Genomic DNA, 59250 nt, shown 5'->3' with positions numbered 1-59250 from the left:
TTATTCAAACATATTCATTGACTTGTGAGAATAAAATCAGGCTTATGCGGTGTTATTTGGTTAAACCATTTTCCCCAGTATGAATCAAAATGTTCCAGCTTATGATTAACAGATTCTGTTATCTTCTCCATTTTGTAAATGCCCATTGTAATTTCCATCCATGCATTTAAAGTTGGGCTTCCTGTGATAACCATTTCCTGGTAATGGTCTTCTGTCCCAGCCACCAGCAGTCTATTCATTAAATATTTATCTCTTTTCCCCTTCTTGAGGTACACACCCAAAATATATGCTCTTACTTTCTATTTATTTATTTATTTTAAGTCTTTTTATTAATTATTATTGAAAATCAATAATTTGAGGTGACCAGAACTGGACATAGTACTCCAAGTGTGGATAAACTAGAGTTTTATAGAGCTGCATCATTACACCGCGACTCTTAAACTCTATCCCTCGACTTATGAAAGCTAACACTCCATAAGATTTCTTAACTACCCTATCCACCTGTGAGGCAACTTTCAGGGATCTGTGGACATGTACCCCGAGATCCCTCTGCTCCTCCACACTATGAAGTATCCTGCCTAAAAGCAAACATCTGTGATATGTTAATTCACGTGAACCTTTTTTTTACTGACAAAAGTACAAAGAAAATATTTTCAATAGTTTTACTGACGAAGTTAATTGTATTTTGTAAATATACACAGATTTAGAATTTGATGGTTGCAACACACTCAAAAGAAGTTGGGACAGAGTTAAAAAAAGATTGAAAAGTGCACAGACTATTCAAGTAACACCGGATTGGAGGACTCCGCATTAAGCAGGCTAATTGGTAGCAGGTGAGGTATCATGACTTGGTATAAAGGTAGCGTCCATCAAAGGCTCAGTCTTTGTAAGCAAGGATGGGTCGTGGCTCACCCCTTTGTGCCAAAATTCCCGAGTGAATGGTTATTTAGTTCAAAAGGAACATTTCTCAACGTATGCTTGCGGAGAATTTAGGTCTTTCAACATCTGCAGTACATAATATTGTGAAAAGATGCAGAGAATTCAGAGACATCTCAGTGTGTAAGGGGCAAGGTCGGGAACCACTGTTGAATGCGCGTGATCTTCGAGCCCTCAGGCGGCACTGCCTAAGAAACCGTCATGCTACTGTGACAATTATAGCCACCTGGGCTCCGGAGTACTTCAGAAAACCATTGTCACTCAACACAGTCCGTCGCTGCACCCAGAAATACAACTTCAATCTGTATTACGCAAGGAGGAAGCCATACCTCGACTCTATGCAGAAACACCGGCGAGTTCTCTGGGCCGAGCTCATCTTAGATGGGCCGAAAGACTGTGGAACCGTGTGCTGTGGTCAGATGAGTCCACAATTCAGCTAGTTTTCAGGAAAAAAAAAACGGGCGTCGAGTTCTCCGTGCCAAAGATGAAAACGACCATCCAGATTATTATCAGCGAAAGGTGCAAAAGCCAGCATCTGTGATGGTATGGGGGTGCAACAGTGCCCACGGCATGGGTGAGTTGCATGTATGTGAAGGTACCATTGAGTCTGAGGGGTATATTAGGATTTTAGAGACATATGTTGCCATCAAGGCGACGTATCATCCGGGACGTCCATGCTTATTTCACCAGGACAATGCCAGAGCACATTCGGCACGGGCTATAACAGCGTGGCTTTGTAGACAAGAGTGCGTGTGCTTGACCGGCCTGCTGCCAGTCCAGATCTATCTCCTCTTGAAAATGTATGGCGCATCATGAAGAGGAGAATCAGACAACGGAGACCACGGAATGTTGAGCCGCTGAAGTCTTATATCAAGCAAGAATGGACAAAATTTCCAATTGCAAATCTACAACAATTAGTATCCTCAGTTCCAAAACGATTAAAAAGTGTTATTAAAAGGAAAATGATGTAACACAATGGTAAACATGCCTCTGTCCCAACTTTTGTTGAGTGTGTTGCAGCCATTAAATTCGAAATTTGTGTATGTTTATAAATTAAAAGTAAGTTGGCCAGTAAAACTATTGAAAATCTTTTCTTTGTACTTTTTTCAGTTAAATAAAGGTTCACGTGAATTAACATATCACAGATTTTTTTTTAATTGCAGTTCGGAAAATACTCCAACTTTTCTGGAAATGGGGTTTGTATATCATGTAATCATATTTGTCACAAATCCCCGAATAATATTTATCTGAGTTATACACTTATCGAAATGAAAGGAGAGAAAGACGAAGCGAAAGAAGAAAACTAACTGCAAGTACGGAGTGATCTTTTTTATTCAAACATATTCATTGACTTGTGAGAATAAAATCAGGCTTATGCGGTGTTATTTGGTTAAACCATTTTCCCCAGTATGAATCAAAATGTTCCAGCTTATGATTAACAGATTCTGTTATCTTCTCCATTTTGTAAATGCCCATTGTAATTTCCATCCATGCATTTAAAGTTGGGCTTCCTGTGATAACCATTTCCTGGTAATGGTCTTCTGTCCCAGCCACCAGCAGTCTATTCATTAAATATTTATCTCTTTTCCCCTTCTTGAGGTACACACCCAAAATATATGCTCTTACTTTCTATTTATTTATTTATTTTAAGTCTTTTTATTAATTATTATTGAAAATCAATAAAAACATTAATATAGTCAGATCAACATATCAAATAACTGATTAACCAAGCTAAACACTGTACCATTAATAAGAGGAAAAAAGATGTTAAAAATATATTTTTTTGGAAAAAAGAAAGATGGTAAAAAGAACCTCTACTAACTAAACCAAATATAACAAAAAAACACTAACCGAAAAAAAAAAACACACATTAAAAAAATCATTGGTAGCACAGTCCCGGAGCTGTACGCCATATAAGCTTCCATAAAAGAAAACAAAGAATCAATCCGCCAACAGAATCCGATTACACACGAAACAGAAGGGTACCATCTTAATTAACTCAAATCAAATGATAGTAACGGGCCCCACCTTTTCTTACAGTCAAATTGCGGGTCAAAAGTTCGAATTCTGCTTTTCTCCAAACTAAGACAACCGGCAGTTGTCCATGCTGCAAGCCTCCCCTCTCCACGCCACCGATGTTGTCCAAGGGAAGGGCAATAGGGCCGATACAGCTTGGCAGCGGTGTTACCGCAGAGCACCGTGTGGTTAAGTGCCTTGCTCAAGGACACGACACGCTGCCACAGCTGAGGTTCGAACCAGCGACCTTCAGCTCACTAGACCGACACCTCAACCACTTGGCCACGCACTGACACATTAAGTAGTCTATTTTTGTATATACAGAAAGTGGGACAGAATAATGAATGTCATCCCTTTTGTCGGGGAAAAGGTCCCTCCATATATCTATTAAACTAACTTTCTCAAAAAGTGCATTAACTCTCTTATGTAACGATTTTGTTTCATAGAGTTTTCGATCGGAAGTGCTAACTTTGGTTGTAATTGTAGATTTAAGTCTCCTCCACATATCAGGAGACCCTCTGTTTCCGTTCCAATATATTAGTAATTTTATGAAAGAAATTAATTATGACTTCCTGGGTGCGCTTAATTTTCAACGGGGTATCTGAATTTCCATCTATATTCCCCCTTACCAGAATATATCTCACCTCCCTATCTCCCATTTCGAATACTTCTTCGAAATTTAGCTTGCTTCAGATAAGTATAACAACTCCTCTCTCATGTCCTGATTTATATGAGGAGAAAAACAAATTAGTGAAGCCCATTCTCTTTAGTTTTCCATGCTCTTTATCACTGATGTGAGTTTTCTGTAACGTATACTATATGGGCTTGTTTTTTTTAAAATTCATTTTACAGCGTTTGATTGGATTTAACAGCCTGGTGACTTTAAAACAAATGAATTTTACTTCGACCTTAGCCATGTGTATTTATCTGACAATATATCATTGAAATTAGCAGAATACAACTTAATCGATCTACTCCCTGAACAAATACAAACCAAGAATCGCGAATAACAAAAAAAAAAACAACGGAGGTGTGTTTCCAAGCTGGGGTCTCTAGATGAACCTGGGTTCAGTTAGAGGAAACACCAGGCCGTGGGGATAGTCCCTCCTCCCTGTGAGTTGGTGGCCCCCATTAGAGTACCTATAAAAGTAAGTGGACATGTAACCCCAGATCCCTCTGCTCCGAAGCTAAGCAGGGTCAGGCCTGGTCAGTACTTGGATGGGTGACCGCCTGAGACCTCGGCCTTCTTTACCTCCTTCATGATGGTTCAGAGGTAGGAACCGTTAATAAAAGTTGGATGTGTGAGTGCTGAGGCTCCAAGACTCCCATCCTGATGGTTGAGTGGTAATAATTTTCCTGAACCTGGTGGTGTGGGTCCTAAGGCTCCTGTACCTTCTTCCTGATATTGGGTGGGTAATAACTGTCCCTGAACTTGGGAGTGTGCTTCCTGAGGCTCCTGTACAGCCTTTCTGTTGGTTGAGGGTTAATAACTGTCCCTGATCACGGTGGTGTGGGTCCTGAGGCTCCTGTACCTCCTTCCTGCTGGTTGAGCGTTAATGACTGTCCCTGAACCCGGTGGAGTGGGTCCTGAAGCTCCTGTACCTCCTTCCTGCTGGTTGAGCGTTAATGACTGTCCCTGAACCCGGTGGTGTGGGTCCTGAAGCTCCTGTACCTCCTTTCAGATCGTTGAGGGGTAGTATCTCTTCTTGAACCTGGTTGTGAGACACGTGAGGCTCCTGGACCTTCTTGCTGATGGTTGAGGGGTAATAGCTGTCCCATAACATTGAGTGTAAATCATGCGTCCAGTTATCTACAGTGAGCCAGTCTGCGATAAAGGGATGGTTGCAGGGTAGTCTCCCTTCAGTGAGTGTACTCGTGACTATTTATATCAGAAACGACATGAAGTCTCCTTGTAGCTTCAGAGTTTCTCGGTCAGCAAAACCCAATACCGTCACTCGCTGTTCTCTGCTCCCCATTTACAGAACAGACGTGTTGCCAGGGATGGGTCAACAGGAGAGGCGCTTGTTATTTCATATCAACGGTGGCAAAATCTCACACTGGAGCGAAGCTAAACTGTTCAAACAGTGGTTGAAGGTTACTAGAAATGAGCTCACTCGAGGAAAAGGTATGTGCCAATTCATGTGAGGATGGCCACAAATTGCCCGGGGCCTGACAGAGCGAAACTCCCTCCAAAACGTCCCTTCACACGCTCCCGAGGCCAGACATAGAGCCCAGCTCCCTCAACACCCTCATATCACACACTCCCAGGGACAGACAAAGAGTGAAACTTTTTTCACACAGTCCGATAGCACAATCACAGAATCAGACACCGAGTGAAGCTGCCCCCACACCAACTCATCACACACTCCGAGGGTCAGACAAATTGTGAAGCTCCCTTCACACAGTCCCACCACACCATCCCGGGTAAAAGACACGGAGTGGAAATCCCTCCATACTGTCCCATCACACACTTCCGTTATCAGACACAGAGTAAAGCCCCCTGCACACCGCCCCATCACACATTCCCGGAGTAATACAGAATGAAGCTCCCTCCACACCGTCACATCACACACTCCCAGTGTCATAAAGAGTGAAACTCCGTCCACACCGTCCCATCAAACATCCCGGGATCAAACACAGAAAGAAGCTACTCCACGTCGTGTCATCAAACACTGTCGGTGTCTGACAGTGAGTGAAGCTCCCTCCACACGGTCCCATAACACACTCGGGGGTCAAACAAGTAGTCAAGCTCCCTCCCCACAGTCCCATCACACCATCCCGGGAAAAAAGACAGAGTGGAAATCCCTCCACAATGTCCCATCGCAATATAAGGGGATCAGACACAGAGTGAATCTACTCCACATCACATACTGCCGGTGTCAGACAGTGACTGAAGCTCCCTCCCCACCGTCCCATTACACACTCACCGGGTCATACGGAGTGAAGCTCCCTCCCCACCGTCCCATTACACACTCACCGGGTCATACGGAGTGAAGCTCCCTCCCCACCGTCCCATTACACACTCACCGGGTCATACGGAGTGAAGCTCCCTCCACGCCGTCTCATGACACATCGCCGGACTCAGCCGCAGAGTGAAGCTCCCTGCACACCATCACATCACCTTCTCAATTCGAGTCTCGGGCACCGCTATTTTTTGATTGACGGTGTCAAGCTGTGACTTGATATCATTGAGTTGCTCGTTTACATCTCTTTGTAATCCCCGTATCTCTTCCAGAGGTTTTATCATGATCGCCGCTTCACCTGAACGAGGCCCATCGTCAGCCTGGCGAGCACGCGTTCGAGTAGTAGAGACACGTGTTGTACCTCTCCCGTCCATAGGCTCCGCACTGATTCCTTTTTTATCTCCATTCTTTTTCGCCATTCTTGCCCCCCTTATCAATTCAGATATTTTCGGAAGATCTTATATTTGATGAATGAACGCGGCAATATATGCGTTATTTTTTTCCGGAGTAGCTGTTGATTCAAGCTGCCATTTTGGACGATGACGTCACCGGAAGATCCTCGCTGGTGTCTTTAATTGACGGAACCCATCTTGAGTCTGAATATGTGTTTCTCTCTGTCTGTAACTGTCCTTGTAAAAAAGTAAACACGCTGCAGAGAAAACATAACACGAGCTGGTCACCAGAGCAACGAGGTAATTCTGCAGACAGTAGAAATTAACACAGAGCCAAACAGTCAGTCTCGGTTCCCTCTTTCTCCTTAAAGTGACAGTCCACAGACAGTATGAACAGTAGTGGTACAAAACGCTCCACAACCTGAAATGCCCCCCTTCCCCCGTCAACACGGTGCCACTGACACATCCCCTGACCGTCACTCTCAGTGTTACAGACTCGTCAGCCTACGATCATCTGTGAATGAAACTTTGCGAACAACGTCAGGAGGTGAACAGGACCCAGTGCCTACATCGTCAACAGATTCATGAGGTGAACTCTACCCTGGAATCCAGGACTTCCTAGAACTTCCTCCCGAATCTCTCCCAGTAACTGTTCCTGAGCATGGTAGTGTGAGTCCTGAAGCTTCTGACCTCATTCCTGACTGTTGAGTTGTAATAACTGTCCCTGAACCTGCTGGTGTAGGTCCTGAGACTCCTGTACCTCCTACCTGTTGGTTGAGGGTTGGTAGCTGTCCCTGAACCTGGTGGTGTGAGTCTGAGACTACTGTACCTTCTTCATGATGGTTGAGGGGAGTAACTGTTCCTGAACCTGGTGGTGTGGGTCCTAAGGCTCCTGTACCTTCTTCCTGATGGTTTAGGGTTGATAACTATCCCTAGTCCCGGAGGTGTGAGTCCTGACGACCCTTTACCTTCTTCCTGATGGCTGAGGTGTAGTATCTCTTCCTGAACCTGGTTGTGAGACCCCTAAGGTTCCGGTATCATCTCCCTGATGGTTGAGGGTAGTACCTGTTCCTGAACCTGCTGCTGTGCGTCCTGAGTGTCCCGTTGTTCCTTCCTGATGGATGAGGTGTAGTATGTCTTCCTGAACCTGGTTGTGAGAGACCTGAATATCCTGTACTTCCTTCCTGATGGTTGAGGGGTGATAACTGTCCCTGAACCTGGTGGTGTGGGTCCTGAGGCTCCTGTACCTCCTTCCTGATGGTTGAGGGGTGATAACTGTCCCTGAACCTGGTGGTGTGTGTCCTGAGGCTCCTGTACCTCCTTCCTGATGGTTGAGGGGTGATAACTGTCCCTGAACCTGGCGGTGTGGGTCCTGAGGCTCCTGTACCTCCTTCCTGATGGTTGAGGGGTGATAACTGTCCCTGAACCTGGCGGTGTGGGTCCTGAAGTTCCTTTACCTCCTTCCTGATGATTGAGTGCTAATAACTGTCCCTGAACCTGGTGGTGTGGGTCCTGAAGTTTCTTTACCTCCTTCCTGATGATTGAGTGCGAATAACTGTCCCTGAACCTGGTGGTGTGACTCCTGGGTGTACTGTTGTTTCTTCCTGATGGTTGAGGTGTAGTATTTCTTCCTGAGCCTGGTTGTGAGACTCCTGATGCTCCTGTACCTCCTTCCTGATTGTTGAGGGCTTATAGTTTTTCCTGATCTTAGAGTGTAAATCATGAGATCAGTTATCTATAGTGAGCGATTCTGCGAATAATTGATGTTTGCAGGGAAATCTCCCTTTAGTGAGTAAACCCATGACTGTTTATATCAGAAACGACATGAAGTCTCCCTGTGGTTCAGAGTTTCTCGGTCAGCAAAACCCAATACCGTCACTCACTGTTCTCTGTTCCCCATTTACAGAACAGACGTGTTGCCAGGGATGGGTCAACCGGAGAGGCGCTTGTTATTTCATATCAACGGTGGCAAAATCTCACGCTGGAGTGAAGCAAAAATGTTCAAACAGTGGTTGAAGGCTACTGGAAATGAGCTCACTCGAGGAAAAGGTATGTGCCAATCCATGTGAGGATGCCCGCAAACTGCCCGGGACGTGACATAGCGAAGGTACCTCAACACCGTCTGATCACACACCCACGAGGCGTGACAGACAGTGAATCTCCCTCCACACTGTCCTGTCACACTCTCCCGGGGTCATATAGAGTAAATCTCCCTCCACACCATCCCATCACACACTGCCGGTGTCAGACAGTGACTCAAGGTCCAGCCACACCCTCTCATGACACATTCCCGGACTCAGACGCAGAGTGAAGCTCTCTCCACACCATCCCATCACCTTCTGAATTGGAGTCTCTGCCACCGCTATTTCTTGATTGACGGTGTCAAGCTCTGACTTAATATCACTGAGTTGGTCTTTTATATATTTTTGTAATCTCCGTATCTCTTCCAGAAGTGTTATCGTGTTCGCCGCTTCACCTGAACGAGGCCCATCGTCAGCCTGGCGAGCACGCCTTCGAGTAGTAGAGACACGTGTTGTACCTCTCCCGTCCATAGGCTGCGCAGTGATTCCTTCTGTACCGCCACTCTTTTTCTCCATTATCAATTCAGATATTTGCGGCAGATCTTATAATTGATGAACGAGCGGGGCAATATATGCGTTTTTCCGGAGCAGCTGCTGACTCAAGCTGCCATTTTGGACGATGACGTCACCGGAACCCCCTCGCTGTTGCCTTTAATTAATGGAACCCATCTTGAGTCTGAGTGTGTGTTTCTCTGTGTCTGTAACTGTCCTTGTAAAAAAAGTAAACACGCTGCAGAGAAAACATAAAACGAGCTGGTCACCACAGTAACGAGGCAATTCTGCATAGCAGAAATTCACACAGAGCCAAAAAGTCAGTTTCATTTCCCCCTCTTTCTCCTTAAAGTGACAGACCACAGACAATATGAACCCTAGGGGTGGATAACACACCGCAATCTGAAATGACCCCCTCCCCCCACCCCAACACGGTGCCACTGACTCTCCCCCTGACCGTCACTCTCAGTGTTACAGACTCGTCAGTCTATGATCATCTGTGAATGAAACTTTGCGAACAACGTCAGGAGGTGAACAGGACCCAGCGCCTATATCGTCAACAGCATCTCCCATCTGAATCTCTCCCAGTAACTGTTCCTGAACACGTTGGTGTTGGGTCCTGAGGCTCCTCACCTCCTTCCTGATGGTTGAGGGTTAATAACTGTCCCTGAACACGTTTATGTGCGTCCTGAAGGTCCTGTTGCTCCTTCCTGATGGTTCGGGTTTAGTATGTCTTCCTGAACCTGGTTGTGAGGCTACTGTACCTCCTTTCAAATCGTTGAAGGTTCCATAACATTGAGTGTAAATCATGAGGCCCGTTATCTATAGTGAGCGATTCTGCGAAAAATGGATGACTGAAGGTTAAAATCCCTTCCGTGAGCGTACTCGTGACTATTTATATCAGAAACGACATGAAGGCTCCCTGTGGGTCAACAGGAGAGGGGCGTGTTATTTCATATCAACGGTGGCAAAATCTCACGCTGGGGCGAAGCGAAAATGTTTAAAGGGCGGTTCAAAGCTGCTGAAATAAGCTCAATCGAGGAAGAGGTATGTTCCACACCACGTGAGGATGCCCGCGAACTGCCCGGGGCCTGACAGAGCGAAGCTCCCTCCACACCGTCCCATCACACACTCCCGGGTTGAGACAGAAAGTGACACACGCTCCACACCGTCCCATCAAACACTCCCACGGTCAGACACAGAGTGAATCTCCCTCCACGCCGTCCCATGACACACTCCCGGGGTCAGACACAGAGTGAATCTCCCTCCGCACCGTCCCATCACACACTCCTGGGGTCAGACACAGAGTGAATATCCCTCCACACCGTCCCATCACACACTCCCGGGGTCAGAGACGGAATGAAGCTGCATCCACACCTTCCCATCCCACACTCCCGGGGTCAGACAGAGATTAAAGTTTCCAACACACCGTACCATCACACATTCCTGGGGTCAGATACAGAGTGAATCTCCCTCCACACTGTCCCATCACACACTCCCCGGGTCAGACACACAGTGAATCTCGCTCCACACTGTCCCATCACAGAAGGAAGGGTTCAGACGCACCCTGAACCTCTCTCCACACAATCCCAGGGTCATACAGAGTGAATGTCCCACACACCATCCCATGGCAGAATCCTGGGCTCAGACGCAGAGTGAATCGCCCCCTACAAATGGTTCAGACGCAGGGTGAAACTCCCTCCACACCGTCGAATTAAACAACCCCGGGGTCATACACAGAGTGATGCTCCCTACACAGCGTCTGATCGTACACTTCCGGGACAGACACAGGGTGAAACTCCCTCCACACCGTCCCATCACACACTGCCGGGGTCACAAACAGTGTGAAATTTCCTCCGCCCTATCGCATTATACACTCCAGAGTCCAACGATAAAGTTCCATGCAGAATGGTAACGAAAGAAATTGTATTTAACAGGATTTTGTTTCCAAAATTTAGATGGAAGCAGACATTACTGGATTGGAAAATGCCGAGGCATGTGAGATTTGGAATGACTGGTGGCTGTGGGGAGAGCGGCGCAGTGGGTTCATTTTGGAGACCTACAGGTCCTGTGCTGAGGGTGTGGCAGTGCGATTGGGTTGGGGACCGACATCGGGCTGGACCGGGCAGTGGGCACGGTGATTAGCATGGGGACTGATAGAGGGCTCTGGGGAGAGAGTGGAACAGTGCAATTTGCTTGGGGACTGACATGAGGCTGCGGGGAGATAGTGGGACAGTGGGATTAGTCTTGTGACGGATACAGGGTGGGAGGTGGAGAGTGGGACAGTGGTACTAGTTTGGCGACTGACTCTGCACTGCGGAGAAAGAACGGGCCAGTGCGCTTAGTGTGGTGTCCGACACGGAGCTGTAGTGAGACAGTGGACGGTGGGATTAGTTTGGGAACAGACACGGGGCTGTGGTGAGGGAGTGGGGCAGTGGCATTATTTTGGGGACTGAGAGGCAGCTCGGTGGGTTGAAAGAGGATCAGTAGGATTAGTCTGGAGTCGAGAAGTGGCTGCGAGGGAGAGAGGGGAGTGTGGGATCGCTTTGGGTCTGATGCAGGGCTGCAGGGGACAGACTTTGGGCTGTGAGGAGAAAATGGTGTATCCAAAGTAGAACTGTTAACAGCCCCGACTGTGAATCTCGCCGATCAGTGATTGACTGCGGGCAAATGCAACCACTGTTTCCTTTCCTGTTCCATGTTACAGTGGGCCAGCAGAAAACAATTTGCTGTCCAAGGCGCTGGGATCAGTCTGCAAGAGCTGTGCCTCCTAACCCGGCGGTGCCGGTTGCTCCAGGGAGAATTATTTCGTCTGCAAGACTACTGCTATTTCCTGCCCGGTTTACAAAGATCGACGACCTGGCATGTATTTGGAATGTGGGAGGAAACCGGAGCAGCCGGAGGAAACCCAAGCGTTCACGGTGAGAACTCATTATTGGCAGCGGCTGGAATTGAACCCGAGTCACCAGAACTGTAAAGCGTCATGCTAAACACTACGCCTCCCTCCCGCCCTCCACCACCACCTTTTTTTAAAAAGTTTAATTGACCTGTAAGAGGACTGGAAGGGTCGGTTAGTGAGTTTGCAGATGACATCAAAAATTGCTGGTGTTGGACACAGTATGTTGGGTTGTCGTGGGACATTGACGGGATGCAGAGATGGGCAGGGACGTGGCAGATAGCGTTCAATCCGGTAACGTGTGAGGGGGTTCACCTTGAGAGGACGATCTGGAAGGCAGAGATCAGGGTTAAGGTCAAGGTTCTTAGGAGTGAGGTGGAACAGAGGGATCGGTAGATTCACGTCCATGGGGATGAGAGACGCTGGAGTGAGGGATTAGAGAGGGACTGAGAGGCAAGAAAGTGGACGACAGGCAGGGAGAGGGGGATGGAGAGAGAGGAGATGGGAGAGGGGAGAGGGAGGAGGAGTGGAAGGGGAAAGAGAGGCAGAGAGGGGGGCAGTGGAAGCGGGAGGGGGAAAGAATGGATGGAGTGGGAGGGGGGACAGAGTGGGAGGGAGTGGGGTGGAAATGACGCACTCCCTGCATCACACGCTGATTAAATCTCCCTCCACACCATGCTAGAATATTCCAGGAAGAGCATTGGCTCGTAGCTTGTTAAGCAGCCTCATGTGTGGCACCACATCAAAGGCCTTCTGAAAATTCAAGTACCAAGAGCAACCGATTCTCCCTTGTCTATCCTGCTTGTTATTTCTTCAAATAATTGCAACAGATTTTTCAGTCGAGAATATTCCTTGAGGAAACCACGCTGACTACAGCCTATTGTATCATTTGCCTCAAAGTCACCCGAAACCTCACCCTTAACCATTGATTCCAACATCTTCCCAACCGCTGAGGACAAGCCAACTTCCCTTCTTCTGCGTACTCTCCCTTCTTGAAGAGTAGAGTGACACTTGCAATTTTCCCGTCTTCCGGAATCGTCCCAGAATTATCCTGAGAAAAGGGTGACATAGGGTCAGAGAATCAGAGAATGTTGAATCTTTGTGGGTGGAGTTAAGGAACTGCAAGGGTAGGAAAAAAGCATGATGGGAATCACACGTAGGCATCCAAATTGTAGCCAAGATTTGGGGTTGAGACTGCAAAGGGAGCTGAAAAGGGAAAGTCAGGAGGGTAATGACACAACTGTAATGGGCGGGGAGACTTCAATATGCAAGGAATTGGGAAAATCAGGTTGGTGCCATATCGTAAGAGAGCGAATTTGGTCAATGCCCAGGAGAAGGCTTTTTTGAGCAGCTCGTGCTTGAGACTACTTGGGAAAGGCTATCGTAGATTGGGTGTTGAGTAGTAACCCATATCTAATTAGGGAGCTTAATACAAAGGAACCCTTAAGAGGCAGTGATCACAATATGATTGAATTCCTACTACAACTTGAGAGGGAGAAGCGTTAGTCACGAGTATCTATATCGCAATGGAATAAACGGAATTTCAGAAGCATGAGAGAGGAGCTTGCCCAGGCGAATTGGAGGAGGATACTGGCGGGGATGGTGGCCGAGCAGAGATGGCTGAAGTTTGGGGAATAGTTCATAAGGCGCAGGGACAGAAGCAGTTGTTCTCATACCGCTGGTGTAGGCAACCGTGGCTGACAAAGGAAGTTAAGGACAGCATCAAAGCCAAGGAAAAGGCATAGAAGGTAGCGAAAGTAAATGGGAAGTTGGATGATTGTTGCGCTTTTAAAATCCAACAAAAGGCAGCTAAAAAACAATAAGAAGGGAAAAGATGCAATGTGAGGGCAAACAAGCCAATAACATAAAGCAGGATACTAACACTGTATAAAAAATATATAACGAGTAATGGGGAGTTCCGAGTTAATATTGAACCTCTGGAAAATGAGAATGGTGAGGTAGTAATGGGCGACAAAGAAATGACAGATGAACTTAATGGATACTCTCCATCAGTCGTCACCGTGGAAGATACTAGCAGTGTGCCAGTGGTCCGCGAGTGTCAGGGTGCAGGAGTGAGTGCCGTTGCGACTATAAAGTTAAAAAGTGCCAGGCAAACTCAAAGGTCTTCAGGTGGATAAGTCACCTGAGCCAGATGGACTGGATTCCAGAGTCCTGAGACAGGTTGCTGAAGAGATAACGGATGCATTGGTCATGATCTTTCAAAGATCACTTGATTCTGGCATGGTCCCGGAGGAATAGAAAATTGCAAATTTTCACTGTACATTTTATGTAATGAGGAAGGCCAAAGGGAAGGAATTATAAAGCAGTTAGCCTAACCTCAGTGGTTTGGAATGTGTTGGAGTCTATTAATAAACTTGAGGTTGTCTGGCACCTGTTGACTAATGATTAAATAAGTCAAAATCAGCTTGGTTTCTGTCAAGAGTATTCTTGTCTGACAAATCTGTAGAGGAAGTAACCAGCAGAGTGGACAAAGGACAGGCAGTGTATGTCATTTACGGGACTTCCAGAAGACATTTGATAAAGTGCCATGCATGAAGCAGTTTAACAAGATAAAATCCTCTGGCGTTACAGGAAAGACACAGGCTTGGCTAGAGGAATGGCTGACAGGTAGGAGACAGCCAGTGGGAATCAAAGGAGCCTTCTCTAGTTGGCTGCCAGTGACTAGTGAGACTCGTCAGGGGGTCAGAATTGGGACCGCTACTTTCCACATTGTTTATCATTGATTTCGTGGAATACATGGCTTTGTGACAAAGTTTGCGGATTAACCGAAAGTAAAGGTAGGGGTCAATTTCATTATCAAAATCGCAGAACAAAGTTTCTTAAGAGACACCAATCAATCCGTCTCGACCACCATCGCTGGAAATGCATTCCCGCTCTGTGGCAACCCACCACTTTCTGGTGAAAAACACCCCTCCAACAACCCCTTGTACCGTCTTCCAACCACCTTAAAACTATGACCCTACCCGCCCGAGAACAGTTTACTTTTCATTGACAAATAACATGAAACAACGGACTGTGTGGAGGGAGCTTCACTGTGTGTCTGACCACGGGAGTGTGTGATGGGACGGTGTGCAGGGAATTTCACTCTGTGCCTGACCCGGGGAGTGTGTGATGGGACGGTGTGGAAGGAGCTTCACTCTGTGTCTGACCACGGAAGTGTGTGATGAGACAGTGTGGAGGGAGATTCATTCCGTGTCTGACCCTGGGAGTGTGTGATGGAACTGTGTGGAGGGAGATTCACTCTGTATCGGACGCCAGAACTATGCAATGGGACGGTGTGGAAGGATCTTCACTCTGTGTCTGACCCAGGGAGTGTGTGATGGGACGGGGCGGAGGGAGATTCACTCTGTGCCTGAACCCGCGAGAGAGAGAGAGAGAGAGGGGTAGAGAGAGAGAGAGAGAGAGAGAGTATACCACGGAACAACGAAGGAGAGAGATAGTGCGCCACTGGACTCTCCTCACCTCTATCCGAGAGAGTGGTCTCATTCACACGTCGGATGCTGGGGCTCTGTCCCGGGGCCGTGGTTTCTCGCAGACAGAGCGTCTGAAGCCCCGGCGATTCTCAGGAGCTGTAGGAGCGTCCGACGCGTTATCAGCAACCAACCACGGCGCGCAAATCTCCAGGACAAAGGAAGCTCTGTATGAGTGACACAAATCCCTCCGACATTCCGTCCTTCCTCATACCTGCCCTCCTTCTCTACTTCCCTCCTTCCTTTCCTTTTCCCTCTCTCCCCTTCATCGTCTGGGTTCCTTCTCCCTCATCCCTCCCCTTCCTGCACTCTCTTCTTTCTAGATCGCTCACTCTCTCCTCCCTTTCCTCCTATCCGTTCCCTCTCATTCTATCTCTATCTCCCTCTCTTCACCCCGTTTGCTCGCCCTCACTTTTCTCCTTCTCCCTCCCAATCTCTCTCCGAATCTCCCCCTCTCTATTTCTCTCCTTTCTCCCTCCCTCCTTTCCCCGTCTCTATCGCTCTCAGTTCGCTCTCTCCCAACACTCCCTGCACCCTCTTCACTCTCTCCACTAAACACCGAACTTCCCCTCACTCTCTCCCTTCCCCCTCTTTCTACCCACTTTCACTACTCCTCCCCGCCGCTCTAAACACTTTCTCTAACGCTCCCATCCTCTCTCCTACCCGCACTTCCTCCGCCTGTTCTCGGTTCCTCTCCTCAGCAGCTGCACATCTGTTGTTTGTTGGTGTTCGGTCGGACACACTTGTCAACACGGGCTTCCTCTGCCAACGGTTGCTTCCCCTTTCTGAGCTCAGAGACGCCGAGGACGCTCGACAGCATGGACGACAGCGAGACTTACATGAATGTGAAGTTTACAAAGACGGACGCACAGTCTCTTTCCCCAGGTGAGAGGGGCAGAGAGACGGAGGGAGGGAGCTTCGCTCTGTGTCTAACCCCCGGGAGTGTGTGATGGGATGGTGTGGAGGGAGGTTCACTTTGTGTCTGACCCCGGGGGTGTGTGATGGGACTGTGTGGAGGGAGATTCACTCTGTATCTGACCCCCGGGAGTGTGTGATGGGACGGTGTGGAGGGAGATTCACTCTGTATCTGACCCCGAGAGTGTGTGATAGGACTGTGTGGAGGGAGATTCACTCTGTTTCTGACCCCGGGGGTGTGTGATGGGACGGTGTGGAGGGAGATTCACTCTGTATCTGACCCCGAGAGTGTGTGATAGGACGGTGTGGAGGGAGATTCACTCTGTGTGTCTGACCCCGGGAGTGTGCGATGGGACGGTGTGGAGGGAGATTTACTCTGTGTCTGACTCCAGGTGTGTGCGATGGGACGGTGTGGAGGGAGCCTCACCCTGTTTCAGACTCTCACTGTTCCGTCCCCAGCTGAACCTGATGTATCGTACGCGGAACTTAATGTCAAGACCCTCTCAGCGCCCCGGGTCCGGACAGATGGAGGTCAGTTTTATCTTTGTTGGTTTGACTGTGTCCAGCTGATGTGTCCAATCCTGTCGAGAGATCTCAGGGCAAGCGCACAGTTGACCCTAACGATTCCCTGTTTGAGCACAAGACGGAGGGAACGCGTGGGAGAGAATATGGTGTGTGTATGTGGAAGGGGATCTGTGTGGGAGAGGCGGTAGGGAGGGTGCAGGGAGGAGTGAGCGCCCTGGGAGAGGCGGTTTAGAGGGAGTGCCGTGGGATGGTTTGAAGAGATAGTGCTGTGGGAAGGGTCAGTGAGGAGAGATAACATGGGATGTGCCGTGTGGAGGAAGGGGCAATCAGAAGAAAGCGCTCTTGAGTGTGGAGGGGGTGGAGGCGGAGATGAGTGAGCGCCATGTCGGGGTGGTGAGACGTGACACAGTGGGAGAGACGGTTTGGAGGGAGCGCGGTTTAAATACTTTAGCACTCTCTCCCTTTTCCTACACCATTCTCTTATCCCTCTTTCCCCTTCAATCCCTTCCCGACTTCCACCCACACTCTCCTTTCTCCCTCTCTCTCCCTCTCTCCCCTCCTCTCTCCCTGTTTTGCCTGCTGTCTCCCACTGCCCCCTTCTGTTCGTCCTCTCTCATTGTCCCCTCTGCCTCCCATATCTCTTCTATCACAGACACCGTCTCTACCACTCTCGGTCTCACCCTCTCGCCCTTTACCTCTCTCTTCGTTCCCTCTCATCCTTTCCCGTTCACTCCCCCCGGTCTTCTCACCTCTCTCTGTCCCCAACTTTGCCGGTTATCTTCCCTGCGCCTTCTCTTCCTCTCTGTACACGCCTCTCTTCCTTTCCCCGACCCTCTCTCCTCTCGCTCTTTCCTCTCACTCTTAAAGTTTCTTCCACATCCCTGTCGCACTTTTCTCCTCTCCTCCTCTCCAATCTCAATCCCCCTCTCTTTCACTCTCTCTCACACCTCTCCCTGTCCTCTCAATGTCTCCGTCTCTCTCCCCTCTCTCTCCCCCTCTGTGTCCGCCTTTCTCTCCACGTTCTCTCTCCCTATTCTTTCTCTCGCATCTCCCGCCCAACGCCGCTATCGCTGTCTCCCCCTCTCTGTCCATCGCTCTCACTTTCTGCCTCACTGTGTGTCTGCTCTCTTCCCCCCTCCACCTCACCCTCTTTCTCGCTGTCTCATCACCTCTCCCCCCCTCACTTGCCCCCCTCTCTGTTCTCTCTCTCCCCGACACCCTCCTCCATTCTCTACCGCTCTCACTGTCTTCCTTATCTGCCTGTCCGAATCTCTCCCCCAGACTGTCTGAACTGCACCTACTCAGAGCTGAACTTTCGGAAAGAGGAACCCCGCATCGATGAGGACGAGGATCCTCCCATTGCCTCGGGACCCGGCGGTCTACCAACCACTGCACAAACAGGTCAGAGTTCGCAGAGATGACGTCATTCCGCAAGGATCACGTGTCTTAGTCCCACGTGACTAAGTTTCTGCCTCGACCACTTCCTCTGTTAGCTCGTTCCATAGACTGACCACCATCTGGGTAACAAATGGTTGTCACTCGGCTCCCCATTAAATCCCTGTCTGTGATCTACATAAATGATCTGGACGAAAGTGTAGGTGGCTGGGGTTAGAAACATAGAAATATAGAAAGAAAACATCACAATACAGGCCCTCCAGCCCACAAAGCTGTGTCGAACATGTCCCTACCTTAGAACTACCTGGGCTTTACCCATAGCCCTCTATTTTTCTAAGCTCCCTGTAGCCATCCAGGAGTCTCTTCAAAGACCCTATCGTTTCCGTCTCCACCACCGCCGCCTGCAGCCCATTCCACGCACTCACCATTCTCTGCGTAAAAATCTCACGCCTGACATCTCCTCCGTAGCAACTTCCAACCACTTTAAAACAGGCCTTTCGTGTTAGCGATTTCAGCCCTGGGAAAAAGCCTTTGACTCTCCACACGACCCAATGCCTCTCATTATCTTGTACACCTCTATCAAGTTACCACGCATCCTCCGTCGCTCCAAGGAGAGAAGGCCGAGTTCACTCAACCTATTCTCTTAAGGCGTACTCCCCAATACAGGCAGCATCCTTGTATATCTCCTCTGCACCCTTTCTATTGTTTCCACGTCTTTCCAAGAGTGAGGCGACCAGATTTGAGCACAGTACTCCAAGTGGGGTCTGACCGGGATCCTATACAGCTGCAACATTACAACTCGGCTCCTAAATGTATATAAACGACCTGAATGAGATGGTAGATGCGTCGGTTAGTAGGTTTGCAGATGATACGGCGAAAGGCGGTGCTCTGGAGAGCGGAGAAGACTGGCAAAGAATTCATGCGGTCGTAGATTAGTTAAAGATATTGTTTGGAGACCGGGCAGATGGAGTTTAATCCGGACAAGTGTAAAATGTTGCACCTTTGTAAGTCAATTGAAAGAAATGACACACTGTCCAAGCCAAGAACCTAAAGAGTGTTGAAACATGTGAACATAGAAACATCGAAAACCTCAGCACAACACAGGCCCTTTGGCCCACAATGCTGTGCCTTACTCTAGATGGGCATCGGAACTTGAGGTTCATGTTCATAGCTCCCTGATCGCGGCTGCGCAGTTTGAAAGGATGGTGATAGAACATAGAACGTAGAATAGAACAGCACAGTACAGGCCCTTCGGCCCACAATGTTGTCCCGACTCTCAAAACCTGCCTCCAATGTAACCCCCCACCTTAAATTGCTCCATACACCTATCTAGTAGTTTCTTAAATTTCAGTAGTGCATCTAACTTCACCACTGACTCAGGCAGTACATTCCACTCACCACCCAGTGTCTGAGTAAAAAACCTTCCTCTAATATCCCCCTTGAACTTCGCACCCTTACCTTAAAGCCAAGTCCTCTTGTACTGAGCAGTGGCTCCCAGAGGAAGAGGCGCTGGCTGTTCACTGTATCTATTCGTCTTAATATTTTGTATACCTCCATAATGTCTCCTCTCATCCTTCTTCTCTCCAAAGAGTAAAACCCTAGCTCCTTTAATCTCTGATCATAATGCATACTCTCTAAACCAGGCAGCATCCTGGTAGATCTCCTCTGTACCCTTTCCAATGCTTCCACATCCTTCCTATAGTGAGGCGACCAGAAATGGACACAGTACTCCAAGTGTGGCCTAACCAGAGTTTTATAGAGATGCATCATTACCCCGAGACTCTTAAGCTCTTATCCCTCGACTTATGAAAGCTAACACCCCATAAGCTTTCTTAACTACCCTATCCACCTGTGAGACAACTTTCAGGGATCTGTGGACATGTACCCCAAGATCCCTCTGCTCCTCCACACTGCCAAGTATCCTACCATTTACTTTGTACTCTGCCTTGGAGTTTGTCCTTCCAAAGTGTACCACCTCAAACTTCTCCGGGTTGAAATCCATCTGTCACTTCTCAGCCCACTTCTGCATCCTATCAATGTCTGTCTGCAATCTTTGACAATCCTCTGCACTACCTACAACACCACCAACCTTTGTGTCGTCTGCAAACTTGCAGCCCACCCTTCTACACCCACATCCAGTTGGTTAATAAAAGTCACGAAAAGTAGAGGTCCCAGAACTGATCCTTGTGGGACACCACTTGTCACAATCCTCCAATCTGAATGTACTCCCTCCACCACGACCCTCTGCCTTCTGTAGACAAGCCAATTGAACATCCACCTGGCCAAACCTCCCTGGATCCCATGCCTTCTGACTTTCTCAATAAGCCTGCCGTGTGGAACCTTGTCAAATGTCTTACTAAATTCCATGTAGATCACCTCCACATCGCTACCCTCATCTATATGCCCGGTCACCTTCTCAAAGAACTCTATCAGGCTTGTTAGATACGATCTGCCCTTCAAGAAGGCCTAAGGCATTCTTATCATTATTAATCGGGGCATTGAATATAAATGTCAAGGAGTTATGTTGCAACTTTATGAACAAAATCACCAGTCAGTGTGAATCAGGCGTTCCGTATACTGTTCTGGTCACCACATCATCGGAAGGATATCAAGGTGTTGGGTAGCTCCCGAAGGGTTTAACAGAATGCTGCCTGGTTTCCATGGCATGAGTTACAACGAGAGGTCGGTCACCTGGGTTGCTTTCTCTAGAGCGGAGGAGACTCAGGGGAGATCTGACTGATCTCTGAAATCCGTGAGACACCTGTCAGCCTCTGCCAAGTCAAGGAATTTGGACTCTCAGCGACAACGGCTGAAAGTAGATGAGATTGAGAGAGGGGGAGTTGATTGTGGTGGAAGGAGAGAGCGCGTTTTGTGGGTGGAAGGGAGTCCCAGTGGGAGTCACGGCTGAATTCACGCACTCTGAAGGTTCTCCCTACAGGTCTGCAGAAACAGGAGTCGAAAGAGAAAATCGGAAACGGATCGTACCGAAAGATCTGCCTACTCTGCCTCGTTATGGCCATCCTCGTCGCGATAGTGGCCGGGCTCTCGATTCACGGTGAGTCTAACGGGCTCCGGGTGCAGTCGGACCGTAAACAAACAGAGTGGAATAAAATGTTAGCGCATAACCTCACCGTGACACCGACACGCCCCGCACCATAAGACCGAGTCTCCCCTCACAGAGACACAGTAACACCCCTCACCGTGACGCAGACAGTCCCCACACCGTGAAATCGTCAAGGCCCTCACCGTGTCACGGACACTCCCCCTGACTGTGATACGAACACTTCTCTCACTGTGACACCGCCGCTCTCCTCACCGTGACACTTACACACCCCACACAGAAACACTGACACGCCCTTCACCGTGGCACCGACACTCAATTCACTGTGACACCGACACAACCCTTTCCGTAACACTGATACACCGCTCATTGTCACACCGACACACCGTTCACTGTAACAGTGACAGACCAATCTGCGTGACACCGACACTCAGATCACTGTGACACCGGCAATCCTCTTTCCGTGAACCAATACATCGCTCACTGTGACATTGACACCTCCAACACCGTGATCCCGAAACTCTCCGCACCGTGACATTGACTGTTCCCTCACTGTGACACCGATACTCCCCACAACTTGACACTGAGACTGCGAGCACAGTGACACCGATACATTACTCACCGTGAAACCGACACATATCCATCACCGTGACACCGACACATTACCTCACCGTGACACTGTCAAGCTCACACTATTACACCGGCACTTCCCTTACCGTGACACTTACACACCCCACACTGTCACTGACACTGCTCTCAGAGTGACAACGTCACGCCTCTCACTGTGACTCATGCACGCTCCACACTGTGACATCATCACGCCCCTGACTGTAACACCGACAGTCCCGTCACCGTGACACCGACACTCTCCTCACTGTGACTCTTACACACTCCAGACCGTAACATTTGCCGTCCCTTCACCGTGACACGGACACTTCACTCACTGTGACAATGACACAACTCTCTCCGTGACACTGATGCACCCCTCTGCGTCACGCCGACATTTCTCACACCGTGTCAGAGTGAGACCCATCACTGTGACCGACACACCCCTCACTCTGACACAGACACACCTCACACCGTGTCACTGACACACTCCTTACTATCACCCTCAGTATCACGGACTCGTCAGTCTCTGATCACCTCCGACCGAAACTACCGGAGACTTTGGGAAAAACATCAGGAGATGAACAGGACCCAACGCCAATGTCAGCAGCAAGTCCGTGAGTTGAACTCAACCCTTAAATCCAGGACATCTGAGAATTCCCGCCTGGATCTCTCCCAGAGAAACTGTCTGAAGAATATTTCCGTCCTCGGCAACAACCTCTCCAAACTCGAAAACAACATTACCGTCCTCAACTCCGATCTCTCAGAGCTGAATCGAACGCAAATCGATCTCCGTCATCAATTCCAGCAGCTCAAAACGAAGTACAGAACCATCTCCGAAAACAAAACTCAGATTTGCCAATACTTCACCAGCAGAAGAGGTGAGATAACGTCCCCCGCTTCCCCTTGCTCCTCATCCGCGGCGGTGAGAGACGGGGAGGGAGGAGGCGGAGAGCTGTGTGATGGGACGGTGTGCGGGGTGATTCCCTCTGTGTCTGTCCCGGAAATCAGTGATGTTACCGTTTCTAAGGATCTACACTGTGTTTTACCATGGGATTGCGCAATGGGACGGCGTAGAGTAACATGACACTATGTCTGATCCAGGAAGTTTGTGATGGAACGGCGTGGAGGAAGATCCACTCTATGTCTGACCCTGGGAGTGCGGGATCGGACGGTATAGAGGGAAATTCACACCATGTCCGATGCCCGGAGTGTGTGATGAAACAGTGTAGAGGGAGCTTCACTCAGTGTCTGATACCGGGAGTGTGTGATGGGACGGTGTGGAGGGAACTTCACTCAGTGTCTGATACCGGGAGTGTGTGATGGGACGGTGTGGAGGGAACTTCACTCAGTGTCTGATGCCGGGAGTGTGTGATGGGACGGTGTGGAGGGAACTTCACTCAGTGTCTGATGCCGGGAGTGTGTGATGGGACGGTGTGGAGGGAACTTCACTCTGTGTCTGATGCCGGGAGTGTGTGATGGGACCGTATGACAGCAGCGCCACCTGCTGTGCTTACTGCGACATTTGGAGGGAGATTCTCTCCCTGCCTGACCCGGAAATCCTTTGATGTTACGGTTTCTAGGAATCTACACTTTTTTTAAAAACCATGGGATTGTACAATGGCACAGTATGGAGTAAGCATGCCGCTGTAATTGACCACGGGAGTGTGTGATGCGACGGTGTGGAGGCAGCTTCACTCTGTTACTGACACCGGGACTGTGTGAAAAGACGTTGCGGAGGGTACTTCACTGTGTGTCTGATTCCGGGATCTGTGATGTGACGGAGTAGAGCGAGGTTGCCTTTCTCCGAACCCTGCTGGTGAAATGAGCGTTCTAGCAAATGATTCACTATTTCCTGATTTGCAGGGCAAACGTGTCCCCAGTTCTGGCAGAGAAATAAAGACCGGTGTTATTTCATATCCACGTTGGAGAAATCCTATGATGAAGCGAGGGAATATTGCTCAGACCTTCATGCAACACTCCTCGAAATAAATTCAAAGGAGGAAAAGGTATGTGTCACATCGTGAGAAGAGATATCAATAACAATCACATATTCCCGGGGTCTAACGTGCAGTAAATCAGTCCACAGCGTACCATCACACACTCCCGTGGAAGACTCAGTGAATGTCCTTCCACACTGTCCCATCACACACACTCGCGGTCAGCCAGAGAGTGAAGCTCTCTCCACATCGTCCCATCACACACTCCCGGGGTCCGACACAGAGTGAAGCTCCCTCCACACCGTCCCTTCACACACTCTCGAGGTCAGACACAGAGCGAAGCTCCCTCCACACCGTCCCATCACACACTCCCGAGGTCAGACACAATGTGAAGCTCCCTCCACATCGTCGCATTACACACAGCCGAAGTCCAACACAGAGTTAAGTTCCCACGACACTGTCCCATTAGAGACTCCTGGGATCAGACACAGAGTGATGCTCCCTCGACACCGTCAAATCACACATTCCAGGAGTCAGACACAGAGTGAATTTCCCTCCACACCGTCCCATCACACACTCCCGGGATGAGACACTCAGCGAATTTCCCTTCACACCGTCCCATCACACAGTCCCAGGGTCAGTCACAAAGTGAAGCTCTCTCCAAACCGTCCCACAACACACTCCCGAGGTCAGACGTAGAGTAAAACGCCCTCGACACCGTCGCTTCACACACTCCCGGGGGCAGACACAGAGTGAGGCTCCGACCACAATTTCCCATCACACACTCCTGGGGTCAGACAGAGAGTGAAGCTCCTTCCACACTGTCCCATCACATACTCCGGAGATCAGACGTAGAGTGAAATTCCCTGCACACCGTCCCATCACACACTCCCGGGGTTAGACATAGAATGGAACTTCCTCGACACCGTCCCTTCACACACTCCCGGGGTCAGACACAGAGGGAAGCTCCCTCCACAACGGTCCCATCACACACTCAAGGGGTCCGAGACTGGGCAATTCCCTCTTTGTACCAACGCTTCACATGCTCCCCTGTTCAGGCATGGAGAGAGGCCAAATGTAACCCTCAGGTTCGAGCATCATGCGTTTGTCTGGGCGGGGTCGAGGCGAGACTGTCCACGGCCCGTCCATGCTGTGAAATATCATTTGTATGGATGCTGCGTGATGAGTTCCCCGGTTACAAATTGCTCGCACAAAGTAACGAGAAGTACACCATATGCAATTTAACCATTGAGCTTTATATTTCTTCATTTGACTGCAGGGTTAGTGTAGAAAACAAGGAGAAAAAAGGCCCATTGTAACTAATCTGTCTAAAACGCTTGTTGTATCTTACTGCCTTCCCGTCCGTTCGTTCTCTATCGATTTCCCCCGGGGTGTCGTCGACTCCCGACACCATTCCAAGTCCGCTCAGGCCTGCAGTCTACGACTTCCCCGTTGTGGCATTTCCTATCTGTATCTTTTCTTGAAATAAAGCCCGAGGAACCCTCGCTGTCGGACACACAAGAAAGAAACCTCCTCCCATCATGGGACGCCGCACATTCCCAAGGCCCCCGTTATCTCTGGTCATAACCCAAACACACTACTGCTGCAGAGAAACCATTACATTAGTAGTGGAACATTTCCCAGCGCGTTACATGCACATTAATCGAAGGGATTTAATTTCACAGGATTTTGTTTCCAGCTCTATCGGCTATGCAGACAGATTTTACTGGATTGGAAAATGCAGAGACGGGTGAGGTTTGGACTCTTGCAGGTCGGTGGTGTGCGAGTGACACGAGGATGTGGGGAGAGCGTTTGAAATTGAGATTAGTTTGTTGACTGATACTGGCTTGTCGGGAGAGGCTGGTGCAGTGGGATTAATTTAGGAACTGACTCAGGATTGCATGGGACAGCACTGTAGTGGGATTCGTACGGCGTTGGACCTGGCTCTGTACGGAGAGCGCGGTATCATGGGATTAGTTCAGAGTCTGACAAGGGGCTGTGGGGAGAGCGCAGGTTAGAGGGATGAGCTTGGTCACGTTCTCCGGTTGTCTGCTGGGTCTGCTGGGTCTCTGTTGAAATTGTCTAATCCTCTTTGATAGGAATGTGGCCTCTTATCTTCTCTACGAGCTGTCCCAGGGATCGCCCACCTGCAGTAAGTGCGACTCGTACGGATGGATTTACAATTGCAAAAGTAAATATGGATTCATCTGCGAGAAGTCTGCATATTTATACCCGGATATTCCTGAAGAGATCCAGGATCTTTGTCAACAGCCTGACGGGACGACTTCAATCAAGTGACTACACCCAACTTCTCCCCATTCAATCTACCCCACTCTCACTCTCCCATCCCTTCAATCCCCTCCCACCCTCTCTGCCCCTCCCTTCTACCCCATTCTCCTCTTCTTCTCGCATCCACATTCTCCCCAAATACTCTCCCTCTCCCCATCTGGAGCACTCCTCTCACTTCCCGGCCCCGCTCCCCCCATTTATTCCCCCTTTCCACCCCTCTTCTCTCTCCGCTCTTCTTATCCCCAACTCATTCCGCTTCTCCTCCTTTCTCTCCCCCTCGGACCCCATTCTCTGCCTCTCCTCTCTCTTTTCCCTCCACCCACTCTGGCCTCAATTCTGTGCGCACTGGCCCTCAGTTCACAACGGCGGTGGGGCGGGGTGGGGGGGGGGGGGGAGAATATTCACGTTCACCCAAACTGTGCCTCTCCTGGCTTCATACCAACGCTCCAAGTAACAAAGTTCCATCCTTCTTGCCTTCTTTCCATAACTCAGACCCTCGAGTCCCGGTAACATCTTCGTGAATCTCCCTCTGTACTCTTTCCAGCTCAGTGGCATCTTTCCTACAGCAGCGCGACCAGAACTGAACACCGTACTCCTCGCCGACGTTTTGTACAACTACAACGTGACCTCAGTGCGGTGCAAAGATGTAAAATTAACGTAAATAAGGAAAATTAATAAATACTGAAAAATAGGTGAGCACCATGGGAACGTTCGCAAACTGATACTGACAACACCCTGGAGAAATGCAGCAGGTCGGGCAGCATCCGTGGAAAAGATCGGTCGACGTTTCGGGCCCGAAAGTGAAGGGGCAGATGCCCTATAGAGAAGGTGGGGGAGGGTGGGAAGGAGTAGGCTGGTAGGTTCCAGATGAAAAACCAGTAAGGGGAAAGATAAAGAGTTGAGGGAAGGGAGGCAGGGAGGTGACAGGCCGAAAAGGTGAAGAAAGAATAGGGGAAAACACAATGGGTAGTAGAAGGAGGCGGAACCATGGGGGAGGTGATAGGCAGCTGAGGGAGGGGGCAGAGTGACATAGGCCTAGGGGAAGGGAGGGGGAGGGAATTACCGGAAGTTGGAGAATTGTATGTTCATACCAAGGGGCTGGAAACTACCTAAACTGTATATGAGGTGTTGCACCTCCAACCTGAGCTTAGCCTCATCATGGCAGTAGAGGAGGCCATGTATGGACATATCTGAATGGGAGTGTGAAGGAGAATTGAAGTGGGAGGCTACTGGGAGATCCTATCTGTTTTGGCGGACGGTCCGGAGGTGCTCGACGAAGCGGTCCCCCAATCTGCGCCGGGTTTCACCGATGTAGAGGATGCCACACTGGAGTACCGGATGCAATAGATGACCCTAACAGACTCACAAGTGAAGTGTTGCCTCACTTGGGAGGACTGTTTGGGGCTCTGAATGGTGGCAAGAGAGGAGGTGTAGGGACGGGTGTAGCACTTGCGCTTACAGAGATAAGTGCCGGGTGGGAGATCCGTGGGGAGGGACATGTGGACCAGGGAGTCGCGGAGGGACCGATCCCTGTGGAAAGCTGAGAGGGTGGAGAGGGTAACATGTGCTTAGTGGTGGAGTCCTGTTGAAGGTGGCGGAAGTTGTGGAGGATAATGTGCTGGATCCGGAGGCTGCTGGGGTCGTAGCTGAGTAGAAGGGCAACTCTGTCCCTTCCGTGGTGGCGGGAGAATGGGATGAGGGCTGAAGTGCGGGAAATGGAGGAGATGTGAGTGAGGGCATCATTGATGACAGCAGAAGGGAAACCACGATCCTTAAACAAAGAGGACATTTGAGATGTCCTAGAAGTGAAAATCTCATCCTCGGAGCAGATGCGGCGAGACGGAGGAACAGGGAACAGGGAATTGCATTTTTCACGTGGCGGGGTGGGAAGAGGTACGATTGAGGTAGTTATGAGAGTCAGTGGGCTTGTAGAAGATATCAGTGGACAGTCTGTCTCCAGAGATGGAGGTCGAGAGATCGAGAAAGGGGAGAGAAGTTTCCGCGATAAGCCAAGTGAATTTGCAGGCTGGGTGGAAGTTAGAAGTAAAGTCGATGAAATTGACGAGCTCAGCATGGGCGCAGGAAGCAGCACCAATGTAGTCGTCAATGTCCGGAAGGAAAAGTTGGGGAGCAGTACCAGAATAGGTTTGGAGCACAGGATGTTCAACATAACCAACGAAGAGGCAGGCATAGCTGGGGCCCATGCGAGTTCCCATAGCTACACCGTTAGTCTGAAGAAAGTGGGAAGGGCCAAAAGAGAAGTTATTAAGTGTAAGAACCAGTTCTGCCAACCCGAGGAGGGTAGTGGTGTTGGGGAACTGGTGAGGTATATTATCTAGAATGTAGCGGAGGGCTTTGACGCCTTCTTGATGGGGAATGCAGGGGTACAGGGATTGGACATCCATTGGGAAAATGAAGCGGTTGGAACCGGGGAACTGGAAGTTATTGAAGAGGTGGAGGGCGTGGGATGTATCCTGGATGTAGGTGGGGAGGGACTGAACTATGGGTGATAAAATGGAATCCAGGTAGGCAGATACAAGTTCGGTGGGATAGGAGCAGGTAGAAACTATGGGTCTACCGAGACAGCCAGGCTTGTGGATCTTGGGGAGGATGTAAAACCAAGCGGTACGGGGTGTGGGAATTCAAGCAACACACATCAAAGTTGCTGGTGAACGCAGCAGGCCAGGTAGCATCTCCAGGAAGAGATGCAGTCGACGTTTCGGCCGAGACCCTTCGTCAGGACTAACTGAAGGAAGAGCTAGTAAGAGATTTGTAAGTGGAAGTGTTGGGGTAGATCCAATATGATAGCGGAAGACAGGATGGGGAGGGATGGAGCCAAGAACTGGACAGTTAATTGGCAAAAGGGATATGAGAGGATCATTGTACAGGAGGACCAGTGAGACGTAAAAGGAGGAAGGGGCGTAAACCCAGAGGATGAATAAGGGGTATATTCAGAAGGACAGAGGAAGGAAAAGGAGAGAGTGAGAGAAAGAATGTGTGTATATAAATAAGTAACGGATGGGGTACGAGGGGGCGGGGAGGGTCATTAGCGGAAGTTTGAGAAGTCAGTGTTCATGGCATAAGGTTGGAGGCAACCAAGACTGAATATAAAGTGTTGTTCCTCCAACCTGAGTGTACCTTCATCTTTACAGTAGAGGAGGCCGTGGACAGACATATCAGAATGGGAATGGGATGTTGAATTAAAATGTGTGGCCACCGGGAGATCCTGCTTTCTCTGGCGGACAGAGCGTAGGTGATCAGCAAAGCGGTCTCCCAGTCTGCGTCGGGTCTCGCCAATATATAAAAGGCCACATCGGGAACACCGGACGCAGCATGTCACCCCAGCCGACTCACAGGTGAAGTGTTGCCTCACCTGGAAGGACTGCCTGGGGCCCTGAATAGTGGTGAGGGAGGAAGTGTAAGGGCATGTGTAGTATTTGTTCCGCTTACACGGATAAGTGCCAGGAGGGAGATCAGTGGGGAGGGATGGGGGGGGACGAATGGACAAGGGAGTCGCGTAGGGAGCGATCCCTGCGGAAAGCGGAGAGAGGTGGGGAAGGAAAGATGTGCTTAGTGATGGGATCCCGTTGGAGGTGGCGGAAGTTACGGATAATAATATGTTGGACCCGGAGGCTGGTGGGGTGGTAGGTGAGGACAAGGGGGAACCCTATTCCTAGTGGGGTGGCGGGAAGATGGAGTGAGAGCAGATGTGCATAAAATGGGAGAGATGCGTTTGAGAGCAGAGTTGACAGTGGAGGAAGGGAATCTCCTTTCTTTTAAAAAGGAGGACATCTCCCTCGTCCTGGAATGAAAATCCTCATCCTGAGAGCAGATGCGGTGGAGACGGAGGAATTGCGGAAGGGGATGGCAATTTTATTATGAGTTTTCTGTTTATTGTTTTATTTTGTGTTTACGGTTCGCAAGCTCATGTCGGAGAGGAAGCCACTGCTTGTAAATTGTTGAGTTTTCCGGCTCCGGTATCCTGATGGTACCGATGAGCACAGGACATTTCCCAGCTGGTGAGGGTCCTTTCAAATGTATGCTGTCTTCCCGAGGCATTCCGTCTTGAACATGTCATCGATGGATGGGAGGGTTGTACCCGTGATGGAGTTGATTCAGTCTAGAACATTCTGTAGTCCGTGGCGACCCTCTGCGTTGCAGCCTCCACACCAGACGGCCATGCATCAAGTCAAAATGCTGTCCACCGTACATCCCGAGAAAAATACGAAGCTTCAATGAGAGCCCGCATCTCCTCACACTCCTAACGCAGTAATCCCTTTTGTAACGAGAGAGATATGAATGATGGTGAAGGTAATTGCCGAGTAAGGTCTAGAATACACTCCGACTCAGACTTGAAATAAACAAGAGGACAGTGAAGAAATCCAGAGACAAAATCACAAACAGCAGTACTCGAACTGGGTCTCCTACGGTTGAGCATTGAGTGCTCGGCTTGAGACCTTCATGGACAGACATTCCATGCAGCAATGTTGACAGGCAACAATTGGCAGTCTGACCCTTAAAGGGAAGGTGGCAGCTAACAACACTATGGGGAATGCTGTGTTGCCTCCCAGGTGCCAGAGTACGGGATGTCTCGGATCGGGTCCAGAAAATTCTGAAGGGAGAGGGCGAGCAGCCTGCTCTCTTGGTACACGTTGGTACCAGTGACATCGATAGGAAGATGGAGGAGGTCTTGAAGAGAGATTTTCGGGAGTTAGGAAGGAAGCTGAGAAGCAGGACTACCAGGGTAGTAAACTCGGGATTGCTACATGTGCCACGTGCTAGCGAGGACAAGAATAGTAGGATCAGTCAGATGAATGCGTGGCTGAGAGACTGGTGTAGGGGGCAGGGCTTCAGATTCGTGGATCATTGGGATCTCTACTGGGGGAAGTCTGACCTGTTCAAAATGGACGGGTTACACCTGAACCCGAAGGGGACCAATATCCTGGTGGGAAACGTTAATAGAGCTGTTAGGGAAGGTTTAAACTAATTTGACAGGGGGATGGGAACCGGAATGATTGAGCAGAGGAGGGGGAAACAGAATTATATCTAAGATAGTGAGCAGTGAAGATGTCAGGAAAGACAGACAGGCGTTTGGGCAAATTTGCAGCCATTGGGATAAATTGCGGTGCAATAAAGTTGCGGTGCAATCAAAGCAAAGGTACCGAGTACTGGTCTTAGGTGTTATACTTAAATGCACTCAGCATAAGGAATAAGGTGGATGATCTTTTGGTACAGTTACAGATTGGCAGGTATAATATTGTGGTCATCACTGTGACGTGGCTAAACGATGCATGTCTCTGGTAGCTGACGTCCAAGGATACACGGTGTATCAGAAGGATATGCATGTAGGCAGAGGGGATGGTGTGGCTTTATTGGTAAGAAATGATATTAAATCACTAGAAAGAGGTCACCTAGGATCGGAGGGTACAGAATCATATGGGTTGAGCTACGAAATCGCAGGGGTAAAAGGACACTGATGGCAGTTATATGCAGACCTCCAAACAGCTGCAGTAATGTGGATTACAAAATGCAACAGAAAATAGAAAAGGCTTGTCAGAAGGGCAGGGTTATGATAATTGTGGGGAATTTAACATGCGAGTGGATGGGAAAATTAGGTCGGCACTGGATCTCAAGAGAGAGAATTTGTAGAATGACTGCGAGATGGATTTTTAGAACAGCTTGTTGTTGAACCCACTAGGGGATCGGCTGTACTGGTTGGGTATTGTGCAGAGAGATTGAGGTGAAGGAACCGGTAGGAGGCAGTGATCATAACATCATTGAGTTCAGGAGAAGCTGAAATCCGATGTGTCGGTATTTCATAGAAACATAGAAAATAGGTGCAGGAGTAGGCCATTCGGCCCTTCGAGCCTGCACCGCCATTTATTATGATCATGGCTGATCATCCAACTCAGAACCCCGCCCCAGCCTTCCCTCCATACCCCCTGACCCCCGTAACCACAAGGGCCATATCTAATTCCCTCTTAAATATAGCCAATGAACTGGCCTCAACTGTTTCCTGTGGCAGAGAATTCCACAGATTCACCACTCTCTGTGTGAAGAAGTTTTTTCCTCATCTCGGTCCTAAAAGGCTTTCCCTTTATCCTCAAACTGTGACCCCTTGTTCTGGACTTCCCCAACATCGGGAACAATCTTCCTGCATCTAGCCTGTCAAATCTCTTTAGGATTTTATACGTTTCAAACAGATCCCCCCTCAATCTTCTAAATTCCAACGAGTACAAGCCCAGTTCATCCACTCTTTCTTCATATTAAAGTCCTGCCATCCCAGGAATCAATCAAGTGAACCTTCTTTGTACTCCCTCTATGGCAAGGATGTCTTTCCTCAGATTAGGGGACCAAAACTGCACACAATATTCCAGGTGTGGTCTCACCAAGGCCTTGTACAACTGCAGTAGTAACTCCCTGCTCCTGTACTCGAATCCTCTCGCTATAAATGCCAGCATACCATTCGCCTTTTTCACCGCCTGCTGTACTTGCATGCCCACTTTCAATGACTGGTGTATAATGACACCCAGGTCTCGTTGCACCTCCCCTTTTCCTAATCGGTCACATTTCAGATAATAATCTGTTTTCCTATTTTTGCCACCAAAGTGGATAACTTCACATTTATCCACATTAAATTGCATCTGCCATGAATTTGCCCACTCACCTAACCTATCCAAGTCACCCTGCATCCTCTTAGCATCCTCCTCACAGCTAACACTGCCACCCAGCTTCGTGTCATCCGCAAACTTGGAGATGCTGCATTTAATTCCCGCATCCAAGTCATTAATATATGTTGTAGACAACTGGGGTCCCAGCACTGAGCCTTGCGGTACCCCACTAGTCACCGCCTGCCATTCTGAAAAGGTCCCGTTTATTCCCACTCTTTGCTTTCTGTCTGCTAACCAATTCTCCACCCACATCAATACCTTATCCCCAATACCGTGTGCTTTAAGTTTGCACACTAATCTCCCGTGTGGGACCTTGTCAAAAGCCTTTTGAAAATCCAAATATACCACATCCACTGGTTCTCCCCTATCCACTCTACTAGTTACATCCTCAAAAAATTCTATGAGATTCGTCAGACATGATTTTTCTTTCACAAATCCATGCTGACTTTGTCCGAAGATTTCACCGCTTTCCGAACGTGCTGTTATCACATCTTTGATGACTGACTCCAGCAATTTCCCCACCACCGACGTTAGGCTAACCGGTCTATAATTCCCCGGTTTCTTTCTCCTTCCCTTTTTAAAAAGTGGAGTTACATTAGCCACCCTCCAATCCTCAGGAATTAGTCCAGAATCTAACGAGTTTTGAAAAATTATCACTAATGCATCCACTATTTTTGGGCTACTTCCTTAAGCACTCTAGGATGCAGACCATCTGGCCCTGGGGATTTATCTGCCTTCAATCCCTTCAATTTACCTAACACCACTTCCCTACTAACATGTATTCCGCTCAGTTCCTCCACCTCACTGGACCCTCTGTCCCCTACTATTTCTGGAAGATTATTTATGTCCTCCTTAGTGAAGACAGAACGAAAGTAATTATTCAATTGGTCTGCCATGTCCTTGCTCCCCATAATCAATTCACCTGTTTCTGTCTGCAGGGGACCTACATTTGTCTTTACCAGTCTTTTCCTTTTTACATATCTATAAAAGCTTTTACGGTCCGTTTTTGTGTTCCCTGCCAGTTTTCTCTCATAATCTTTTTTCCCCTTCCTAATTAAGCCCTTTGTCCTCCTCTGCTGAACTCTGAATTTCTCCCAGTCCTCAGGTGAGCCACTTTCTCTGGCTAATTTGTATGCTTCTTCTTTGGAATTCATACTATCCCTAATTTCTCTTGTCAGCCACGGGTGTACTACCTTCCTTGATTTATTCTTTTGCCAAACTGGGATGAACATTTGTTGCAGTTCATCCATGCAACCTTTAAATGCTTGCCATTGCATATCCACCGTCAATCCTTTAAGTGTCATTTGCCAGTTTATCTTAGCTAATTCACGTCTCATACCTTCAAAGTTACCCCTCTTTAAGTTCAGAACCTTTGTTTCTGAATTAACTATGTCACTCTCCATCTTAATGAAGAATTCCACCATATTATGGTCACTCTTACCCAAGGGGCCTCTCACGACAAGGTCGCTAATTAACCCTTCCTCATTGCTCAAAGCCCAGTCCAGAGTAGCCTGCTCTCTGGTCGGTTCCTCGACATGTTGGTTCAAAAAACCATCCCGCATACATTCCAAGAAATCCTCTTCCTCAGCACCTTTACCAATTTGGTTCACCCAATCTACATGTAGATTGAAGTCACCCATTATAACTGCTGTTCCTTTATTGCACACATTTCTAATTTCCTGTTTAATACCATCTCCGACCTCACTACTACTGGTCCTTTACTGGGGAATGCTGAGAAAGTCTCTAAGTGGACAGTTGCTTGGGTTATTATAGATAACAGGGTGCTATTAATCAATGGGTGGTCATGTATCGTTTTGTTTTCGGATACAATGCTGTATCATATGGCTGTGGACGGGGTTTTTGGGGGGAGTCGGAGTGGAGACGGGGAGGACGTGGGACGTGCCGGAAGTCTCCGATCGATCACTCCGGGTGGTCCCGAACCGTGAGTGGACAGGATCCGGGTGGTCGTCAGGAATTTATTGAGCTCCAACCGTTGCGCGCGAAGATCTTGGACTTTGATAAGTGTTGGCACCTTTTTTTTTCATTACTTCCCTTTCTGTATCGAATTTATATTAGTGTCATAGACTTAGTGATATCTATAAAGTGTGTTTGGTAAAACGTACTGGGTGTGCTGGCTGATGACTGATGTTTGGGATTGATTCGGGCGGCAACCGACTCCGTGGGAAGCGTTCAGGCAGGTGCTGGGTGGGATTTCCCCTAGACATATAGGAGCCAATATAACTGAGTGTTAGAAGTGGGGGCACCATCCGGGATTTGGATTTTCGGTAAAGCTATATAGTCGTCGCGTTAAGTGGTGTGAAGATGGATCGAGATAAGATTGTAAGTTGGTGTGATTTAGAGGATGTACCGGTGAATCATGCGTGCGTGCTGTTTGGGGTGGATTTCCGCATTCCGGCAGATGCACTGGTGCGAGGGTTGAGTCTGATTAAAGGTATCGGGCAGGTAGACCTTGTAGCTAGAAGGTGAGGAAAAGAACTGGAGTCCAGCTGGATGTTGGTACGGACGAGTGCCGACGTCATGACGTTGGAACTACCAGTGACAGTCCACGTCCAGAGGGAGGCGTGGCCGTGGGGTCTCCACACCCTCCCCGAGGACGCAAGTGAGGAGGTGCCGGAGGAGGAGCTAGATGAGGCCCCCGGGCGGGGGGGGGGGGGGCGGGTGGCAGTAGCCAGGGGTGGAGGTGTGGAGTGGGTAGGTTTGGCCAGGCCCCGCCCCCGTGGGGTGATGAGACTGCCGAGATAGCGGCTGCCATTACCTCCCTAGTGAGAAGGGTTGAGGGACACCGCCCGAAGCTGAGAATTTTCTCACGAGCCAGGCCTACCCCGGAAGGGGAGGATGACTATGAGATCTGGGATGAAGATACATCCCAGTTGTTAGAGGTGTGGCCAGTTTCGGATGAGGAAAAGAGACAGCGATTGGTGGAAAGTTTAAGGGGCGGGGCGGCCCGTGTGGTCCGCGATCTGAGGGTGGCACGCCCCTTGGCTTCCCTAGCGGAGTGTTTGGACGCTTGGCAGGAAGTGTTTGGACTGTCAGGAGATCCCTGGAAACATTTAGCGGAGTTTCAACGGATGGGGCAGAGAAGAGGGGAAAAGCTCTCAGACTATGTTTTCCGGCTGGAAGGAAAGCTTGCGAGGTTGCTGCGACGAGGGGTAGTGAGGGAGGAAGAAGTGGCGAAGTTAAGGATATGTAGCGGTTCCCGGGAGGATGACAGGGTGGCTTGGAGTGTTCGGCAGTCATTTAAGCGGAGCACCCCTCTATCATTCGGACAGCTGATCCGAGCGGTACGGGCCGAGGAGTGTGCTTTGGGCCGACCAGGGGGCTTGGACCCTCAGGGACGGTCTTCAGAGGGTCAGGAGGTGGTAGCCGGGGTGAGATCCGAGAAATCCAAGGGGTCCCCGGGGTGCCGTATAGGGAGGAGAGAGGCGGCGGTTAGCGGGTGCTATAACTGTGGGAGAGAGGGGTATTCCCGGCGGGAATGTGATTGGCCGGGGGTGTGCTACCGCTATGGGGAAGCTGGCCACTTGCGGAGGATTGTGAGAGACGAGATGCGCCAAGGGGGGAGGGTCCCCGGTCCACGAAGAAGGGAGAGGTGTCGGGAAACTTAGGAGAGGCTCAGTGAGGGAACGGACTGGAGTCTCGGGAGGAGCACGTTCCCAGAAAACCGCTATGGAACCCCGGAACGAACAAGCCCGGATTCCTGATGGAGTGGTGGGACCCCGTTCCAGCGTGTCCCTACGGATAGAGGGAATCTTTGCGAAAGCCATCCTTGACACCGGGTCGCAGGTTACCTTACTGTACCGGTCGTTCTACAACAAATATCTGAAGCATTTGGCAGTAACTCCGTTTAACGAATTGGAGATTTGGGGCATAAGTGATGGTGATTACCCGTACGATGGATACTTGTCAGTGAGACTGGAATTTTCGAAGGAAGACGTGGGAGTGTCAGAAGCCTTTGAGACGCTGGTGTTGGTCTGTCCTGACCGGGTGGAACCCGGTGGCGCTGCCCTACTGGTGGGAACTAACTGCCCTCTGGTGCGACGGCTCTTGGGAGCCTGTAAGCAGACGGGCGGGGGGGACATTCTGGAGACCCTCCCGGTACATCCCGTGTTCCGAGCGGTGTATGAAGGAGTGAGTAACCCCCAGGGGCTGGATCCTGAGTACAAACGAGGGACGGTGTGGTGCACTCAGGCGAGGCCTAAGGTGATACGGCCAGGGGAGGCGGCATTCGTGATGGGGACCCCCAGATTCCCCAGATTACCGGCGGGCGAGGCCCTGCTGGTAGACGCCCCCCCCCCACGACCTGGAAGAGGAGTCCCGGTTCCCGGCTGGGGCGCTGGTGAGACCTGAATTGCAGAGGCCCTCAGCTGTACAGGCACGTCGCATGGAGGTGATGGTAAGGAACATAACGGAGAGGGAGATCACCTTTAAGCGCGGGATGCCCCTTGCGCACTTGTTCCCGGTGACGGTGATGTCCAGCGCCCCCGTGAAGCCCACTGGAGGAAAACTATTGGGAAACGGGGCCTTTAATTTTAAAGACTCCCCTGTACAGTGGAAGAATAAGAGCAGGCTGGTGGAGAAGATGCTGAAGTTAGGGAAGTCTTTTCTCAGGGCGAGTTTGATGTGGGATGTTCCAAGAGCACTCGACACACTATCCGGGTGACAAATGACACCCCGTTTAGGGAGAGGTCGCGGCGGTTGGCCCCAGCAGATGTGGAAGATGTGCGGCAGCACTTGCGGCAGTTGAAAGACGCAGGGATTATTGCGGAGTCCCGAAGCCCCGATGCGTCCCCCATAGTGGTGGCAAGGAAGAAAAATGGGAAGGTACGCATGTGCGTGGACTATAGGACCCTGAACCGGCGCACTCTCCCCGGCCAGTATACGGTCCCGAGGGTGGAATATGCATTGGCCTGTTTAAGTGGGGCGCAGTGGTCTAGTGTATTGTATTTGCGGAGTGGGTATTACCAGATTCTGATGAGTGACGCCGATAAACTGAAGACGGCCTTTATCTGCCCCCTGGGATTTTTCGAGATCGAACGAATGACCCGAGGCATATAGGGGGGCCCAGCCACCTTCCAGCGGCTCATGGAGCGGACAGTGGGGGCATGAACCTGTTGGAGGTGTTGGTGTACCTGGATGACCTGATAGTGTTTGGATCTACGTTGGAGGAACATGAGGAGCGGCTGCTGAAGGTGCTGAGTCGGCTGAAGGAGGAAGGGTTGAAACTTTCCCTGGATAAATGTCAGTTCTGTAAGACGTCGGTCAGCTATGTCGGGCACATAATCTTGCGCAATGGAGTGGACGCTGATCCGGCAAAGATAGCCGCAGTGACCACCTGACCGAGACCCTAGAATGTGAGCGCCTTGTTCTCGTTTTTGGGGTTTTGTGGGTATTACTGGCGATTCGTGAAAGGACATGCGAAAATGAATCACCCATTTAACCAGCTATTGTGTGGTTATCCACCTGTGGGGAAAACAAAGCAAGGGAGACCTTGGGCCGGAGGTAGAAGGATACTTGAACCCGGGGGAGCCTTTTTGATCCAGGTGGGATGTTCAATGTGAGGAGGCGTTCCAATCTCCGAAACGGGCGCTGGCACAGGCCCCGGTGTTGGCTTTTGCTGATCCCCGGAAGCCGTATGTTCTGCACACTGGTGCCAGTCACGCTGGTCTGGAGACTGTCCTGTACCAGGAACAGGGAAACGGATTGAGGCCGGTGGCGTTTGTCAGCCGGAGTTTTCGCCATCTGAGAGAAACTATCCTACTCACAAGCTGGAGTTCTTGGCGTTGAAATCGGCGGCGGTGGACAAGTTGAGTGACTATCTACAACGGGGTCCAGTTTGAGCTGAGAACTGACAACAACCCCCTCACTTATATGCTGACCTCGGCGAAGCTGGACGCTACTGGGCATCGGTGGGTAGCGGCCTGGTCTGCCTATGAGTTCAGCCTGAAGTACCGGCCGGGGAGTCGGAACATCGATGCGGATGCTTTATCTCGTCGGGCGCTCGCCGAGTCAGTCACGGCTGAGGAATGGGAGATTGTCCCCGCCCCGGGAGTAATGGCCATGTGTCAAGTTGGGAGCGAAGGGGAAGTAGGAGCCCCGATGGGAACGGATCGGGGAGTGGATCGATTGGGGGTTGACGATGACGCGCTACCCACTGCTTACTGTAATTTGACTGCTCGGAGGAACAGGCAGCTGCCGGAGTTGAGCCCTCAGGAATCGGGAGCGGCTCTGCGTGATGACCCGAGCATTGGTACTATCTGGTACGCGGTTAGCAGGGCGATATGGGCCAGGTGGAGAAGGCGAAGCATGCCTCGGTTCTCCTACTACAGAAGGAGTGGCCTCGGTTGAAGCTGAAGAACCACGTCTTGTACCGGGTCACGTCGCCTCCGGACCACCCCCGGCGCTGGCAGCTGGTCATACCTGAGAAGTATCGGAAGACTGTGCTCCAGGCACTACGTGATGATTCCGGGCACTTAGGGGTAGAGAATACCTATGAATTAGTCAAGGACCGGTTTTACAGGCCCCCGATGAGAGGGCGGGGAGGTGAAGAATACTGTAAGACCTGTAGTCGTTGCATCAGGAGGAAGACCTTGCCTGCGCAGGCGGCCTCCTCTGTCCCACTTGCAGAGTGCGAGACCCACGGACCTGGTGTGTATGAATGTCCTGTGTATTGAGACAGACACTAGAAACACCGCTAAAGTCTTGGTCATCACGGATCTCTACGCTAGATATGCGCAGGCTTTTTCTACTAAGGACCAGAAAGCGACTACAGTGACGAAGATATTCTGGGAGAAGTACTTTGTTCATTATGGCCTTCCCCAGCGGATCCATAGTGATCAGGGACAGGACTTCGAGAGCAGGCTTATACATGAATTGCTGTATAAGCTTGGGGTTGAAAAGTCCAGGACCACCCCCTATTGCCCGCAGGGTGATCCTCAACCCGAGAGGTTTAAACTGACCCTGCTGGACAAGCTCGGCACTTTGGAGATCGGACAGAAGAGTAAGTGGATTGAGCACATCGCCCATTTGGTTCACAATTACAATTGCACTCGCAATAACGCTACGGGGTACTCGCCTTATTATCTGATGTTCGGACGGGAAGCGAGGTTGCCCATTGGTCTATGTTTTGGGACTGAAGCGGGTGAATTATCTTCGAAGCCATATCTGAAGTATGTGTCCGGTATGAGGAGGGAGTTGAAAAGGGCGTACGAGTTGGCTGAGGCGGCGGTCACCAAGCAGAACCAGCGGAATAAGAGGAGGTATGATCAGAAAATGAAGTTCGCCCAACTATTGCCGGGAGATCGGGTCCTTATCCGGGATTTAGGACTACCTGGTAAGCACAAGTTGGCGGATGGATAGGCGGCCACTCCCTATGTGCTAGAGAACCAGATGCCGAATCTACGTGTTAACCGGGTGAGACCAGAGGATGGGAAGGGGCTTGTCAAGGTAGACCAAGAGCACGAATGGGAGTTTACGCCTAGTACGAGGACTCTGCGAGGGAAGAGTTCGCTGCGAAAGAGACGGGGCTGGTCCCCACCCCGGAAAGGGATACGTCATCGGAAGACGATGTTTCGCACGTGTGGCACCTGTTTCCGTTCGCTAATTCCCCGGTACCGGAAGAAGGGGCTCCTGGCCCTTCCCACACTGAGTTAGGTGAGAGGAGGGAGGGCGTTGAGGAGCAGCCTGAGATACAGCCGGCACAAGGGGGAGAAAGGGTGAAACCAGAGCCCGAGGCAGACGGCTCACAGGAGCCGAGGAGTGCTAGTAAGGGTGAGGGTGAGGGTGAGTGTACGACAGGTAGGTTGGGCGTGTCACCTGCGGTATCTGAGCTGGAAGAGTCATCAGAGGAGGGGCAGAAGAGGTACGGAGGTCTCAGAGAAGTACGCACCCCCCGTAGAGGTTGACCTATAGATCGCCAGGAGAACAGGGTGTGATCTCTACTGCCCTGGGAAGTTATGGCGCTGCTTTACGCACCTGCGTTGGGTTTTGTGTTTTGCAAGGAGCAATGGTAAACTCTGTTAATGTCATGAGGGCATGACTTTTATTTGGGGAGGGGGGAGAGTGTAAGAGGTTTCTTCTTTTATGTTACTGCGTATGTTAATCAAAATGGCTTCCATGTTATGTTAATCTTTCATGTTACTAAGTATATTAATTAAAATGGCTTCCATCTTATGTTTAATGGTGATATTGTCTCTAGCTAGCACTTTGCTTGGGTTATAATATAGATAACAGGGTAAATGGACCAATCGGTGTCCATGCTATTCTTTCCTGGGGGGATATGGTGTCTCATATGGCTGGGAACCAGGAGGTTTTGGCGGGGAGCCGGAGGAGAGACCGTGAGGACGACGGACGTGCGGGAAAAGCTCAGGCTGATCACTCCGGGTTGTCCCAGGCTACGAGTCGGCGGGGTCAGAGTGGTTCCGAAGAGGTCCCCGAGCTCCAACGTGTGCACGAAGAAATTGAACGTTTCCGCCAAGAAATTGTGGGTGTCTGGCGCCTTCTCCACTCATTTTTGGTTTTGAACTATTAATCTCGCAGACTTAGTAATAGCTACAAAGTGTAATTGGTAAAACGTTCATTGTCTGCTGGCTGATGATTGATGTTGGAAGCTGAATCAGGTGGCAGTTTTACAGTAACCGACGTAACCGGGAGAGAAGGTGGGCGGCAGACGGGGTTTGCCCTAGATAAATACGAGCCAATATAGCTGAGCGTTATAATTATCTTTTAGTATTTTACAGAAATTTTACATCGTTCCGCTATGATGATGCTGCAAATGATCAGATCCCAGGGCGTATAATTCACAGATAATAAATGAGATCGTGATTCCTGTGGAACACATGCGATACAGATAGACAGGACATTTGGCACACAAATCTTCTTCAGTCAGGACACTGAGTGCAGTAGTCGGGAATCACTTTGCAGTTGAACAATTCAGCGTGGCCGCACTTGGGGTACGGTGTTCAGTTTCGGTTGCTCTGCAGTCGGAAAGATGCCACTGAGCTGCAAAGAGCGCAGAGGGAGATTTCCGAGGACGACGCCAGGACTCGAGGCACAGAGTTACGAACAAAGGTGGGGTAAGTCAGGACATTACTTCTTGGAGTTTAGGGGTGACCTTACAAACGTGCATATATAGGGTGAGTGCGCACAGTTTTTTTTTTCCCCCCAGGGTCGCGGAATTGAGGATCAAAGGGCACAGGATGGAGACAAAAGCAGGTGAGAGAGAGGAGGGAGAGCGAGATAGGCTCGATAATATGGGAGAGAGAGGGAAGTGGGAGACAAAGCGACGCTGGAGGGATGGGGGAAAGAGAGATCGAGATTGGGAGAAAGGGTGCGATGGGGGAGGGGTGAGTTTAGTAGAAGTGAGGGCAGGTAAGGATGAGTGAGACTTGTGGTGAGAGACCAGGGAGAAAGAGAGGGTTGCCACTTGATTCAAATCGTCCATACGGGCTACTGACAGAGATCGTGGATCTCCTCAGGAATATCCGGGTACAAAGGTGCAGCCGCCTCGCAGATGAAACGGTGCTGCTTACGATTGCAAGGGTAACCCACGCTGGACGATTTACATTCAATGCATTCGACCTTTCCAGACATCGTCACGTACAAGACATTAGAGGCCGTTTTCCTATCAAAAAGGGGTGAACAATTTCAACAGAAAGCAAAATACAGCCAGCAGACAGCCCCGAGACTGTTCTCGAAATATTCCCACTACAGAGCTCTCCACGTCCCGGCGTCAGTCTCTAAACTAATCTCACATCACTGCGCTCTCTCCACGTCCCTGTGTCAGTCTCCAAGCTAATGCCACTACACCGCTACCGCAGACCGCACCCGTTCTCGCATACCTGTGAAGTCCGCAAACTAATACCACCAGTCGACTCTCTCCTGACAGGCCGATCTCAATCAGCAAACTAATCGTATTGACCCGCTCTCCCCAGAGACCTGCCTCCGCGCACACCAATGTCCGTCACCAAACCATTCGCACTGACTCCCAACAGATCTATGTCAGTCTCCCACACCACAAGACCCGGTCAGTCAATCCTCACCCGGCTTTACATTTTCCGATCCAGTATGTTCTGTATTCAGAGCGGTCAACGTTGGAAACAAAGGTCTGTGAAATTAAATTTATTTTATTCAGGTTCAGAAGGAGTTTCATTCTTTCCCTGACAGCGGGAGACTGCGAAGGGACGGTGTGGAAGGATGTTCGCTCTGTGCCGAACACCGGGAGGTTGAGAAGGAACGAGACAGAGGGGACTTCACTCTGTGTCTGGATCCGGGAGTATGTGATGGAACGATGTGGAGGGAGCTTCACTCAGTATCTGAACCTCAGGGTATGTGTGAAGGGACGGTGCGGAGAAAGTTTCATTCGGTGACTAAACCCAGGACTGTGTCATGGGAAAGTACGGTGGTAGATTCACTCTGTGTCCGACCCCGGGAATGTGTGATGAGACGGTGCGGAGGGAGATTCACTGTGTACCTGACCCCGGGAGTGTGTGATGGGACGGTGCGGAGGGAGATTCACTCTGTATTTGACCCAAGGAGTGTGTGATGGGACGGTACGGAGGGAGATTCACTCTGTGTCTGACCCCTGGAATGTGTGATAGGACGGTGTGGATGGAGATTCACTCAGTGTCTGACCCCGGGAGTGTGTGATGGGACGGTGCGGAGGGAGATTTACTCTGTGTCCGACCCCGGAAGTGTGTGATGTTTCGATGTGGTAGGAGATTCTCTCTATTTCTGACCCCTGGAATGTGTGACGGGACGGTGTGGAGGGAGATTCACTCTGTGTCTGACTCCGAGTTTGTGATTGATGTGCATATATCTTCTCACAGTGTACACATACCTCTTCCTCGGTTGAATTAATTTCAAGAAGTCTTGAATCAAAGTTTGAACATTGTTCTTTCGCTCCCTCGTAGGATGTTGCAGACGTGGATTTGAAATGACAACCTTCTTTATTTTTGACCCAAAACTTCGAATACGTTTGCTCTGGAAATCAGGAACAGGGAAAATGGATCTCGCTTCGCACAGTCCCATGGCACCCGCATGGGTTTTGACACAGAGTGAATCTCCCTCCACACCATCCCATCACACACTCCAGGGGTCAGACACAGGCTGAATCTCCCTCCATACCGTCCCATCACACACTCCTGGGGTCAGACACAGAGTGAATCTCCCTCCATCCCGTCCCGTCACACACTCCCAGGGTCAGATGCAGAGTGAATCTCCCTCCGTACCGTCCCATCACACACTCCTGGGGTCATATACAGAGTGAATCTCCCTCCGCACCGTGCCATCAAACACTCCCAGGGTCAGACAGAGAGTGAATCTCCCTCCACACCGTCCCATCACACACTCCCGGGGTCGGACACAGAGTGAATCTCCCTCCACACCGTCCCATCACACACTCCTGGTATCAGACACAGAGCGAAGCTCCCTCCAGACTGTTCGATCAAGCAGTCTCGGATCCGCACAAGCGAAACTCATTCCACACTGTTACATTACACATGTTCGGTGTGAAACAGAGAACGAAGCTCCCACCATTCTGTCACATCACACACTACCTGGGGTCAGACTTAAGGCTGATTGATACTTGTGCTTCAAATGGACGCCGTGACCCACGCAAAATGCGTATACTTGGACGTTGTGAGCAATTATACTTGTGCGTTGGTGTGGCTTTCTCTCTCTGTAACTCGGGCAAGTCACGCATGCGCAACCACCTACCCAAGGTCATGGTAGTCATGGTCATGGTAGCCTTTCTGGTGGTAAACAAGAATCGAGCGTCTTATTTCGTAAAAGCGAAATGTGTCCTCCATAATTTCGGAGATCTTTAAATATTTATGGAAGCATTGCAGCCAGAGTTTCCCCCCTGCCCTTCAGTCGGCCAAAGGGAAGCTATTGCAGCCCAGGAGGACAAGCGATGCCTCCAGGCGGACCAATCCCAGTTGTTGCTTTCTGCGTTGCCGCGAAGCGCAGTTACATTATGGAAGAGATGCGCGTAGGTCTCGGCGTAGAGATGCGCGTAGGCTCTGCGTAATAGTCGCGTCGACAGTGTCGTGCCTACGGCTTTGAGTTCACGCTGAGGTATAAATCAGCCTGGAAGTATAAATCAGTTTAAATCGGAATTTAAGTGAAATTCCCTCCACACCGTCCCAACACGCATTCCCGGTGTCAGACACTAGGTGTCACTAACTGCGCACCGTCATATCAGACACTCACGGAGGTTCCTCGATACCGTCCGATACTCCTGGAGTCAGACAAAGAATGAGGCTACCCCCACACCGTCCCATCACACATAGCTGGGTTCAGGCACAGAGTGAAGCTCCCTCCGCACCGTCCCATCACATACTCCCGGGGCCAGACACAGAGTGAAGCTCCTACCACACCGTCCCGTCACACACTCCCTGGGTCAGACACAGAGTGAATCTCTCTCCACACCGTCCCATCACACATTCCCGGGGTCCGACACAGAGTGAATCTCTCTCCGCACCGTCCCATCACACACTCCCTGGGTCAGACACAGAGTGATCCTCCCTCCACACCGTCCCATCACACATTCCCGGGGTCCGACACAGAGTGAATCTCTCTCCACACCGTCCCATCACACACTCCCTGGGTCAGACACAGAGTGATCCTCCCTCCACACCGTCCCATCACACATTCCCGGGGTCCGACACAGAGTGAATCTCTCTCCGCACCGTCCCATCACACACTCCCTGGGTCAGACACATAGAGTGAAGCTCCCTCCACACGGTCTCATCACACGCTCCCAGGTTCAGACACAGATTATAGCTTCCTTTCTGTCTGCAATGTGATGAGTAACAAGAGAAGTTGGGTTGGAAGTTCGTTTGTTAACTCACCTTTTCTGCTGGTCAGCAGTTGACAGATTTGAGCCTTCGCTTTGGTCAGAGTCCTGTACTTAATTTCGATGTCAGTGATCTTTTAGGACATAGAACATAGAACACACAATAATACAGCAGAGTACAGGCCCTTAGGCCCACATTGTTGTGCCGACCCACAAACCCTGCCTCCCATATAACCCTCCACCTTAGATTCCTCCATATACCTGACTAGTCGTCTCTGAAATTTCACTAGTACATCTGCCTCCGCGACTGACAAGTCTGACAATGCATTCTACGCACCAACGACTCACTGAGTAAAAACAACCTTCCTCTGATATCCCTCTTGAACTTCTCACCCTTTACCTTAAAGCCATGTCGTCTTTTATTGAGCAGTAGTGCCCTGTGGAAAAAGCTCTGGCTGTCCACTCTCCCTATTCCTCTTAATATATTGCATACCTCTAGCATGTATCCTCTCATCCTCCTTACTCCAAAGAGTAAAACAGTAGCTTCCTTAATCTCTGATCACAATCCATACTCTCTAAACCAGGCAGCATCCTGGTAAATGTCCTCTGTACCTTTTCCAATGCTTCCACATCCTTCCTGTAGTGAGGCGACAAGAACTGAGACACAGTACTCCAAGTGTAGCCTAACTAGAGTTCTATAGAGTTGCAGCATTACCTCCCGAATCTTAAATCATATCCCTCGACTTATGAAAGCTGACACAACATAAGCTTTCTTAACTACCCTATGTACCTTTGAGGCACCTTTCAGTTATCTGCGGACATGTTCCCACAGATCCCTCTGTCATCCACACGACCAAAAATCCTGCCATTGACTTTGCACTCTTCCTTGGAGTTTGTCCTATCAAAGTGTATCACCTCACACTTTTCCGGGCTGAACTCCATCTGCCAATTCTCAGCCCACTTCTGCATCCTATCAATGTCTCTCTGCAATCTTTGACAATCCTCTACACTATCTACAACACCACCAACCTTTGTGTCGTCTGCAAACTTGCCAACCCACCCTTCTAACCACACATCAAGGTCGTTTTAAAATCACGAAAAGTAGTGGTCCCAGAACCGATCCCTGTCGGACACCACCAGTCACAACCCTCCAATCCGAATGTCCATCCTCTACCACGACCCTCTGCTTTCTGCAGGCAAGCCAATTCTGAATCCACCTGGCCAACCTTCCCTGGATCCCATGCATTCTGACTTCCTGAATGAGCTTACCGTATGGAACATTTTCAAATACCTTACTAAAATCCATGTAGATCGCATCCACTGCACTACCCTCATCTATATGCCTGGTCACCTCCTCAAAGAACTCTATCAGGCTTGTTAGACACGATCTGCCCTTCACAAAGCCATGCTGACTGTCTCTGATCACAGCAATTTTCTCTAAATGCACATAGATACCATCTCCTAGAATCTTTTCCAACAACTTTCCCACCACAGACTTAAGGCTCTCTGGTCTATAATTACTCGGACTATCCCTACTAACTTTTTCTGAACAGGGGGACAACATTCGCCACTCTCCAAACCCCCGGTACCATTCCCGTGGACAACGAGATTATGAAGATCCTAGCCAAAGGCTCAGCAATCTCTTCCCTCGCCTTTATCCGGAGATCAGTGTGCTGTTGATTCAGATCGGAGAGATGGGTGTTCAGGATGGAGTTTTTATATTCGAGGACTGACAATTTACTTTCGAGGATGGATAGGTTGTTGTTAAGGACGTAAATATTATTGAGTCAGGGGTCCTGGAGACAGCCAGGCGGGAATTCTCGGATTTAAGGGATGAATCCAACTCATTTACCTGAAGTCGACATTCCTGCTGCGTCCTGTTCATCTCCTGATATTGTTCCCAAAATTCCTGGTGGTCTCGCTCGCAGGTGATCAGAGATTGTCGAATCTGTGATACTGAGAGTGATAGTGAGTAGTGTGTTCGCTGTCATGCGAGTGGCTTGTCGGTATCACGGTGAGTGGCGTGCAGGTGTTACGGTGTGTGGTGTATCGGTGTAACACTGAGGCGTTATCGGCATCACTGCGTGCGACGTGTCGGTGTGACGATGAGGTACGTGATATTGTCACATTGAATAGTGTGTCGGTGTCACGGTGAATAGTGTGTCTGTGTCACGTTGAGCGGCGTGTCCGTGTCACTGTGGTGCTACTTTCACGTTTCACTCCACACTGTTACTTCACGGTCTGACTCCTCTCGGACCCCGTTCGACTCACCATGGATCGAGAGCCCGGTAACTATCGCGAAACAGATGGACGTAACTGTGCAGAGTAGGCAGATCTTACGGTACGGTCTATTTCCGATGTTCTCTTTCGATTCCTGTTCCTGCAAACCTGTAGAGAGACCATTCAGTGTGTGCATGAATTCAGCCGTTACTCCCTCTGGGTCTCCCTACCACCCACCATCCGCCCTCTCTCTTTCCACCACGATCATCCCTCCCTCTGTCAATCTCATCTACTGTCAGCCGTAATCGCTGAGGGTCCAAATTCCTTGACTTGGGAAAGGCTGACAGATGTCTGTCACATTCCAGAGATCAGTCCGATCTCACCTGAGCCTCCTCTACTCCAGAGGAAGCAACCCAGGTGTCCGACCTCTCATTGTGAAACATTCCTTCGAATCCACGACACCCCTCTGCCCATCAACACTGTTTAGGGTCTTGGCTTTATTCGTGTGCCCCTTCTTTCCCCTGACCTACCAAAGTGCAAATATTTAGGTTTGCCCGGGTTAAACTACATCTGCCCGGTCTCCAACAGGTCGATATCGCACTGAATTATTTACCAGTCTTCTCCGCTCCCTACAACACCACCTCTCGCCGTAACATCTGCAAACCTACTAAGCAACCCATGTACATTTTCATCCAGATCATTTGTAAACATCACAGACAAGAGAGGTCCCAGTTACATCCATAGATACATTTCACTTCATTACAGTAGAACAAGGTCAATCAGTAACAGAACGCAGAGTAAAGTGTCACAGTTCCGGAGAGAGTGCAGTGCAGGTAGTCAATAAGGTGCAAGCGGCCACGACGAGGTTGATCGTAAGATCAAGAGTCCATCTGACCGCTAGTAAAGGAGGGAGTTAGTAAAGAAGTTAAGAAACAGGACCTCAAAGGTTGTAATCTCGGGATTACTGCCTCTGCCACGTGACAGCAAGTATAGGAATAGAATGAGGTGGAGGGCAAATTCTTGGCTGAGGGATTGGAGCAGGAGGGAGGGAATTAGACTTCTGGATCACTGGGACTTCTTCTGGGGCAGATGCAGAAGAAATGAGGGGCTGCATTTGAATCCGAGGGGGACCAATATCCCGGCAGAAAGATTTGCTGAGGCTTTAGGGGAGAGTTTAAACTAGAATTTCTGAGGGTGGGAACTAAACCGACGTGACGGAGGAAAGGGAGGTTGGCTCACAAATAGAGGATGCTGCGAGTCCATGCGAAAGGGAGGATAGGCAGATGATAGAGAAGGTACGCTCTCTGACCGATGGTTTGAGATGTGTCTATTTTAATGCGAGGAGTATTATGAAGAAAGCGGATGGGCTTAGAGCATGGATCATCACTTGGAGCTACGATGTTGTGGCCATTACAGAGACTTGGATCGTGCAGGGGCAGGAATCGCTACTTCAAGTGCCAGGCTTCAGATGTTTCAGAAAGGATAGGGGGGAGGCAAAAGAGGTGGGGGCGTGGCACCGTTGATCAGAGTTGGTGTCACGGTTGCAGAAAAAGAGGAAGTCATGGAGAGGTTGTCGACAGAATCTATGTGGGTGGAAGTTAAGAATAGGAAGTGGTCAATAACTTTACCGTTTTTTTTATAGACCACCCAATCGTAAGAGGGATATGGAGGAGCAGATAGGGAGGAAGGTTCTGGAAAGGAGGAATAATAACAGGGTTGTTGTGGTGGGAGATTTTAATTTCCCAAGTAATGATTAACATCTGACTGGAGTGAGGGGTATAAATGGGGTAGAAGTTGTTGGGAGTGTTCAGGAGTGTTTCTTGACATAATATGCAGATAAGCCTACAAGAGGAAAGGAAGTACGTGATCTGGTTTTGGGAAATTAAACTTGTCAGGTGTCAGGTCTGTCGGTGGGAGAGCTTTTCGGAGATAGTGGTCACAATTCTATCTCCTTTAGAAACATAGAAACATGGAAAATAGGTGCAAGAGTAGGCCGTTCGGCCCCTCGAGCCTGCACCGCCATTCAGTACGATCATGGCCGATCATCCAACTCAGATCCCTGTACCTGCCTTCTTTCCATACCCACTGATTCCTTTAGCCACAAGGGTTATATATAACTCCTTCTTAAATATAGCCAATGAACTGGCCTCAACTGTTTCCTGTGGCAGAGAATTCCACAGATTCACCACTCTGTGTGAAGACGTTTCTCCTAATCTCGGTCCTAAAAGGCTTCCCCTTTATCTTCAAACTGTGACGCCTCGTTCTGGACTTCCTCAACATCGGGAACAAGCTTTCTGCATCTAGCCTGTCCAATCCCTTTAGGATTTGAACGTTTCAATAAGATCCCCCCTCAATCTTCTAAATTCCAACGAATATAAGCCTAGTCGATCCAGTCTTTCATCATATGCCATACCAGGTATCAATCTGATGAATCTTCTTTGTACTCCCTCAAAGGCAAGAATGTCTTTCCTCAGATGAGGGGACTAAAACTGCACACAATAGTCCAGGTGTGGTCTCACCAAGGCCTTGTACAACTGCAGTAGTACCTCCCTGCTCCTGTACTCGAATTTCTTGCTCTGAATGCCAGCATACCATTCGCCTTTTCACCGTCTGCTGTACATGAGTGCCCACTTTCCATGACTGGTGTATAATGACACCCACGTCTCGTTGCACCTCCTCTTTTCCTAATCGGCCACCATTCAGATAATAATCTGTATTCCTGTTTTTGCCACCAAAGTGGATAACCTCACATTTATCCACATTAAATTGCATCTGCCATGAATTTGCCCACTCACCTAACCCATCCAAGTCACCCTGCATCCTCTTAGCATCCTCCGCACAGCTAACACTGCCGCCCAGCTTCGTGTCATCCGCAAACTTGGAGATGCTGCATTTAATTCCCTCGCCTATGTCACTGATAAATATTGTAAACAACTGGGGTCCCAGCACTGAGCCTTGCGGTACCCCACTAATCACTGCTTGCCATTCTGAAAAGGTCCTGTTTATTCCCACTCTTTGCTTCCTGTCTGCCAACCAATTCTTTATCCACATCAATACCATACCCCCAATACCGTGCGTTTTAAGTTTGCACACTAATCTCCTATGTGGGACCTTGTCAAAAGCCTTTTGAAAATCCAAATATACCACATCCACTGGTTCTCCCCCATCCACTCTACAAGTTACATCCTCAAAAAAATTATATGAGATTCGTCAGACATGATTTTCCTTTCATAAATCCATGCCGACTTTGTCCGATGATTTCACCACTTTCCAAATGTGCTGTTATCACATCTTGGATAACTGACTCCAGCATTTTCCCTACCACCGATGTTAGGCTAACCGGTCTATAATTTCCCGGTTCCTCTCTCCCTCCTGTTTTTAAAAAGCGGGGTTACATTAGCCACCCTACAATCCTCAGGAACTAGTCCAGAAACTAATGAGTTTTGAAAAATTATCACAAATGCATCCACTACTTCTTGAGCTACTTCCTTAAGCACTCTGGGATGCAGACCATCTGGCCCTGGCGATTTATCTGCCTTTAATCCCTTCAATTTACCTAACACCACTTCCCTACTAACATGTATTTCCCTCAGTTCCTCCATCTCACTAGACCTTCAATTCCCTACTATTTTCGGAAGATTATTTATCTCCTCCTTAGTGAGGACAGAACCTAAGTAGTTTTTCAATTGTTCTGCCATGTCCTTGTTCTCCATAATGGATTCACCTGCTTCTGTCTTTAAATGACTTACATTTTTCGGAACCAATCTTTTTCTTTTCACATATCTATACAAGCGTTTACAGTTTTTTTTTTAATGTTCCCTGCCAGTATTCTCTCATAATCTCTTTTTCCTTTCCTAATTAAGCTCTTTGTCCTCTTCTGCTGGACTCTGAATTTGAATTTCTCTCAGTACTCAGTTGAGCCGCTTTTTTTTCTGGTTAATGTGTATGTTTCTTCTTTGGAATTGATACTATCCTTAATTTCTCTTGTCAGCCACGGGTGCACTACCTTCCCTGATTTATTCGTTTGCCAAACAATTGTTGTACTTTTCCAAGCGATCTTTATCACAGCATTGGAGAGGGATAGGAACAGACCAATCAGGGAAACATTTGATTGGAGTAAAGGGAAATATAAGGCTATCAGGCCGGAACTTGGAAGTATAAATTGGAAACAAATGTTCTCGGGGAAACGGACGGAAGAAATGTGGCAAATGTTCAGGGTTTATCGCTGTGGGGTTCTGAGTAGGAACGTTCCAATGAGACATGGAAGTGACGGTTGGTACAATATCCGTTTTGTAAAAGGCTGTTGTAAATCTGGTCAAAAATAGCTGACGAAACGCTCAAAAACTTGGTAATGATTTTTATAAATGATCTCGATGAGATGAGTTAGTAAATTTGCTGATGATACAAAGGTCGGGGGTGTGGTAGATAGTATAGAGGGCTGTCAGAGGTTACAACGGGACATTGACAGGATGTAACACTGAGATGAAACGTGGAAGATGGAGTTTAACCCAAATACGTGTGAGGTGTTTCCTTTGGTGGGTCCAATATCATGGCAGAATATAACATTAATGGTAAGACTCTGGGCAGTGCCGATGATTAGAGGGTTCTTGGGGTCCGAGTCCATCGGCCACTCAAAGTTGCTACGCAGGCTGACTCTCTGGTTAAGAAAATATACGGTTCATTGTCCTTCGTGCGTCTGAGTTTAAGAGCCGAGAGGTAATTTTGCAATTATATAGGGCCTTGGTCAACCAGACTGTGCTCAGTTCTGGTCGCCTGACTACAGGAAAGATGTGGAATCCACAGAAAGGGTGCAGAGGAGATCTACAACGATGTTTCCTGGACTGGGGAGCTTGCCTTATGAGAACAGGCTGAATGAACTCAGCCTTTTATCCTTGGAACGACGGAAGACAAGAGGTGACCTGATAGAGGTCTCATCTATTCTCGAACTGGGAATCATTAGGGTCAATTGTGCGCTTGTCCTGAGATGTCTCGACAGGACTGGACACATCAGCAAAAACAAAAAAGTCAACCTCTATAAGTCCGGACCCGGTGCCCAGAGACGGTCATGAAATTAATTTCACATCAGATTCAGCTGGGGACAGAACATTAAGGGCCAGAAACAGACTGAAGCTCCGTCCACATCGTCCTATCACAGACTCCCGGGCTCAGAATCAAAATGAGGCTCCCTCCACACTCTCTCATCACAGCCATCCGGAATCGCACACAGTTAAGTTCCCTCCACACCATCGCGTTACGAACACCCGGGGTCAGACACAGAGTGAAACTCCCACTACACCGTCCCATGACACACTCCTGGGGTCGGACTCAGAATGTAGCTCACTGCACACCATACAAGCACACACTCCCGGGGTCAAATACGGAGTGAAGCTCCCTCCACACCGTCCCATCACACACACCGGAAGACAGGCGGAATAAAGCTCCCTCCACACCATCCCATCACACACACCCGAGGACAGACACAGAGTGTAGCCTCCTCCACACCGTCCGATCACACACTCCCGGGGTCAGACACAGAGCGAATCTCCCTCCGCGCCATCCCATCACACACTCCTGGGGTTAGACACAGAGTGAAACCCCTTCCACACCGTCCCATCACACACACCCGACGTCAGACGCAGAGTGAGTCTCTCTCCACACCGTCCCATCAAACGCGTCCGGGGTCAGACACGGAGAGAAGCTCCCTCCACACAGTCCCATCACACACTCACATGGTCAGACACAGTGAATCTCTCTCTCCACGTCTTTCTGCCCCTCTTACCTCGGGAAGGAGACCGTGAATCCGTTTTTGTGAACTTCTCATTCCCGGAAGTCTCGCTGTCGTCCGTCCTATGGAAGATTCTCTGCGATCTGAGCTCTGACAGGGGAAGCAACCGTTGTCAGAGGATGCCCGTGCTGACAGGGGGTCAGACCGACGCCAGCAAACACCAGATGAAGGGCTGATAAAGACAGAGGCAGAGAGCAGGGGGAGGAAATGCCGGACAGAACGTAGATTGAGGGTGTGAGAGCGGTTGTTCTCTAGAGGTGAGAGTGGCGGAGGTAGGAGTTTTGAGATTGGGGAGAAGGAGGTGGAGGGGAGAATGAGGGAAGGTTGCGGGAGGTCGGAGAGGGAGAATTCGGTGACAGGGGGCAGAAATGGGGAGCGGAGAGACAGAAAGTGAGGTTCAGATGGAGAGGGATGAAACAGCGGGGGATATTTGAGGAGAAATTAGGGGAGAGAGGGGGAAAGCAGAGGGCAAGCTGACGGGGGAAAGAAAGAGAGAGATAGAAAGGGCCATGGGGTGGGGGGGGATGAAGAGTATGACGGAGAGGAGACAGAATGCTGCAGAGAGGGAGGAGGATGCAAGGGAGGGACGATGGAGGTTGTAGAAAGAGAAGGGAGGGAGAAATGGGTACAAGAAGGGGATTACTGAGGGATCCAATGAGTGAAGAATTAGTAACGGATGGCGGGATATGTGTCACACATGCAGAGCATCTATTGTCCGGGAGAATTTTAACCCCACGACACAACCACCCACTCCCCCATCCCCACCCGCGGCTTGTTCCGGCTTTAGGTTGCCGGACCCTCCCACTGCTCTGCTCATCGTTGGGGATTCAGACCCTCTGTGCGCGGGAATCCACGGCCCCAGGATAAATACCCAACACCCACCGAAATAAGCGAGCCCCTCCCTCCAAGTGAAAGGAACAACTCCTCACAGTCTCTCTCTCTCTCTCTCTCTCTCTCTCAAGTACACACTCTCGCCGTCAGACACAGAGTGAATCTCCCTCCGCACCGTCTATCACATACTCCCGGAGTCAGGCACAGAGGTGAATCTCCCTCTACACCGACCCATCACACATCCCGTGGTGAGACACAGAGTGAAACAAGCTCCCCAACGTCCCATCACACACTGCCGAGGTCAGACACAGAGTGAATCTCCCTCCACACCGTCCCATCGCGCACTTTGGGTCAGATACAGAGTGAAACTCCCTCCACAATCTCCCATCACACAGTCCCGGGGTCAGAAGCGAAGTTCATCTCACTCCACACCTCCCCATCACACACACCCCGTGTCAGACACAGAGAAAAGCTCCTTTCACTCCGTCCCATCACACACACAGCGAAAGTCAAACACAAAGTAAAGCTTCCTCCACACCGTCCCATCACACAGTCACGGAGTCAGACACAGAGAGAATCTCCCTCCACACGGTCCCATCACATAATCCCGGGGTGAGACACGGAGTGAAATTCCCTCTACACCGTCCCGTCACACACTCACGGAGTCAGAAACAGATTGACTTTCTCTCCCCAAGACTTTCTGACGCTCTTACCTCGGGAAGGAGACGGTGAGTCCGTTCTTGTGAACTTCAGATTCACGTAAGTCTCGCTGTCGTCCATCCAGTAGGATTCTCTGCGTTCTGAGCTCTGAAAGGGGAAGCAACCGTTGTCAGAGGAAGCCGGTGTTGTCACGAGGTCAGACCGACACCAGCAAACACCAGAAGAAGGGATGATAAAGAGAGAGGCCGAGAGCAGCGGGAGGAAGTGCCGAGCAAGACGTAGATTGAGGGTATGAGAGCGGGTGTTCTCCAGAGGTGAGAGTGGCAGGGGGAGGAGTTGTGAGAGAGGGGAAAAGGAGGGGGAGCGGAGAATGAGGGAAGGTTGTGGGAGGTCGGAGAGAGAGAAATGGGTGACAGGGGACAGAAACGTGCGAGCCGAGAGAAACAAGGGGGAGTATCAGATGTAGGAGTGAATGGGTATAGGAGGGAGGAAAGAGCGGGGGATATTTGAAGGGAAATTAGGGGAGTGAGGGGGAAAGCTGAAGGCGATCTGACGGGGAAAGAAAGAGAGAGGAGAGAGAGAGAGAGAGAGAGAAAGGGACATGGAGGGGCCGAGGAGTATGAGAGGGAAGAGACAGCGTGGCAGCAGGGAGGGAGGAGGGATGCAGTGAAGGGACTCTGGAGGGGGGAGAAAGGGAAGGGAGGGAGAAAGGAGTGGAAGAAGGGGATGAGTGAGGGATGCAATGACTGAAGAAGGAGTGAAAGACGGAGGGATATGCGTCACTCATGCAGAGCACCTATTGTCCGGGAGAATTGTATCCGCTCCACCGCCCACACCCCCCCACCCGCGGTTGGATCCTGGTTTGATCGTCAGGCCCTCCCACTGTTCTGCTCATCGCCGGGGATTCAAACCCTCTGTTGTCCGCAGAAAGCATAAACACCCCAACACCCACCGAAGCAAACAGGTCCGCTCCCTCCGAATAAAATTAACTCTTCTTCACAGACTCTCTCTCTCCCCCCTCTCTCTCTCTCTCTCTCTCTCTCTCTCTCTCTCTCTCTCTCTCTTTCTCTCTCTCTCTCTCTCCTCTCCTCTCTCTCTCTCTCTCTCTCTCTCTCTCTCCCTCTCTCTCACACACACACTCATTCTCTCTCAAATTTACACCAAATGTACACCGGAAGAAGTCGCGAAAAACAGATTGTCCCTTTTTAAACTGTGCAGTGTTTAACAAAGAACATAGGTCTGTAGACATTCTATTTAAAAACGCTATCGCGAGGAAATCTGCAAATGCAGGTATTTCAAGCAACATTTATGTGTGTTGCAAGTGGACATTGAAGTTTACAGGAAACCAACGCGCGCTGATCTGTACCTACGGTTTGACTCTCATCTCCAATTAGAGTATAAATTGGGGGTTCTCAGTATTTCAGAGAAGTTCGGAAAGCGTGCGGCTACACTGACTGGTTCTTCATTAAAACAGAGAAAAAAATAGCTGGGACGTCAGCCCAACAGAGGGAGTTCAGGAGCCCTCTCAAACACCCTCCATTACTTCCTGTCTGTCCTTTTCGCTCTCTGCATAAGTCACTGTCTCCCTACCTATCCCCATGATATACCTATCCCGCTTGAGGTTCGCAACTCTCTCCCGCTCTCTCTCTCTCTGGACACACTCTCGCCGTGTGCCTTTCCATCTCACTTCCCTCCTCACTAAGCCTTCTCTTTCTATCCCCACACCCCCTGAAACCCACCCTCACTCTGCCCATTCTCCCCCGCGCACACTGAATTTGGCACGTTTGCAGACGGCAGAAATTTTTGTAGTGTTGTAGACAGTGTAGAGGATTGTCGAGGACTACAGAAAGAAAATGACAGGATGCAGAAGTGGTCTGAAAAGGGGTAGATGCACAAGTACCCAGATTCCCTGAAAGTTGCCTCAGAGGTGGATAGGATAGTTAAGAGAGCTTATGGGTGTTGGCTTTCATAAGTCGAGGGATAGAGTTTAAGAGTCGCGGGGTAATGATGCAGCTCTACAAAACTCTGGTTAGGCCGCACTTGGAGTACTGTGTCCAGTTCTGGTCATCTCACTATAGGAAGGATATGGAAGCATTGGAAAGGGTACAGAGGAGATTTACCAGGATGCTACCTGGTTTAGGGAGTATGGATTATGATCAGAGATTAAGGGAGCTAGGGCTTTACTCTTTGGAGAGAAGGAGGATGAGAGGATACTTGATAGAGGTATAGGAGATATTAAGAGGAATAGATAGAGTGGATAGCCAGCACCTCCTCCCCAGGGCACCACTGCTCAATACAAGAGGACATGGCTTTAAATAAGGGGGTAGCAATGTATTTTACTCAGAGAGTGGTTGGTGCGTGGAATGCACTGCCCGAGTCAGTGGTGGAGGCATATACACTCGTGAAGTTTAAGAGACTACTAGACTGGTATATGGAGGAATTTAAGGTAGGGTGTTATATGGGAGGCAGAGTTTGAGGGCCGGTACAACATTGTGCGCCGAAGGGCCTGCACTGTGTTCTACCATTCGATACATCTATCTAGCTATCTCTTTCTCTCTCTCCCTTTCTCTCTCCCTTTCTTTCTCTCTCTCTCTCTCTCTCTCTCCCCCCTCTCTCCCCCCTCTCTCTCTCTCTCTCTCTCTCTCTCTCTCTCTCTCTCTCTCTCTCTCTCTCTCTCTCTCTCTCTCTCTCTCTCTCTCTCTCTCTCTCAAATCTGTACCAAATTTACACCAGCATAATTCGCTAAAAACAGACAGCCGTTTTTAGACTATGCAGTGCTTAACAAATAATATGGACACGTGGCTATTGAAGTTTCCACGAAACAGCGCAGACTGAACGGTATCTGCGGTTTGACGCTCATCTCCAATTAGAAAATAAGTCGGCGGTTATCATTTTTTCAGAGAGGCCTTGAAAGCGTGCGCCTGCACTGACTGGGCCGACATGGAACCGCTACCTCCCCAGCTATCACTCATTAATGTCCCTATCCCGCTTCAACTTTCTATCTCATTTCCCCCATCACTGAACCTTTTCTTTCTGTCTCCCCACCCTCTCTTCCCCACTTTCTTTCTTCTCACTCTTTCCTGCTCACATTGATTTATCTCCTTACGGAAACAAACGCTCCCGAAGGCAGACACACAGATCAGCTCCTTCCACACCGGAACATCACACGGTCCAAGAATCAGGCAGAGTGAACCTCCCACCACGCTGTGCCATCACACACTCCCAGGGTCAGAAGCAAAGTGAACCTCACTCCAGACCGTTCCATTCCACATTCCCGGGGTCAGACACAGAGTGAATATCCCTCCACACCGTCCCATCACACACTCCCGGGTCAGACACAGAGTGCATGTCCCTCCACACCGTCCCATCACACACTCCCGGTGTCAGACACAGAGTGAATGTCTCTCCGCACCGCCCCATCACTCACTGATGGGGACAGAAAGAGTGTGAAGCTCCCTCTTCAGCGTCGCATTAGATATTCCCGGTGTCAGATACAGAGTGAAGCTCCCTCCATACTACCCCAACACACACTCCCGGGGTTCGGCACAAAGTGATGCCCCCTTCACACCGACCCAGCTCACACTCCTGGGGTAAGACACAGAGTGAAACTCCTTCAGATCGGCCCAGCACACATACCCAGTGTCAGACACAGAGTAAATCTCCCTACACAGCGTCCCACCACATACACACGGGGTCAGACAAAGAGATAATCTCCCTCCACTCCATCTCATCACACACTCTCGGGGCCAGACACAGAGTGAATCTCCCTCCACACCCACCCCATCACACAGTCCCAGTGTCAGATGCAGAGTGAAGCTCCCTCCACAACGTCCCATCACACAGTCCAGCGGTCAGAAGCAAAGTGTAGCTCACTCCTCTCCACCCGATCACACACTCCCGGGTTCAGACACAGATTGAAGCTCTCTCCACACGGTCCCATCACACACCCCCGGGTTCCGACACAGAGTGAAGCTCCCACGTAAATATCCCATCACACACTCCCACAGTCAGACCCAGAGTGACGGGACGGTCTGAGGAGATATTCGCTCTATCTGTGACGCCGGGATTGTGCGATAGGAGGGCGTGGCGTGGGATTCACTCTGTGTCTATCCACGGGAGTGCGTGATTGGACAGTGTGGAGGGAGTTTCACTGTGTGTCTGTCCACGGGAATTTGTGATGGGACGGTGTGGAGGGAGATTCACTCTGAGTGTTACCCCGGTGGTGTGTGCTGGGACGGTGTGGAGGGAGATTCACTCTGTGTCTGATCCCG

The 59250-nt window shown here is 49.8% G+C and overlaps 2 protein-coding genes across 8 annotated transcripts in view; one reads left to right on the top strand and one right to left on the bottom strand.

Moving 5' to 3' along the window:
• Window positions 1-2109: 2109 nt before the first annotated feature.
• Window positions 2110-26689, top strand: LOC140207331 (uncharacterized). 7 transcript variants are annotated; one of them, XM_072275847.1, is made up of 12 exons: window positions 2110-2249; window positions 4935-5077; window positions 10839-11017; window positions 11588-11801; window positions 16058-16152; window positions 16642-16713; window positions 17989-18108; window positions 21041-21157; window positions 22279-22650; window positions 23636-23778; window positions 25395-25459; window positions 25809-26689. In XM_072275847.1, exons 3-12 carry the CDS (start codon window positions 10867-10869, stop codon window positions 26005-26007), a joined length of 1548 nt encoding a protein of 515 aa, XP_072131948.1. In that variant the 5' UTR covers window positions 2110-2249; window positions 4935-5077; window positions 10839-10866; the 3' UTR covers window positions 26008-26689. The 7 variants fall into 7 exon arrangements, with proteins under 7 accessions (XP_072131948.1, XP_072131951.1, XP_072131947.1 ...); XM_072275850.1 differs by lacking the exons at window positions 10839-11017; window positions 11588-11801 and adding exons at window positions 6188-6976; window positions 8214-8356 and having other exon boundaries at window positions 2112-2249; window positions 16063-16152; XM_072275846.1 differs by lacking the exons at window positions 2110-2249; window positions 4935-5077 and having other exon boundaries at window positions 8375-10945.
• Window positions 26690-44130: 17441 nt separating this feature from the next.
• LOC140208153 (uncharacterized) overlaps window positions 44131-59250 on the bottom strand; it is a 40320-nt gene continuing 25200 nt past the window's right edge. Inside the window, exons 6-12 of the mRNA XM_072276634.1 lie at window positions 57699-57721; window positions 55033-55126; window positions 53483-53578; window positions 47755-47871; window positions 47336-47439; window positions 45539-45617; window positions 44131-44171 (exon numbers count right to left, since the gene is read on the bottom strand). Coding sequence (XP_072132735.1) covers window positions 44131-44171; window positions 45539-45617; window positions 47336-47439; window positions 47755-47871; window positions 53483-53578; window positions 55033-55126; window positions 57699-57721 — 554 coding nt within the window. The remainder of the gene's footprint in view (window positions 44172-45538; window positions 45618-47335; window positions 47440-47754; window positions 47872-53482; window positions 53579-55032; window positions 55127-57698; window positions 57722-59250) is intronic.

This window comes from Mobula birostris, chromosome 13 (assembly GCF_030028105.1).
Source record: "Mobula birostris isolate sMobBir1 chromosome 13, sMobBir1.hap1, whole genome shotgun sequence".
Lineage (NCBI taxonomy): Eukaryota > Metazoa > Chordata > Chondrichthyes > Myliobatiformes > Myliobatidae > Mobula > Mobula birostris.
This window is presented reverse-complemented; position numbering and strand designations above follow the sequence as displayed.

Coding starts and splice junctions, on each gene's coding strand:
- LOC140207331 (XM_072275845.1), top strand. CDS start 10,789: ATGGTAACGAAAGAAATTGTATTTAACAGGATTTTGTTTCCAAAATTT. Junction 16,153..16,641: donor CGCACAGTCTCTTTCCCCAG/GTGAGAGGGGCA, acceptor TTCCGTCCCCAG/CTGAACCTGATGTATCGTAC. Junction 22,651..23,635: donor ATACTTCACCAGCAGAAGAG/GTGAGATAACGT, acceptor CCTGATTTGCAG/GGCAAACGTGTCCCCAGTTC.